Here is a 59,513-nt window from a genome sequence, read left to right on the forward strand (position 1 = left end):
GTTTATTCACTTTGGGACAGCATGAGTATGGGTTGCTAGAGAAATTTCCAAAAGCCTTTGCAAGGGTAGTTTGGGACATAAGTAAATTCATCCCAGGAAACACAGTGTCATCTGCTACTGAGGGTTGGAGTGCAAGGAGAGGACAAGGAGAGGGCATGAAGCTGTAGCAACCTGGAATGATATAGAAGAGATTTGGATTTACTGAAGAGGCCTGGTTTCATTTTTAATTTCTCCAAACTGTGCCCTAGCTCCTGTGGATTGGGAGGAATCTCACTGGAAATAGTGTTTGTAGGAGTCAAGTTAACTCAGTATGAGAGAAAGAAAATCCATCCCACTGGGATGGGAGAGTGTGAGAGGTGATGATGTCCTGAGGGCACACAGAGTCTGCCATCAGCAAAATGCACAGCTGTGCTATCACCTTGCTTTCCCAGTGCATTATTTCATTTTTGCTGGTAGGCAAAGATAAGGCTGGCTCAGCCAAACCATCAGGCTTGTATGTGCTTTTCCATGTGAGCCCTGCAGTGGATCAAAGGCAATGAGTTCACCAGCCAGAGGAACTGGGACCTGCCTAGAAAATCAGCATCTTCTTTTCTGCCTGGGATAGCAAAACACAATCAGTGCTACCCTTTTATCATGTCCAGGAAATCATGAAACAAGGTATAAGTTGTTTCCATTCACCTTCATTTAGTGCCATCTAACTGGCCTTCACTGCAGGCACTGAGACAAGGAACAGCCCCAGTGTGGAGGTCACAAAATTATTTTCTCCCCATTATGCCCTGCAGTAAACCACACCTAACAACCCATCTATTAAGCTGATTGTGTTTGTATCCTAACTTATCTCTGGGCAGGCTACTCTAGGAGCTACTTACATTATATTTTCTTTTTACTTGTTAGGACTTATTTCTAAAACAGGAATTTCCTTAGAGTTTTGAGTAAGGAAGGGTCTCCCAAGGGAAGATTTTGCTCTTAGTGTTGCCTACAATTGCCCCTATGTCAGAAGATGCCCATGGGATGTATCCATAGTATATGTATGGCAGGATCCATACATTAATCCAGGGTCTGTGGGGCCTGGCAGCCTTGAGGAATAAAAACAGGTGACCAGCTGGGACAACCTGCAGTGCTTGAAATGACATGAAGATTTCTGTGAAGTATTGTTTTTACAGTTGTTAAGTTTGAGGTGCAGCACTTTTCCCCCCTCCAGGAGCACCCAGAAACTGTCAGCAACTGATTAAAAATCAAAGTATGACCAAAAGTGTTACACTTTCACATGAAATTCATTACAGTGTTGGTTTTGACCTGGGAAAAGACAGTTACCTAGTACAACAAGAAATGCTTGCATTTGAGGGCTTCTCCATTTTTTTCTGTATTAAGTGGAATGGGCGAATCCTTTTTTTTTTTTGTTGCACTTGGCCTTAAAAATACACACTCCTGTGCTGCTCCAGCAGCATAGAGTTATCTCTGATGTATTAGAAAGTGTGAAAAATCCTTCAAAAGCTCATTTAACCCAAACTGCAGCTGGCACTTTGGAATGAAATGCATCAGGTGTTCATCCTGATTGGAGTTGAAGAATACAGGGCATAAACCACTGAGAGCTTGTCCCATCACGTCCTTCTGGTGTGTTTGTGTGCTGAAACTCCACAGGCTTGCAACACTTTTAAGTGAAACTCTTCATTAAGCAGCCAAAGCTGGTTTGTTGGGTTGTCGTATGTTTTGGCAGAGCAGCCCTTTTTACCTTTCATCCAAAGGAGATCCAACACTGATAAAAAGCAGGAGTCTGTCCGCTATTTCTGTAGAAAAATAGATTTTGACAGGGATTCTCCTGTTCTCCACCAAGCAAGTGCCAGAGACAGCAAGGAGGGTGAAGTTTTCTCAATTCAAGCATCACGTGGGCACAAGGACAGGTGACAAAGTGAATGAGGGACGCCCTGAGGAGCTTAGGGAGGTGTCTGAGGTGCCACAAACTCAGGTGGCAGTTGCAGAGTTGTATTCCCTGGTTCTTGCACAGCCCACAGGCTCGGAGCTGGGATCCCAGCAGCAGTGCTCCCAGCCCTGTGTGTGGCTTTCCGGGAATTGTTCCCAAGGCACATCCGGGTGCAGTTGCTCAAACCAGGGCTCCTCTGACTGGAGGGGAGACGTGTCTGTGGCAAGGCTTCAATGGTTGAGGTGCCTGACAACAGGAGCAGGAAGGAAATGAGTCATTCAACCTTTCTGCTTTGGCTGCACCGGGCTTGCAAAACTGATGAGGAGGCACCAAAACCCAATAAAACACTTCCTCAAGTGGGCAACTTGTGTGGTTCTTTCTACATCCTGATATCCCCTTGGTGTTTTCTTTTCCAAAACCCAAATGACACCGCTGGCCAGAGGAATGAGGCTGCATTTGACTCTGTCAGGTGTATAAATGTGTCATTTTGGAAGTAGCAGTTGTACTTTTATATATAAACTTGTGTTGTACTTTGCATTTAAAGCAAAGGTTCATTATTCCCTTTGTAAGAAAGAGAGAGATTGTGATCTCAGACTTAAAACACCTCTCTGAAGGGTATTTACTCTATTTTGAGATACTTCAGCATCTTAATTTGGTCCACTTCATCCTTTTCAAAGGCTCCTTTCTCTTCAGTGACAGCTTATTGGGCTGTGCTTCTAACTTTCATCTTACAAAATGAAACTAGATCCAGTAAGAAGCTAAATCAGAGGTGGTGAATACTTGATGGAATTTTACAAGTTCATTCTTTTATTCATTTAGGAAATATCTTAATCTAAAAATTAATCTAGTAATAAATTGCCCTCTGGTCTGGGTTGATTTTTTTTTGGCCACAAGTTTCAGTTTGTGTCGTTCTCTTCATCTCATGTTTGGCTGCTCAAAGAACAAGGCTGTTTATAAATGAACACCATAAATGCTGGCTCTCCATTAGGACTAGAGAGATACAGGAATTCCTTGCATACCTTCTGCATAAACATCTGCTCTGGAGCTGTTTGCAGTTCAAGAATATTTTCTGATTCTGCATGACTTGCTCAGATGGAGGTGGAGGGAAGTCTGATGTCACTGTGTCTATGTGAAGCATAGTTTTAACTCTTTGGGATCAGAAATAAAAGTTCATTACTTGCAACATCCCTGATTACCCGTGTTGCACACTCTGGAATCACAAGATCCTCATGTGCAGTTTAAACTTGTGGGGCATTCTTATATCTAGGATTTTCTATAACAGAGGTGTAATTCAGACTTTCCATCTTTTCTGCACATTTAAAAGTCACATGAACCGGCTTCAGTGAAAAAAGCTGCAATTAGGTAATGATCTGAACAATTGCATCTAATTATTGTGATTATCCCAGTTGCAGGGAATTAAGCTGACAGATGAAGTATATTAAAAGGAGCCATTATGACATTAATCATCAACCCTCCCCCATACTTAACCTGTATACCCCAGTGCTATGGGAAAGAGACAATAGTGCAAAAAAGAAGAGATGCATGTCAAGCATTCCTGACAGCAGTGATTTGGCCTAAGGACTGTGGTCCTTTAAGGCTAGAAATGAGTTTGCTGACGTGGACATCAGTGGTTGTGGAGCTTGGGGTGTGTGCTCAGCTGGAATCTGGGATCAGAGAATCAGAATCACTAAGGGTGGAAAAGCCACCAAGATCATTGAGCCTGTGTCCACCACTAAACCCTGTCCCTGCCCCCTGCAGCCACATCCACATGGCTTTTGAACATTTCTAGGAATGCTGATTCCACAGCTTCCCTGTAGAGTCTGTTCCTTGGAGTCCTTCCAATGCCTTGGAGTGCCTTTAAGTGAAGGATTTTTTCCCAATATCTAATCTGAACCTCCCCTGGTGGAACTTGAGGCCATTTCCTCTCATCCTGTCAAATATCAGAAGGAGCCATTAATGGATAAAAGCAGCAGGACCTTGGGACCAGTCTCCTGCTGTTCTTTCCAAACAGAGATAATCACTCCATGTAATGTTTTCACTGTAGCAAGTCTAGTACATCATTAGTTTCCCCAATTAGGTTATTGTTTCTCATTCATGCAACAATAACTTCATGTTAATGGTCAGATTCACAAAATCATTCACACAGTTATAAATGATAGCATTGTGTGGCTGATCCCTGGTGTTTACTGATGCACTGAACTGAGTGGCTAATGAGATTCATGCACCATGTTTTTTTTATAGATGAGCTTTTCAGAGCTTAAAAAGAAATCTCTAGGGTGTCCTCCCCCCAAAAAATCTTCCTATAAGTGTTTTAGACTAAATGTACTTTTCTGTACAACTCTCTGGTAAAGACATTTTCTTTCTCCCAGAATCAAAATATTTAAAGTCAGGGAATTTAACATAAGAGGGCCTACTTAAATCTACATTTGTTAAAGCATGGAAATGCATAAGAATTACTCTCAGAGACTCATAAAATGTAGTGGGAGAAATGAGGCAAACAAATGTGAAATAAAACTTTCAGCACAAAATTAGTCTGAAGACAAAATTGGTGAGATGTCCAAATACCAAGCACTGTCAAACTGATGTAAAATTATCTAACTGTCTCCTTTATACTGAAATTCCAAGGAGTTATAAAGAACTCCTTGGAATAACCAGAGGAACCTAGGACTTTAATTTCTAAATATTATGCATAATCTTGCTTTTAATTCTATCTTCCTATAATTTTTCAGCCTGAAATCAATGTGAGACTTGTTGAACTGTCAAGTCTCTAAGTCTTTAATTGTGACCATACAGTAATAAATTACTCCTTTGATTGTTTTATTGCTTTATTTAGTGGTTACTGCTCTTGATTATTTAGCCTGAGTGGAGGGAAAACCCTTTGAGATACTTAAGATACAGTAAGTCAGGTAGGTGTATTTCTGGCTTAGCAAGTCAAATTTATCTTCTGCTCAAGCAGAAATACCTCATTAATTTTAATGGGACTCGTACAGGATTCTGCCAGCAGCAGGTTTAGCTTTACACATCCCAACATCTGTTGGTTCCTTTTCCTGTGGCCATGTACAGCTCTCCTGAATGGGAGTAACTGCTGCAATAAATGGTTTAAATGCAGATGTATACATCAATATAATTTACTCTGAAGGTACTTTGGCACAGCTGTCCATGGTGATAAACAAGGTATCTGGCTGTCCTTCCCATTTTCTGACTGCATGATAGTGGTGTTAATTCCATCCTAGCCTGGTTTATAAACTATGATGAATTAATCTGTCCAGTGACTTGTCTATAAAACCAATAATCTCACTGTTCTTACAGCCATAAATTGCCTTCATGAGCTTTTTTCAGTTATCTCCTAAGGGAACCTGATTTCCAAAGGTGCTGATCTCCACCAGCTCCTGCAGATCCACGAGGCTGCTCTTCTCCACAGTCCAATGTGTTCCTTGCAAGTGAGGGACCAGCAGGTGCTGCAAACATGAGAGTGCTGGGAAAATTTGCCAGTAGGTAAATATGGGGTGGAGCAGACTCAGTGGCAGGATCAGTCCTAGGAATCCCAGGTCTTGCTTGGGCAGGGAAGTGTTAGCAACAAGAGCTGTGTCCAGCTAATGAAAGACAGCCCTGATAGCCAAAGAGTAATGATTGCCTTTACAGCAGGTGAGTCACCAGGGCACTGGAGCTGGCCTCCCACAGGGCTGTTCAGGCTCCTTGGTGAGAGTTCTGGCACTTCCCAAAATGTAAAAGGCAATTTGACATTTTGCTGTCCATCAGCTATAGACTTATTTATTCAGCCTGGTGGAAGGTGTCCCTGCCCATGGCAGGGGGTTGGAACAAGATGAGCTTTAAAGTCTTTTCCAACCCAAACTATTCCATGATTCTATGAATCTATTTATATGAGAGTAGGATTTAGAGAGACCTGATGATCTGAGGATAGTAGCACATCCCATCTAAACCAGTAAACAGACTGAGAAAAGACATAAAAACAAACATTTCAGTGAACAGCTAGACCATAAGTAAAGTATTTAGAATTCCTGTCCCACTTCTGCATTGAAATGAACTCTATTTAATATGACATTTTCTTTTGTGTAGGTTTTTGTAATTCTTCTGCTAACAAAAACAGCCCCACGTGGCTGCCAAAGCTCCCTGCTGGCCATAGAACCCCCAAATGATTCTTACACTCTGTAACTGTGGCAGAAATCTGGGTGCTTTTTGCAAAGCAAACAAAGACCTTTGCTGTTATCCTTTGGAGAGGTGTTTGGGAACATGTCAGTGGGGTGAGGAGGGTGTGTGTGAGATTCTGAAGGGCAGAGGGAGCCAGGAGGCATCTTCTCCATTGGAAACACTCGTGTTGGGGTGGTGTAGCATTCCTCTGAGATGAAAAGCTGCTCCTTCCACTGTGTGCAATTAAGTCAACACTTGAGTCATGCTTTCGGAATGGAGACAGGTAAACTGCTTTGCTGTAGGTTTGTTGTGATTTATGGTTCACTGTGGAATCAAACCCTGCAAACATTTTTGGCTGTGAGCTCTGGGACCACTCTTTGCTGCCTGGGCTGGGGTGTGTACAAAACAAAGGAGGAGAATGCAAAGTGGGGTAGGAGTGAGAGAAATGAGAGATCTTGACTTTGCAAGGCTCCAGTTCAGCTGATGATCTTGGCACCTTTACATATGGACATCTGTGTTAGAGGGTGTGTTACAGACTCCTCACCCAGCCTGCCTGACATTTAACTCCTTCCAGCCTCACCTCGGTGGCTGGAGAGCAAAGGGAATAATCCAGATGTGTCCTGGCTTTAGGCTTGTCCCTCAGTAAAATATCACAGCCCTGACCTTGTACTTTTCAGGTGCAGCTTTGCTTTGGGAAGGCAGTGCCAACCTTCAGCCTGTCTCCAGACCTAGAAATGCCTTGACTTTGCTTCTTTATGAGCACAGTAGTGAGGTCTGGACAAGAAAAAAATGCATATTCACATGACATTCATAAATTTCTATATTATTCTTGGAATTTTTTTTTATTAGTAGGATTTTTGCAGCTCACAGAAGCCCTGTAGCTCCTTGCATCCCTTTGGTTTTGTTGTTATTCTGGATGTATATTGTTTTCAGTGATGCAAAGGAGAGGGAATTCAAGCACATGCAGAAGTACAACTCAAAGGACTGTAGCCTTCTGAAACAAAGCTATGAGGAGACCTGTGCTGTGGGATCTCCAGTTCTGGGTGTTTGTTGCAGCATGTCAGTGCTCTGGTGGTCACTGCTGTACTTTCTGATGAATGCAAGAAGTGCAAGACTGTCTGTCACTGCCTGGCTTGCTCTGACACATGTCAAGCCCATCAAGGATTTAGAAATGGTGATGGCTTAGCTTAGGGTGGCAGAAAGGTCCCCAAGTGCTCCAAGCAGCCTAAGTGGTGATGCCTCTGGATGTGCACAGAAGCAGGGAGAGTAAATGGAATTGCAAAAAGTGAAAAGTTGGGCAAGGTTTTGTGAGACCTCCTGACAGGCACCATTTGGATGTGGCACTTGGGGATATGGTTTAATGGTGAATGATGGTACTGGGTTAACGTTGATGATCTTGTGAGGTCTTTTCCACCCTTAGTGATTCTACGGTTCCAGCTTCTACCTCAGCTATGACCCTGGAAAAGGCAGCATGGCAAGAAGGTAGCACAAGGAGATACAGTGGGCTCTAATCAAGGGGTAAATCAGGGGATGATTTTCAAGTCTCAAGGGATCGTGGCAGAGAAGCTCAGTTGTGTTTTCGTGGTGAAGCCCTGTCCAGAGGTAACAATGGCTGTGTTCACAGCAGAGTGTTCTGTTGTGTTCACATTGTACCCCCTGCTGCTGTGAAGAGGTTCTAACCACAAGAGGGTCCATGTCATTTCTGGGAGTAATGGAGCTCTCTGACACTGCCCCCTTGCCACAGGGGGCACAGGGACACTGACCAGTCCATCTCTAAGTGAGGACTCGTGCCAGGCAGTGTGAGAACACAAAAGGGTGTGACACAGGGAACAGGGAAGGAGTTACTAAAATGCCATTTTGTGTCACCACTTTCAAACTGCTCTTCTCTCCTTTTCCTCTCTTGTGAAAACCATCATGTCCTCACCACCTCAGCTTCACTGGAGTTTCCAGTCTGGCTGGCTCCTCCAGCAGCCTTCCTCTACACTCCCTCCAGTACTCTTCCCCATCAGCTGAAAGGGTGACAGGCTGTGAAGTGTCCTCCCAAGATCCCCCTACCTTGAGGCTTTTAGGGCTCTACCAGGAATCTTCTGGGTGCTTCCAGCTGCTGTCCTGCCTGCCAGCAGCTGCCAGATTGCCCAATCAGAATCAATGTCTGTGGGTTTGAAAAAGGAATGTTCCTTCCCGGGTCCTTTGGAAAGTGTCTAGCAGGGGATGAGCCCTCGCCATGCCAAGCTGGTGACTGTGATGTAGAAGAGTGGACTTGGGAGGAGTCATGGGGTTAAATCTCTGCTCCTTTTTGCTCCACTTTGTTAGTTTTGTCCTAGCATGAGGAGTTTTACTATATTAGGGCTGTTTTCCGTGGGTGGTGGCAGCAGCCTTGTATTTGTGGACCATAAAACTCTCTGAGAGCAAGGTCTGGGCTCTCAGAGGAGCAGCCCAGTTCCTGGCAGGGAGAGACAAACTGTACCAAAATATTTTTCACTGCATGTTTTCTAGATCTGTCACCATCAGAAAAAGTATTTTCTGTCAGTGGAACTGCTGAGGAGAAAGGGTTTTGAATCTTGAAGTAACTTTATCAAGTGTTTCCATCAGGATAACAACCTAAATAACCAGAAACATACATAAACAATAGCAAACCAATTATTAAAACACATTCGAGTAGAGGGAAACTTTTCTCCTCACACTGTTTGCCTTTCCTTTTCCTCTCCCTGTTTGCCATCATCATCTTTCTACCCTTCAAAGGTATTTAATTCAGGAGGAGGGAACAGAGTTGAAGAAATCAGTTCTGCTCACTAAAAGCCTTAGGACAGTGCAGTAATTTCTGTCTCGCTGTCTGAAATGCAAAGCTCATAACTTTTTTTTTATTTTTTTTTCCCTCTAAGCTCATGCCTTTGCGAGCGTTTGTGGTTACAGTTTCTATTTCTACACTGGCAAGTTCTGACTGTTTTGTTTTTGTTTTATTTTTTACCTTGTGAAAAGAATTATGCCTCCACCTAAAAGTTCACTAATCCTAAACTCTGACCTGCGGCATCTGCTTAAGACCCTCTCCTTGATTTGCTGACCACCGAGGACGGATTCAGAGCACGAAAAAGCGTCAGGCACAGAAAATCAGCGTGGCTGGGAAGCTCCAGGGGCAGGAGGAGGCCGGGCCAGCGGCGGAGACGCGGATTCGGAGCAGGGAGGAGCCAGGAGCAGAGGGAGCAGCGCTCGGCCGCGGTCGGGGCGCTGGGCACGGCGGCGTGCGGATGCGGAGAGATAAATGAGCAGTCAGAGGCAGGACGCGGTTCCAGCCCAGCGCCAGGAGCAGCCCCTGCCCAGGGAGCTGCGCTCGGGCACCGCTGGAGCCGGGAGCAGGAGCCCGGCGGCTCCAGCCCCGCGGCAGCGCTGAGCACCGCTGGGCACAGCTGGGCACAGCTGGGCACAGCTGCTGGAGCCGCCGCCGCTGGATCCTGCTGCTGCTGCTGCTGCTGCCGGCTCCTGCCGCAGCCATGGAGCCCAATGGCACATTCCTCGCCTGCAACAGTAAGTCTGGCCAAGTGTTTCAGCTCTCTTCTCTTGCCCAAGAGCTTTGTTTTTCCTCCTCTCTTCTCCTCCTTCTCCGCTTCTCCCATTTGAGCGTTTCATCGCTGTTACAGAGAGAGGGGACAGGTTTTTCCCTGTTGGCTGGAGAAGCATCTGCAAGTTCAAAAAGTGGATCCAGATCTCCTCCCCTTCATGGGAAACTAAAAGCGGGATGGCTGCTCTGCTGAGTTTTTTCTGCTGTCTTCACCAGTGCCTGGATAAACACCTGGGCTCAGGGGCTGGCCCTGTGACACTGCAAATATTTAAGTACAAAATAAGGAATGTTTATAAAAAAAGAAGTTCTCTCTGCCCTCGCAGTAAGTGAGATTTATTGGTGCCAAGTCTGGGAGGCTTGTCTGATAGACAGGGTAATGAAATATCCCCCCTTATTCCCTCACCCGACTTTATGTATTGCTTTGCTATGCCTTCTGTTGTATTTTACTTACTCTGAGGAGCAGAAACAACTCAGGGCTGTGACAGCTACAGGTTGAAATGGAATATTTTGATTCCCAGGAAATGGGAAAAGCCTCCAGTACTTTTATTTCAGGAGATGGGTGCTTTCTTACTACAGCCATGCTATAAACAAAAATAAACTGATACAACAATAAGTGATTACTCATGAACATAATCATTTTAGTGTTACCAGCAGAAATGTGAAAAGATTTCCCCAGGCTGATGAAATCTTCACTCTGATTTTCCCAGATGGTAGACATCCGACAGGAGGGTGAACCAGAGGTTAATGTTACAATTTTTGTAGGTATCTCATTCATTATACAGCCACTGGGGAAAGAAAGCTAAGAAACACATCTGGAACTGTTAAAACATTTCCCATTTTGGCCCGTGGGTTATTTTTCAGTGAATATTATTTAGTCCTCTGGGTTTGGGAACCAAGAAGAATTCAGTGGCTGGTAATCTATTTTTTTGTCTGAAGCAGAAAAATACACAAGTGTTGAATGAGCCAAGAATTTTAAAAAGTATTCACTGAAATTCCTTGACACATAACACACACACACACAAGTGCCAAAGTCACTCCAAATGCCAGGCTACTTAGACAAGAGGAGTTGCTCACATGTGGACTTCTTAGCAGGATCAGACTTGTGATATGTAGTTTGTCAGAAATTTCTGATACTGTGAGTTGTGGATATGCTTTGTCCCTGGCTCTGTTGAAACTCAGGTTCTTTCTTTCAGTTTCTCTCTTTTTTTTTTTTTTTTTTTTTTTTTCTCCCCCAAAATAGATACAACAACAGCTGTATTTACCATGTCAGAATTAATGTGGGCTATTAATACTCTTTCTCTTGCCTCATGAAGTTGGTTTGTTTCTGAACTGGGAGCCCTTGTGCTCAAAGATTGTAGAATAGCTAATTTGTGCTCTGCCTTATTCTTATACACTGACTTTTCACCCAAGACACTGTGTATATTGTGAGGGGAATGCCCTCTGCCACAGTCCAGAGGGAGGATCAGCTTGTAAAATGCTACAAGACAGGCCATTCCCTTGTTTCCTCTGCCAGCAAGTCCTCAGGATTAACATCTATATTGAAATTTCCAAATGAATCATCTTCACCTGCCCTTGTGTGCTGGGAGCACTGAGGAGTCTCCTTCTGGGCTTGAAGCTCCATGGGTGGAGGTAATGCAGCTTGGGATCAGCTGGGGTCTGCTCTGGAAAAATGGGTGACTTTGATCTCCTTTCCTACCAACAGAATTCTCCCAGTACCCACCTTTGGTGCAGGTTGTGTTTGGTGCACTACATGGGAGTTTTGTGAGCCATAGTTCCCCATAGTCCAGGGGAGTTTGGGATACTGACACATCCCACTACATTAAATAGTCAATGTGTCCCTTTTTTTGGACAGGACAAGTAAAATTCACTTTGGGTAATTTTTATTTTGACAAAAAAGCTGCTAAATTTTCCATGTGAGCAATGTCTTTTAGTAAAACTAAAGCCCACATTTGGTTCTGAGATTAGTGCCAGTGTGTAAAGCCTCATCAGCCCCAAAAGTAGCTAGGACAGGGCCAGAGGATGCTAGGGGAAAAACAGATTTTAATGAGGAAGTGAGAAAGAAAGAAGAGGGAAGTGCAGTCACTTGGAAAAGTGCTGCAGGTAGCAGAGATGAAAGGATTAATCCAAAAAAGGAATGCAGGGAAAAGCAAGAGGGAGAGGTTTGTGGGGAAGAGATGGTTTGTGTAGGAATGGAAACTCAGCTGCCTGGGAGCCCTGAGAGCCAAAGGTGTCAATGATTTGGGAGCCAAGCAGAGTTTCCTGTACAGGGACATCAATTTAAAAAGGTGTTTTGGAAGGAAAGCTGCAGATAAACACTTGGTGATTTGATCACACAGGGTGGGATTCAGCTGGGTCAGTGCTGATATCTCTAAGAAATTTGAGGCTTGTAGAGATCTAGACAGGAGTATTGCATCCTGTTTTCTCCTGGCCCCTTGTTGGCACTCTAGATAATTAAATTCTGCAGACTGACCCTCAGCCATGAGTCCCTGAGGTCCTTCCTGTGGGTGGAGGGTCTCAGTCCTCACTCAGCCAAGCCACCAGACCAGAAGGCTGCAGACCTTGGTCAGACATAGAGGTTGCTTTTTATTCATTTTGCAGGCAGAGAAGATTTTGACACAGTTTCTTCTAAACTGAAATACTTCCACACTTTAAATGAGCCAGCCTAAACACTGTGTGTGGGGAAATTCTCACACCTCAGGCTTCCCCTCACATGGTACCTTTTAAAGCTGAGGTACCACACAACAAGTCTCAGTGGCTGGTTTTGGCTACAGAAATTCCAGATAAATCCCTTAGGGGAAAAAAAAAAGGTTTTTTTTCCTAGTTTTGCATAATTCAGTTGTGCAATTTAATTATTGCACAAATTTTGCCCTGCTGCAGAATGTTGAGAATGACCTGCATTTTGTCTATGGAAGAAATTTCAGCTCCTGGAGAAAATGTTGAGTAAAGCTGTTAAGTAGGCTTTAAAAAATGAAGCTAGGACCCACCTACAACTGACTTTGGGTTTATGAAGAGAACATCTTCATCAACATGTTCCCAGAAACGTGACTTGGGAGTTGGGCAACTGAGCTGCTCGAGTGCTCCCGACTGCTGATCCTGGTCCTATCCATCAAGTTGATATCCTTCTTTTCAATTACTTTCTTTCCACACCAGCTACTGGAAAAGCTGTAATTTATTGCAAGCCAGTATTTTTTTACACTGTTTGCAGTCAAATTTCTATGTGCACTGTGATGAAGGAACAAGTGGAAGCAGCAAACTGGTTTTGGGTTCCCAAGCACGATGAACTTTAGCTGGGTGTTTTGTTTTAGCTGGATTTCATCAAGAGCACAGGGCAGTAGCTTTTGATGGGTCACAGCCTGCTCCCTGCACTGATCCAAGCTCCCTGTGAGGCACCTGGGCTGGCAGGAAGATGTATGAAGGTTTTCACAAATAAAGGTCATGATTTGTCTGTCTGTGAAATGTCTGAGCAGGCAGCCTGGCTTGGTTTGCACAAAGCAGGGCCAGGGCTCTGCACTGTTTAATTGCCAGCACATTTCCCAATGGTTTCAATCCACAGCAAGCTGGCAGATGGCATGGTCTGAGTGATGGGCCTGCAGCCCTTCCCAGTGGATAAAACCAGCCTGTTTTGGGGAAAGATGGGCTGCCTGGACTTGGCAGAGCTGGAGGAGGGACCATTCTCCTCCCAGAGACCGTTCAGACAAGGTGAGACAGCCAAAGGATACAGAGAGGAAGGGGCTGAGAAATGCTGGGCAGGGTGGCAGTGCTGATCCATCACACAGCTTCTGGCAGTGTGCAGGCAGAGGGAGGCTTTAGGCAGTGATTTGGAGGAGAGACTTGGGAGAACTCATCCTGTATGAATTTTTAAGGTTTCCTGTATATGGTTTCTGCCCCTGCTCAGCAGGACATCTCAAGCACTCTGTGAAGGGAGAGGGCAAGAAAAGACAATGTAAGGAGGAGGAGGAGGAGGTTTGCTGCTGAAGCCCATTCTCAGTGTGACCACAAGGTGGAACTTGGTACATACCACATGCTCTGAAGAGACACCCACTGGGAACAAGCAGCAGCATCGTTGGCCAGGGATGCACCCATGTATCTGGAATCAGCACCCACTCCCTGATCCCCACTTCCCCACAGGGAGCAAGAAGGAAGGTGCTGGTGTAGAGGATCCACAGGCATCTTTTGCTGGAGGTGGGAAGCTGTGCCTACAGCAAGGATGTGAGGTGTCACTGGGGGAATAAGCTGAGAGCACTGAGTGGTGTCCTGGAGGTAGCAGAGGAGGAGGAGGAAAGAAGATTTCTGCAGGTAGAATATGGCAGGGCATGGATGAAGTGAGGAACAGACTCCAGAGGGAAGGACAGGGCAGGTGGGGACCTGCAGATGTGAAAGGCACCTTTCTGTCACATTCTTTAGTAAGAAGAATGGCATAATGTAAAACAGACCTGTTTTTTTCTTCTTGGTAACAAATACAGAGCAAGGCACAATCTTTGGCCCCTTTAGGGGGAAAATCTCCCCTGAATATGACATTTATTATTTGATATGTAGTTCTCATAGGCATTACTAGCTCTAACTTGCATCACGTGCAAGATGGGGAAGTGGTGAGATCATCACCAGCACAGGTATTTTTATTCTGCTCCTAAATTACCACAAGTCTGGGCAAATCAGCAGCTGAGTTTTGTCACATCATTTTTGTCAGTGTGCTCTAAAGAGACTGTGATGAGAAGTAGGGTTGCACCAGTTTTGGTGTTGCCTAAATATGATGGTGGTGGGAGAACAAGTGCAGCCCTAATAAAGAACTCAAAAGCCAAGCTGCTTCTCCCAGTGTGAAGTGGCAATAGTGCTCCCTTGTGAAAGGATGTGATGGAAATTAATTAATTTTGGAAGTCATCTGAAGAACAGCCTGTGGATTGTACTGTTCTCACATAGCCCATTTCCTACCAGACACTGCAGCCACTCCATCTGTAAGTGCCTGTTTCCTGGATTTTCAAGCATTTTGCTAACTTTGGGACCATGTTCTGACATCCTCATTCCCATTAATTTCCATGCACTCTGTGAGTAATCCAGCTGGAATCAATAGGGTGATGAGCACAGCCCCAGTCCTGGGCACAGGGACGTGGATAACTTCACCTATTTATTTAATTGGTATTGGTCATGTGGGTAAAATTGCACGACCCACTGAGGTGCAGTTACCTGCAGTGAATAAGGCTTGAGGAATTTTTTCATGAGCCATTTGCAGGAATCACTTCCTCCCGTGCTGGAGTGTGACGGCAGCACCGTGTAACATCAGTGCCCATGTCACACTGACCCATCAGGCTTCTTCTGTGAGTTGGGGCATTGTCTTTAAATGAGCTCAAGACCACCATAAATCCAGCCCAGTCATTTCCCAAAGCAGGCAATTTCTGTCCTGATTATCTCATCTTCATTTTAAAAACAAACTGATTTGAACAGCTTTGCATCTCTGAATCCCTCACAACAGCAAAACTTGCATATTGCTGTTCTGGAGAGGTATCTAAAATAATTTAATGCTGACCCTGTGTTTTGTGGATGAGCTAACTTCAAGGCTAAGTACAGTAAAATGTTCTCCAAGGGCATGGAAAGCTTTGAGCAGAGCTGTCACTGGCACTGCTATTAGCAATTAATGAGAAAGTGAAGCACAGGGGCTCTGTGTGTTCCCAGATCAATCCCTATGGGATGCTGGTTGCTGCTGGACAGGAGAGCTGGAGTGTAGAAGCAAATTGTTTTGCTAAGGCAATTACAGAAGACTTCCCCACTCCTTTAATTAGATCAGTCCTCTCCAGCACAACGTGAAATATGGGAAGTGCTCAGAGACTGATAGCTAATAAATATCATCCAGCCATTACATCATGGTGCTCACCTCCTTGCCAGGGCAAAAACAAAGCTCCCAGCTCCCAGGGGAGTGCTGTGGAGATCACAGCTCTGACATCCAGCCCCTGTCTGTGCAGGGGCCCAGAAAGGCTGGAGGGGTTTCCCAAATACCCACTGACAGCCTGGCTGACGTGTTCAGCAATGTCCCATCCAGAAATTGCCTTTATTCTCTTTGCTGTCTGTGATCTGCAGTGGCTGTGTGTAAATAGTTATTAGATGTACTGCTGTCCAAGGCCATGCAAGGACTCTGTGTTGTACCCAGAGAGTTTCTCACCTGCAGTGTATGGCAGTGATTGGTGACTCTGACCCTGCCCTTGTGCTGGTCAAACAACCCAGTCCTCTGTGTTTCTCTGTGAGGGCTGGTAGGGATTCCTTCAACCTACAGAGAAATAAGAGAAAGGTACCTGGATTGACAGACACCAAAAACAGAGATAATGTTTATAAAACCTGTATTGAATGTGATGAGGGGCTGGTGAATGGAAAGCCTTCATTTAGATTGCAAACAGTGACTAAAACAGTGACGTGTGGTTTGATATTAAGTTTCCAAGGTATATGCTGATTCTGCAGTAAGGAACATTCACCCCAGTTTGACCTGTGTCCCTGCAATACCTTCACCCTTACAGCAGCAGCTTACACAGGCAATGACAAAAAAAAAAAAAAAAAAAAAAGTCTGTGACAAGGTGTGTGTATAGCTGCTGTTTTTCCCTTCAGGAAAGGTCGTAGCTAGGGAAGAGGTGGATTTTAGCCATTGCCAGGACAATGGAGAATGGCTGTGAGTTTCAGCAAAGGAAATTTATACTGGTCATAACAAACATATTCTGAGAACATGTGAGCTCTTGTGCAGGTATTTAAATTGGCTTTGGAGTCTCTGTCCATAGAGATATCCAAACTCACCTGGACAAGGCTGCAAGCAACAAGATCTACCTCTGAATGCGACTCTTCACTTTGAATGGATGGTTAAACAAGGGAGCCCCAGAGGTTTATTCCAACCTGAATTATTTCGTGATTCTGTGTAATCATTGACTTGCTAAATCCCTGAGGGGCCTTATTCCTGTACCAGAGTGCAGGGCAAATCTGAATTGCAAGAATAAACCCAAAGCTATGCAGAAATGTGGGGTCAGTGACTCACCCAAGTCACACGGGAAATCGGTGGCAGAGAAGACACTCTTAGGAAAATACTCTTCCGTTGGTGGAAAAGGAAGAACATTAAAACTCCGTTTCCGAGCATCTTTTGGGGCACATCTGCCCTGGCTAGGAGGTGTTTTAGCACCGCGTTCAGCGCTGTCACTGCGAGCAGACGGAGCGGTTCTGCACGGAGGAGAAAGGGTGGAGCCAGGCTCGCTCGGATCCAGCGTTCGTGGGCAGGACAAGGCAGTGATTAGAAGCCACAAACAATATCTGCGACTCCTCCAGCCTCTGGAAACCATGCGTAAGATCCCACTGGTGGAAAACTTGTTCCCTCTACCTGGGCAGCTGCCGGCGGGCTGCTCCTCTTGATCTCGCATCCAGCGTGCGAAGCGGGAGGAGAGACTTCCCCGAGTCCCACCCCCGGCCGGACTCTGCCCTGCCGCTGTCCCGGAGCTGCTGGATGAGCAGCGGTGCCCGCGGGGGTGGCACGGCCCCCAGCCCTGCCCTGCAGCATGCAGTGCATCCGCAGGCAGCCCAAGCGCACCGCGTCCCAGGAGAACGTGCTGCTGGAGCAGAGCCGCAGGGTGGCCGCGCTGAATGGCATCAGGCTGGGTAAGGGACGGCTGGGGCGGACCTGGCCACCGCCAGCTGCTTCTCGCTCTTTTCCCTGCGCAGAGGCAGCGCTCCACCCTGAACTACAGGGTTATTTTTAAATCCCAAGTTTTCCTCTCCTTTCTTTCGCGTGTAGGCACACGCCAGATGTGCGATTCGCTGGAGGCATCAAAGAATGCGGGCAAAGAATCTCTTGCTGGGCTTTCTCTGATGGAGGGTGTTTGGGGAGGGCAGTGCCCTTCTCCTGCCCGGTTTCGACCCTGCCTGTTGCTGTAAGAGCCCAGGGGACCAGGCAGAGGCTGCTGATGAAAGAGGAAACCCGGGGAGTTTCATAACTTGTGTGCCTGGCTATGAACTCATTGCTGGTTCCTGCTCTCTGGAGGCACAGCCCCGGTGGATGTGAGTTCCTTGATGGCTGTGGACACAGAGGGTGGATGGAAGTGGCAAATAGCCACTTACCCACCCGAATTCCTTAGGTTTTACCAGAAAGGCTTTCTGCCCTTTTAAACCAGCAAACCTGAGTTAAGCCTGGTCTGTAAGCAGGTGGGAGGGGGAGGGCGGGAGGAGACTTGTTTTATAGCGGCTGTAATTAAATTATATCAGATCAGATTTATGAGAATAGTGCAGCAGTACAGGTTATCACTGCCATCCTAACTGTCTCCTCAGTGAACACAAAGCCCAGCTCCTACCGTGGCAGCTCTTGTTTTATTTGGCTTCCTGCTTGCTGTAAACCTGAGCTAGATAAGCCAAAGGTTAACATTTCTGATGTCTCAGTGTCTGAAACTTGTGCAGTGTGTTAACATGATGGTTATTGCAGTGCTGTGTGTGCTCGAGGTGCTCCTACCTTGGCCAAACATGATTTGCACTCTGAACATCACTGCATGCTGAATATACTCTGTTCAGAAAGTGTGTGATTGATGTTTTGCAAGTAGGGAGGTCCTGACCCTTGAAAGGCACTCTGGAATTTTGCATGCTAAGTGTGTATTTGGTATTTTACAGAGGATGCTAAGCAAGACACAGCCTTGCCACATGTTTCAGGCAGGATTTGCACATCTGTTTCAGTGCAGTGGTTGTGCTTCTCTTGCTAAATGTTGTTATATAGTTGGGAGTCAATATCCTTGTCCTGCTGCACAGTGTTTTTTTAACTTTTAAATGGTGTAGGTGTACAATGAATTCTTAGAAATGAGTTTTCATTGCTGTGAGATGGAGCTCTGGACCACAAACCTCCTCCACTTCAGGCTTTGAGCAGTCTGGTCTAGTGGAAGTGTCCCTGCCCATGGCAGGGGGGTGGAATCCCCTTACAGGGGGAACCTGTAAGGTTCCTTCCAACCCAAACCATTCCATGATTCTCCATGGGGCTGTTAGGAAGAAGTCTTCAGGTTTCTTCTGGGAAAAGGTGGGTTTTTTTCTGGAAAGCAGTTCAAATAACCAGCTGAGAGTAATGTCCCACTGACACATCAGGGTGTGTTTGTGGTTCCTGTATCAGCAGATCAGAGTGTCTTGTGCTGCATCTCTGGCCTTACAAAATGCAGGTAGAAATACAGAAGTTAAGTGAGTCACCCAAAAAAGAGTCTGTGCCAGTGCTGGTTGGGCATAGAAGGCATGAAGCACTGGGGAAGAAGAAGGGGAGTTTTGACCACGCTATTACACTGACAGGGCTGTGCTGGTGAACAGGGTGAAGGGCTCTGAGCTCCAGGTGTGTCAGAAATGTGTGGTTCAAGCCTGGAGGAGAGGAATCTGCCCTTGGCCACCATCTGTGCCCATCCAGATTTGTTTCCTTTACATTGGTGCAGCTCTTTGGGATGTCCTGGTAGCAGGACACGTTACAGATGCTGCACACAGGGTCTGTGGAACAAAACATGCCCTGGGTTAAATTGATTTCTCATTTCACACTTACAGACATGGGCATCCAAAGGATTTCATGGGTTTCCTGCTTTCCTTGTCATGTCACCCTGGGCTGACACGTCCTCTTCTTAGTCCTGTACTGATTCCTCGAGTGGATGGGATCTGAAGAAAAAGAAGGAATTAAGCTGGGAGCTAGAATAGAAATGAGGGTGAACAGGGAGAAGGGAGCAGTTGGTTTCCTCTCCAGGAGCCTGGAGGGGACCCCCAGGGATGTTAGTGAGGCTGCAGTCTGTGCACTTGGAGGAGCTTTGCTTTAAAGCCAGCTCAGGAGACCAAGAACCTGTGAGGCTGTTGTGGTGTGTGTCCTTCCTCTGGATGATCTGGCCTCTCATCAGCCCCTGGGAATGCTGTCCCAGGCCCCATAGCTGACCTCAACTCGCCACCTTTCTGTGCTTTTTTTCTTCTCTCCAGGAATTTTTTTCTGGGGTTTTCTGTGGGGGAAGCATTCAAATTCCCCTCTTAGAAACCTCCAGACCACTCATGAGCTGAGAAACCAAGCAGTGCTGTAGTGGGAAAGACAATTAATGAGATACCTAATTTAATTCTGAGAAAGAGAGAAGCCAAAAGCCACCTTTGCAGGATCTCCAGCTTCTACTCTGATGCTTTCAGCTCTGGATGTTTCAGCCTGGCTCAGCTCTGGGCATGCTCCTTTAGCTAAGCAAAACCAATAAATGGTGTGAGCCGCTCACAAAGTGGACACTGGACACCCCTGGTATTTCTCTCTGATGTAAATCTCAGGTTTTGGCAGCCTAAAGTGCTCTCTTTAGGCCAGTGTATCCCAGTTACAAACTCACAGTGCTGGTTTTTGCTGTTGCCATCATGACCCACATTTGCAGCACCTGGCACATCAGTTTCCTGTATGGAATGTCAGGAGACTGGGAATTTGGACACTTGGATCTCATGGTTTTGTTTTTCAAGCAGGTCTGAAGTGATGCCTGGTAGTTTATTGTCTTGCCTTGTTTAAAAACCAGTGATTCAAAGCAGCTGTGTCTCCCAGAGAAGAACCAACCCAATGTGACAGGGGACACTGCAGTGAAAAATGTTATTTATGAGACTCCATGTTATGTTTGTATAGCACTGAGGAGTTTCCCTGGAGGTGAGGGTCAGGTGGCTGCAGGTGGCCAAGTGGCTCCCTGCACTGTCAAGGTGAGTTAGAAAAGTTTCCTCTGAGCTGGGATGTGCATGGTCAGCACTGCAGAGTTAAATGCTGCTTCCCCAGCTCTGAACCAGCCTTTCATGCAGAGCTGCAAGGTGCCTATTACAGAAAGCCCAGGGTGTGTTTCTTGTGTTTCATGCTCTCACCCTCCTCAGTCTGCATGCTTCAGATCTGTAATTAATGGTTGGCTAGAGGGACAGATTCTCCAAGGTATTTAGGTATGTGGAAGTCATGCACTGCTGAGACACTCAAAACGACACAGAATGCCAAATCTGTGTTTTCAGAGTCTCAGTGGGTGCCTGTTTTCCTCTCTAGATGTCTTAAGTGCCCTCCTGAATCTAGGCTAAGCTGTGAAATCTGAAGTTCCCACAAGCAGAAGGTTTGGTTGCTATTCCTGACATTGCATTGGCCTCGTGGTGTAGAAGGACAAAGACCCTTTGGATGGTTGAGCAATGAGGGGATCGTGGCTGCCCCTTACTGCTGCCTTAGGGATCTGGTGCTGCCTGCCACCAAACTTGTGTCTCCTGAGCTTCATCTGCTCTGCCAAACTCCCACGTGGGTAGGAAGGCACTGCTTGCCAGAGGAGGATGAGAGATATCTTTGTGTATTCCTGTTTCCGCAAAGGAAATTTTGTTGCAGAATAGATTTGAAATCACTTGAAAGTTCCTGACAGCATTCCAGTTACAAGTTATGCAATTTTCCTTTTTCTGCTTTTACTGTTCTGTTGTTGGTTTTGTTGTAGCTTTTGCATCCTAACAGTATTTGCTGAGGAGATATTTTCTCTTTGTAAAAGTCCTGAGAATTATAACACAAAGTCTTCAGACTCAATCTGAGAAGTGTTCAAGTCTTCAGCCTTGTATCGTGAAGGGACATGGATAATTTCTGGGTCTCTCTGCTCTGCTCTCGTCCCCAGACCTGGGAAGGGAAAACTCTTTGAGCATCATTTCTTGAGCTGCCTCTTCAAACATTACCACTTCTGTTTCTCCACAGGCCTCAAGGATGACAAGGACCTGAAGTTCCTCCTGAAGGGCAGCCACCTGCTGAAAGTGAAGTCAAGCTCCTGGAGAAAGGAGCGGTTCTATAAGCTCCAGGAGGACTGCAAGACCATATGGCAGGAGTCAAAGAAGGTGCTGAGATCCCCAGAGTCACAGATCTGTGAGTAAAGTTGGCTTTGTCAGAGGTGCCTGGGGTGAACCAGGACCATTATGTGGTGTGGAGGGAGGCTTTGGAGCCAGGAGAGCAGGTGCTTCGTTCCTCCTGTGACACACAGTGAGTGATGCTCTCAGCTCTGGGACAGCCAGAGGAATCTGCCGTGTCAGGAATGGCCACATTGCCCAGGCTCATGAGCTGCTGCCTCAGGTGGTTGTGGGGTGGGCTGTGCTGGTCCCAGCAGCCCTGCCTGCCTCGTTTCCTCCCCAAATTGTTCAGGTCACTCAGATGCCCCAGCCCTAGCTCAGTGTGAGACACGGTGTGAGCATTTGTGGTGTGATGTGTGGCTGTTGCTCCTTTCCTGCCTGCAGCCCCAGGGAAAAATGGCATTTAAACCTCACAAGGGAACTGCAGGGATGTGAAAATCCAAGGGCTGACAGGAGATGTCTCTGGGAAAAAAAAAAAAGCCTATTCTCATCCTTATCTTGGAAACCCAGAATCTGCCCTGCTGTTAAAAGTTCAGATACTACAATCACCATTATATGGCACAGGAAAAACCATTCTGTTCCAGCAGCACCCAGCTTGGCACCATAACTGGGACCACAATTGAACCCAATTGTGCAGTCAAAATGGAATCAGGCCGGGTGTGTGTCTGTTTATGTCTTTTTCTTCTCATTCCATATTTTTCTGACACATTTCTCTGTATTTTCTGACATTTTTTCTCTCTTATTTCACTAATCATTGTGGTCTTGTAAATCCAAGAGATAAATTAGTAACATGGAATATGTTTTATGGCATGTTGAAATGTGTTAATTGCACAATTCTATTGGTAATGATCACAATTAACTAAATGAAGGGTGGGGTCTTTCAAATGACCTCCCTTCCTCCCACAAACAGTGATAAGATTTCCAGTAGGAGGAGCAAAGTAGCAGAGTAAAATATGTTTGGTTTGTAATCCTAATGGCCAGAGTCTTCTCTTGGGCAGCTCATTGAATATCTTTGTGCATCCTTCTCCACACACTTTCTTTCTCTTCCCTCTAACTAACTGTAAAGGCTTTGAATCATAGAATCACAGAGGTTTGGGCTGAAAGGGACATTAAAGACCATCCAGTTCCAACTCCCTGCCATGGGCAAGAACAGCTGGACCAGGTTGCTCCAAGCCCCATCCAGTCTGGCCTTGGGCACTTCCAGGAATGGGGCATCCACAGCTTCCTTGAGCAACTTGTGCCAGTGTCTTGTCACACTCTGAGCAAAGAATTTCATTCTAACATCTCATATAAATCTCTCCTTTCTTAGTTTAAAACTGTTCCCCCTTGTCCATCACTATCTGCCCCTGTAAAAAGTCCTTCTCTCTCCTTTCTTATAAAAGGGGAAGGCTGCAGTGAGACCTCCCGTGAGGCTTGGGTTGGAGGCTGTCCCCTCCTGTGTTTGGCTGCCCAGCCTGGTGGGTCCTGAGCTCAGCTGGGCTCTTCAGGTGTCCCAGTGCAACAACCCATCACAACAACAGCAAACAGAAAGTCCTCAGTGAATGTTTGCTCCCTGGGAAAGCCTTCTCTGCTGAGCTCTGTCCCATATAAAACCAAAGTCCTTTCCCAGATAAGTATATATCTTTCTCTGTGTAAAATATCTTGCTAATATAACTTGCTCTAAATCAAATAAGGGTGTGAGTTGAGAAGAATAACTTTCAGAGCTCCCTTTCCTGTGCTCTGAGCCAGCAGTTTCCAAATTATGGGGTCTGAGAGCACCTACAGCACAGTCCTGACCCCACCTAGTCCTTGGAAGGAAATGGGAAGGATCCTTGTCTGTGGCTCCAGGTTCCCTGGTGTTTGCCTGGAGGAGCCCTGTGGGTCCATGGCTGTGGCAGTGGCATGGAGAAGGGGTGAGACTGTGACTTTTAATAAAGAAGAGCTCAAATGCTTTGAGCTGGGCTCTGAGCACAGGCTGGGGCTGTGTCTGCCTGGGTGTGGGTTTGCAGCTCTCCAGATACACTGTGGTAACTGGGCACAGCCAGCATTGCCACACTGCTGGAGGCAGGCAGTGCCACTGTGGGCAGGAGAACGTGCTGTGCCCTGGGAGTGTCCCAGGGACACGTGGAGATGGAGCAATGGCACCAGGCTGTGCCCCACTGCCCTCACTGTAAAGAATCACTGCCTTAGAGCTGATCTAACCCTGCTTTCTGGCAGTGTGAAGCCATTCCCCTTTGTCCCATCACATTCCTTGTCAGAACTCCCTCCCTTGATCTCTTGGAGGCCCTTTAGGTACTGGAAAGGGCTCTGATGTCTCCCTGAGCTTCTCTTTAGGTTGAACATCCCCAGCTGAGCAGAGCAGAGGGCTCGAGCCCTTGGAGCATCTTTGTGGTTCCTCTGGGCTTGTTCCAACAGATTCACATCCTTGGACACCCCAGAGCTGCAATACTGGAGGTGTTGTGTCATGAGTGCAGAGGAGAGGGACAAAATCACTTGCCTCAACCTTCTGGTCATGTTTCTCCTTGCCTTTCTCTTTTATTGATCCTCTCAGACCTTCCACTTGGGAGTTTCCAGAGTTATCACTGTGTTTGAGTTTTATTCTGGAGCTTTTAACTTCACCAGGCTGCTTTGGGTGTGGGTACAGAGTGGATTATCCCTGCCTCTGGCTCTGTCACCACATCTGCCTTCTCATTTGGTCCAGTGGGAAGGCTCTCACATCAGAGGAAGAGTGCAGGGTCGTGATTTGAGACCCAAAATCAGGAACTTTAGGGAGAGTCCCTGCAGAGAGTCACATTTCCTTGTTAACAGACACTGAGTTTGCTCCCCAGGACAAAGCCTTTCTAAAGCTGCAGATAAGCTCCCTTTGCAGGATGGAAAAAAAGGATGAGCAGAATGGAAATTGGGAGGTTTAGCAGCAGGTCTAATCTTATCTGCAGCATTGCTGACAGTGATGGATGCACCTCACAGGAGGGAAGTCTGGGTAGACTAAAGGATATGTTTTTGTTTGGATAGATTCTTGTTATTCCTGTTGGTATTCTTATGACCATGTGGAAAAGCTATTTGTAAACCATTGTGTGATGGAGTCCAGTAGATAAAACTGGGGGCTGCCAAGGTTAGGAGAATCTCAGATGTTTGAAGTTCAAAAAACCCCACTTATCAGGGTTGTGACAGGAGCAGATGTTGCCTGGATCAGATACATGGGGTATAAGCAGTACCTTCCTCTGTTGTCTTTATTTTAAACAACTAGGAATTTAAATCAGATGTTGTCTTCATAGCTGCATTATCCAAACAGGGCTTTGGGGATAAGCTGTCCTTCCAAAATGGTTTCTGATCTCATAGAATAATCCATTTTTTCCTTATTGTCAATAATTCCTTGTTTTCCAGTATGTTCCATTTAGGCCTCAGAGTACTTATTTTTATTTTTTTTTTCCAAAAGCCCTTGAAGCATCTGAAGTCAGTTTTCCAACAAGCATGTTCTGCCCTTTGTGTACTCTCTGTTTACCTCCAGCAGAAACACAGAGGTGCTGGGCACCAAGGGCTGCTCAGAAGCACCTTTAAAAATCCATTTTTCACTACAAGTTGCTCCTTCCTGTGGCTGAGCTACAAGCAGATCCACAAACACATGCTGTTCTCATTATCCTAACTGATGGGTAGGGTGGATGCTTCTTTGGCCCATGAGGCTTTTACAGTGCTTTCTGCCTGGCCTCCAGAAATGGAATTAAAGTGGCTGGATTAACAGTTTTGAGGCAAAGAAAAGATTTGTGCAAGGGAGTTGGAAAACAGCTCATTCTGAGGCAATTCACTCCTGAGCATCTCTGTGGTGTGAGGGAGGAGAGCCAAAGGGGGCAGAGCAGCAGCACTGTCTTGTTTAGCTGTGGTCAAATATCAGATCTCATGTAGGTAGAAAAAAACAAAAAACAAACAAAAAAAAAAAGCCAAAAGGCATTTGCTGCTTTCAGTGAAATTGATTTCTCAAAGTATTTTCTTAAACCAGCTGTAATCCCTAGTGTGAGCTCACTTAAGCCAGACTCAATCCCTTTAAAAACTCTCTCAACTTGGGGATTTGTGGGAATGGTTGAAAACTTTCCAGTGGATCATCCCTTTGAGCAGTTGGTGGAGGAACAGAGTATTCAAAGGCAGAGGGGAAAGGCTGAACGGGTCAGTTCAGTTTAGGGGTGCTACAGTGGGGCCCCAGAGATGGTGCTTTGGCACCTCCTGCACTGTGTCTCTGCTCTGTTCTCCATGGCAGCCTGAAAAGTTCACACACTGCACCAGGGATGAGTCACTGGGGCTGCATGCTTGAGTCAGAGCAGTGAAGTCAAGAGAGAACGTCAGGAGCTGCAGCTGAAATATTTCCCTTTCTAGCCAAAAGCTTTACGTAAAAACTATTATTGTTGAGTTTTTCTTTTTCTGTTTTTTTGGTTAAAATAATCCATTTTGGGAGGTGATCTAAACTCAGTTGCACTACTGAGTGTTGCAGTGATGACTGTATTATTACTTAAAGTCATGAAATTGATCTTTTGATTTGATAATTAGTAATTCTCACTGTTAAAAATGCACAGAATTTGTTTCTGTTCCTCTGGTTTCAGGCACAGTTATAGGATATTTTCTACTTGGTTTAAACATGGTACAGAAAGTTTATGTTTATAGCCTGGTACCAGTGTTGAGCAGAAAACTTTTTCCTTTGCTTTTGGCTTGCTGTGAAATTTATGAATATCCTTAAAATACCATGCAATGAACATGCCACACCACTTTTGTGGAAGAATGAATTATTGTCTCCATTGAATTACTGTCCTGAACTTGCTTGCAGAAGAACAGGAAGGATGTAATATTGTTTTGTGTTTGCTCGAGTCACGAAGCAAAAGCTTGAAATTGTTCCTGATAAGTGTCTAAAGTCAACAGAAACTCTCAGCAACCTGTGTGCACACAGCAGGTAGCTGGCTGCACCAACAGCTTCCTTCTGCAGCTTCTTGAGGAATCATTGCTTTCGTGGCCAGACATGCATTTATCCCTGGAAAAATATGTGCTGATGTGAGTGCGTTATGCAGGGCGGCCGTCAGCTGTGAAAACAAACCCATCTGTCTGCAGGTCTCGTTAGCTTTTATCAAAATCACTCAAGCCATCCAGCATGTCAGTTCAGATGCAGAGCTGCCTGTTCCTTCCATTGAGTTTTGAACCAGGCCACCGTGGACAGTTTTCATCACTGACAAGAATTGACTTTATTCTCTGTAGCATATGTTAAATGCAAAGTGTTGAGAGCCTCACATCCAAATTTAGCAGTGCTGTGATGGCAGGGGAAGTAGGAGCTGGTCACCAAAATAGTTTGCAGGGCCCTGGTTGTGTGGAAGGAATGCAAATAGAGATCACTGTCTTTGCTTCAATGCCTCAATGGTGGGTAGAGTAGAAGACTTTATACCCATATAAAGACCTTTTGTATAAGGTAAGTACCTTATATGAAAGGGTATTTCCAAACAACCTGTAAAATTGCATGTGCATTGTGTCACTGGTTGCCAGCTGGTAAACACACGCCTGCAATGAGGGCAGACTGCTGTGCAGCAGATCTGGAGTGAGAACAACCTGCTGAGCGTGTCAGAGGAGGGGAGTGGAGAAGGGAATGGATGAGGAATCAGCAGCTGGGACCTGCTGTAATTCACACACAGGGAGGTGAAAGAGCAATGCCAGCAGGGCTGGGCTCATGCTGAACCCACCCTGAGTCATTATGTTAGATATCCCTCAGGGATGAGGGTGATGGATAGATAGCCTTTGGTATTCCTGACAGTGCTCCACTCCCGCTGATTCCAAAGGTCCTGATCCCAACTGTGTTTGGCCATTAGCATCAGCCCCCCCTGGTGAAACCAAAATCAGCTGAGTGGCTCTTCCTGGGGTGAAACTAAAGCGAGAAGCAGCACATGGGGCACACTCAGCGTGTTGTGACCCCCATGGAGCATCTCTGCAGGATGGTCCTGGGGTCAGGCAGCAGCTTTCATCTGTTCCTGACAGGATGCTGAGCCGAGGTGCAGCTGGTGAGGTCTGGCCTCTCTGCAGACATGCAGGGTGGTGTGCAGGCTCTGTATGGCTGGGCACGTTTCTCATCTGCATTTTTTGACAGTAAACAGAAGTGATTACTGAGCCAGTTAGAGTGGGATGGAGTAGTTCAGGGTGACTGAATGCCACACTGCACAGACCTGTTACTGACAGGGGGTGGGATAAGGGAAGGATCTGAGTTCTTACCCCAGAATGAAAAGCTGACCCCTTCCCCAAGGAGTAACTCAAGGAAGACTGTTTGGGCAGTGCCCATACAGAGACCCTCCTCTTCCCCTGCACCAACAAAGGCACAAGAAAGGAAAAACACCTGACAGCCCTTGTCCTTCACATGCTCAGTAGTTTGCAGGAGAGGCAGATTCAGTTTCTTATTTTCTCTCCTGACAAATGCTCTTGACAAAATATCTCATCTCAAAGGGCTGCCTATCAAGCAGGAGGAAAACAAAGGGATTGTTCTCTGCCTTTGCTCCTCCTTACCCTCTATTCCTTAGGATTAGCAAAGTGTTACTGCTTGGCTCCCAGCACAATCTGGACATTTCAGTTGTGGAGCAGAGGTGAGGGAAGAGGTGGAGAGGCCAGGGCTCCTCTCTCAGACAAGTGCTTTCATCATTAGGAATGTTGTCAGGCTCATCCTGTGGCTCTTCTACACCAGAATCATAGAGTGGCTTGTGTTGGAAGGGGCCTTAAAGATGATCCAGCTGATTTCCTTTAAGAGGTGTTCCTTCTGCATGAGGAGATGAGTTTGCAAGTGTAACACCAAGCTCCTTGAAAGCCATGAAGAGCAAAATCCAAATCAAGGGAGATAGCCAAAAGATAAATGTTGGTTGCTTGAAAATACCCTGAGCTGTCAAAAGAATCCTGAGTGCCTGAGTCACCCCTGCCTGCTGATGCCAGGGGTGAAAGAGGAGAAGGGCAAAAAAATGAAAATCGGCAAGGGAGAAGCACACGAGCAGGGATGAAAACTGAAAGGAGGGCTAGAAAGAGAGTTCTCAGCATCTCCCTGAGAGTAGTTCAGACAGGAGGAGTTTCACTGGCTCCAGGGAAGGCAGCTGTGTGTCTGTGTCAGCCTTTGGCTGTCCAGCAGCATCCTCAGCAGCCAGGAGGGCTGACCAGGATGTAACCTGTGTGACTCTGTGTCTGGAGCCAGGAAGAACACAGCCTTCCTTGTGCTGTGTGTCATGCTTTGGGCTCTCTACAAAAACCACCTCTTCAGCAGACACAAACACTCAGGAGTAGATGCAAACTTTCCAGATTCTCTTCTGCTTGTGGTTATCTCCCCGCTGTGGCGTGATGGGGAAGGAACAGGGAGGCTGCAGGGAGTTGTGATTGATGGCTGTTTGCTGCCAGTGTTCCTCTGCTGTGAAACATCTCTGTCCCCCAGTTATTTTTGATTTCTCCTTGCAGATAGCTCAGCTGAACACACAGTTAGGGACTCCTAATAGAGTACAGTCGCTGCCTGGGAGCAGCTGATAAAGTACTCATGCTGGGTTAAGATTTTCCAGAAAAGAGATAACTTTAGCAGATGGCTTGGGCTGAGTCCTTTGGCTTCAGCTTTTTTATTGATAGATGAAAACAGTACACACAACCAAGCTATGGAAAGCTATAAAAAGTGTCCTTCCTTACCCTGTGTTTAATAGTTCCTGTGGTGACAGTTTCTCTCCTTCTCTCTTGTGTGACTACAATAGGCACCAGTCCTGCTCTTCAGTCTTCCCTGTACCCTTTCTGTAATGATGAGCTCTTTTATCAAAATCATCCTCTTCTCAGCACCCCCTGAAAAGATCAAGGCAGCCCTTCCAGACACAGGTTTTCAATCTTTTTTCCTCCCACACAGCTCTCTTTTCCAGTGGATTCGTGCAGCCACGTAATGGTTTCCAAAGAATCCATTCTAAATTTCCAATATTTAACATCAGATTTTCTGGTCTTGGAAACACAAGGCCATTGCCAACCCCAAGTTTAGGGACTGATTGCACAAGCAGGCTAAGGAGCCATTCTGCAGGACAATAGCTCTTGTGAGCCAGGCAGTGGTGAGCAGCTGGCAGGTGAAGAGGAATAACAGGATGATCCTTCTACTTCCCTGCCATGAGCAGGAGAGATCTGGAGAGGAGGAGAATCCCATTCTTATGGACATATGAGATGCCCAGACTGCACTTCTTTCTGGTCAAGGGTCACTTTAGCCATGGATTAAGGGTAAATCTTACCTTACCCTGAAGTTTTTGTTTGAGCAGGACAGAACAGCTGTGTTCCAAAAGCTTCTTTATTTCCCACTGGCTATAAAAGAAGCCTAAACAAACTTTAGATTTTTTGATTGAACTGAATCTGGCCAAACACAGTAAGATGTTTTACATTAAAGGCGAAGTTCCACCTTAGGCACAAGGTGGAATAATTTGATTAATGTCCTGGTTAAAGGGCAAGGCCCATCTGTGGAGGAATTGCAGCCTTTTTTTTCTTTTTAAGCTGGTTTTTGTACTCAAACCCATAAACTTACTCAAAGGTAAATTGGCCAGATAATATCATTCCACAGCAGCCCATCCCAACCCAACCTTTTCCTCCCCTCCCCTCTGTTGGCCTTTAGGAAGTGATAATCAAAGACCACACAGAGATAACAGCTCATAATTGTCAGGGAAGAGCTTTGCCAGCCCCAGGGAGCTCCTCATGGTGTGTTCTTGTTTAGGAACCAAACCAGCAAAGTGCTGTGGAAGGTGCTTGACCACCCCAGAATCTGGTGAGAACTTGGAGCAAATGCTAAGTGTTGCTTTTGGAAAGTCACTGATTTTTGAAGACTGAAATTTTGGATTTTTTTTTTCTCCCAGCAGCTGAGCATTATCACGATTGCTCTGGGAAGAAAAGGAACGTTTTTAAACCTCTAATGAGTATCTGATGAATTTTGGATGATCCTAAGGCAGCCATCTCAAAAATGTGCAGGTGGATGCTAGGTTGGGTTTTTCTACAGGGTTGACTTTGAATGAGCTGGGCATTTTAATGGTGAAATTAAAGGCAAGTTTCTCCTATTCAGCTAAACTTTGGGGATATTTTATATTCATGCATTGCTTTTTAAAGAGCTCCAGACCAGGTTGCTTCAAGCCCATCCAACATAGCCTTGAACATTTCCAGGGATGGGGCATCCACAACTGCTCAGGGCAACCTGTGCCAGTGCTTTGTAGATGTCTGAAGTGACCCATGAAAGACAAAAAGAGGCTGTGGGTGCTGGAATCACCTGATTTCAGCCCAGTTTGAGGGCATTGCTCTCAAGGGCATTTTAGGGTTGTCTCTGTTACTTATATTTGTTTAATAAAAGTCTCTTTATACCCTGCTCCCTCTGGATTGCTTGTGTGTGCATTTAGCAAACTTGGAGCAACTTCAGGGTTCATTTCCACCAGCTGAAGAGCAGAGATGGAAGCAAGGAAGGATGTTTTGATTTCTTACAGCAAGTAGGATAAATTCTACTCTTGACAGGGATTAGGATGGAGTATGGGTGACACCAGACTGCTCTGAAGCTTTGGTCTTTGCCTCCTTAATTTGCTTTACCATGATGGAGAGGAACAGATGGGATTTTAAGTCTTACATTCTCACTATTTTTGCAACCTAAAGAAGGACAGTTTTGTTCCTCACCCTCCTCTTGTTGAAGTCACCTCTTATTTTGCCCAGAGAGACTGTGGACTTCTCATCCCTGGAGCTGTTCAAGGCCAGCTGGATGGGGCTTGGAGCAGCCTGATCTAGTGAAAGGTGTCCCTGTCCATTTCAGGGGTTTGGAACTGGATGGATCCAACCCAAATCATTCTGTGGTTTCAGGATTTTCCTGTGGGGTGATGTTCACAGGGAGGCACAGCTCCACTCCTCATTCTCAGGGGGAATGAGTTAGGGGATGCTCAAGTCAGGGATGCTTCAAGGACTTGGAACCAAACTCTTGGCCATGATTTGTGTCTCAAGAACAGGACATCACAGTATGGCACCTACAGCATATTCTGCTTCTTTATTAAAGAAAGAACATGGAGAAATAGGTTTTGGTTTTAAAGTTTCTTGCTCTTTCTGGTCCTTTGGAGTTTGAATTTTTAGTACCAAAGTTTGGGGAAAGGGGGAAGGGAACCCTCCAGAGGTTTCAGGAAAAGGAGAAAGAGTAATTTTTTAATATCCCTCAGCAAGCAGAGATAAGGCTGACTGCTGACAGCAGGCTCTGCTTTCTTTCCACAGTCTCCATTGAAGATATCCGGGATGTGAGGTCAGGCCATAAAACAGAAGGGATGGAAAAATACGCCAAGGATGTCCCGGAGTATCGCTGCTTTTCCATCATCTTCAAAGACCAGAGGAAAAACCTGGACCTCATTGCGAGCTCAGAGGATGATGCCAACCACTGGATCACTGGCCTTGGGAAAATCATAGCCCACAGCAACTCCATGAACCAGAAACAGAAACTCCAACAGTATCCTTTGCCTTATAAAGTGATTAATCACGGACAAAGATGCACTTGTCTTTCCATGTGGGTGGGGATAACTTCCTTTTTTCCCTGTTGGCCCTTGGGCACTGGGGTTTCTCTTGCACTGATTTTGCACCTAGGCAAGCTCCCTCTGGTTTCCAATGCTTTTCCCCTCTGTTTTACAGTGATACCAGCAGGAGTGGAGTCAGGCTTAATGAGGCTCCTTAAGCAAAGAATTCCCTCTTTCATGGAGCTCCAGATAAAACAATCATTATTTTTTTTGTGTTCTTCAGGGGTCTGTTTCACTTGCATTGCAGTAAACTCCAGGACAGGCACTTTTTGGCAGGGCATGAAAAGCCTGCTCTGTTTACTGTGTTTCTCAGTAATACAAGGAGAGGGAACTGATTCTCCTCTTCTCACTGCCAAATTTACTCCAGGGTAGCTCCACTGACTTGAGTGAAATTACTCCTTATTATCCTCAGCATGGGAGGAAGTTTTACCCTGAAAAAATCTGCAGTTGCTCTAGAGACAATGCAGAGATCAGAAGGGAAAAGGCACAGAGCAGGAATGGAGAGTGAATTGATTATGAAATGGAGAGGGGCTGGTTATTGGGTGAAATCCTGGCTCTGCTGCATTCACAGAGAATTTTCCCTGGGGTTGCATTTCACTCAATAAGTTGCTTTGCAAACAGAGGTCTCATGTATACAAAGAGAGAATATGAGTGCAGTTTTGGATGGATTTTCTTCAGTCCCTGTGTCTGGGACTGGGACTGTGACATCTGAAGCTGTTGGCTGATTTCACCCTGATTTGACAAAACCACAGTAATCATAAAATATTAGGTTCCTTTAAGCTTCCCAATATTCAGCTATCAGAGAAGAAAACAGATATCACTCTTGGGAAGAAAAAGCTTGGTGGGCTTCATGGCTTGTTTGACACCAAACATTGGAGAGGAGAGGGGATGCAAAATCCTCAGCTGGGAAAAATCACAAACTGGAGCTGAAGTCTGAGCTGGCACCAGGAAGTCGTGCCCTCAGTTAAATTTTCATTCCATGTGGGTTCTCTTCTGGGTAATAATGTACTGATGGAGAAGGAGATGGTGCATAAATGCTGATCTTTCATCAGCCTTTACTCTTCTGTGGATTCTCTGAGGTCTGAACAGCCACAGCACTGTTCACTTAAAGGAATCAGACTCCATTAGTTCTGATGTGCCTGGGATGTCCTGTTTATCTCCTGCATTATAAGTATCTTTTTTTGGATGGTTTTTCAAGCTCTGGGCTGTAAGGTCACTTCTCAGCCACCCCACAGTGTGTAGGGGAAAAATCTGGGCTACAGAAAGTTGTCCCTGGAGGATATCAAGTTAAATATATTGCTGAAAAACTTGCCTGTAAGAAGAGACAAGATTGTTAAAGGGGGAAAAATAACAATGACATTTGTAAAGGAAGAAGGCTGTAAATTTCCAGCATGGAAAAGTGCCTTTCTGTCTTTGGAAAGCAGAATTGAAGCTAAATAGGGTGGGTAGGCAAACCATATTTCTGGAAGAGTAATTACTGTGCAGTGCTGGCTTCCAATCTGGGCTTGTCTCAGGCCATTTAACGTAACCTGGAATTACAGAACAGCATGATTTCTCATTTGAAATTTGATGATGTTTAATTAAAGCCTGGGATTTTAAATTTAGTCTGCCTTCACTGGGTTTGCTTGGCAGCGTGGGCTTGCTCAGATCTTCCTTAAACCTCAGGAGTGTTCTCTGCATCTGTGAGCACAGAAGGGGACCAGTCAGGAGATGAGAAGTGTTGTGTCCCCTGCCTGTCCCCCATGACTGGAGAATTGCCTTGCAGGGTATCTTTTCCAGCTTCTCAAAGCCTTGCAAAACAAGTAAAGAATGTGCAAGTTTTTGAAAACAAGGATTGGAAGCAAAAACTCTGCTGGTTTCAGATGGGGCTCGTTCAGTTTGGAATTCAGTGGAATTGCCTGTGGTAGAAAGGGACTGGATTCAGTGTCTGATATATTTTTCCTGTCCTGTATTCCCACTCAGATAAAACTCCCACATGCTTGATGAGCATTTCTGATGTTCTTATACACAGACTTCTGTTTTAATAAGCCTCAGATTCAACCTTGCAGCAAGCTGGCATAGGTCATTTAGCAAATATTGCAGGTATGTGTGCAGAGGGAAGACTTCAGACCAGAAAATACAGAGGACTTTTCATTTGAGCAGGTTGGCACTGTCTGCTTCAGTTCTGGGGTTTATGTGTGAGTTTTTCTTCTGGTTTGAAAGCACTTACCAGAAGTTCTGCAGCATTTCTGTTCTGAGCACATTCATGGGATATCTGCCAGATAGAAACCAAAGAGGGATGACTGGAACTAAGAGAAAGCTGGTAGCCCTGGAGCTGGCATGTCCTTTAAAAACAAGAGGCAGGAGGCAAGCTCTCCCTGGATTTATACAGAAATGGGAGCAGCTTTCCTCTCCACTCTGACCCACAGAGGTGCAGAAGCTGAAAGGAAGATCCTCAGCCAGGTCTGATAAATGGTGTTTGTACCAGATGAGAGCACTTTCAGCCCCTCTAAGCTCACCCCCAGCTGAGGGGATCCAGATGGATGGGGTGTTTGGGTATTTTGGGCCAGAATGGTGCTATTTACTGAGATCTCAGTTGTCTGTGCTCTCCTTTTTCTCTCTTTGCTGCTTGCCCTTGCAGCAAGAGGACCCACTGTGTGTGCCTGGGCTCTTCCTGGGCTCTCTGATTCCCTCCTGCATTTCTCAGCCTCCTGGGAAGGGATCTAAGAGAAAACCATCCTCTATTCACAGGTAGGAGCTGGGCATACTCTTTTGCATTTACTGCCCACATTTTGCCTTCCAGAGAGGCCTTTGGGTATGTGCATGACCTCTGGTGCTCATTATCAGAGGAAATTATGCAGACTCTTAAAAAAATGTGGTTTTTCACAGTGGTTAGCACAAAACCATTAGTTTCTATGCATAAAATAATAGTTTCTGTCCACCCCTACTGCTCACCTCTGGCTGTGGCAGATTTCCTCTTGGCTCAGCAGAGTTGGGTGTTCCTCCTGCCTGTTGTTTTTAGGGAAGGCTGGGAAGGGGATCCAAGGTGCAGGGTCAGGTGTGAGTGGGTGGCACCAAGGTGACAGTGACAGTCTGAGCAGACCTGTGGGTGGCACCAGGGTGACAGTCTGAGCAGAGCCTCTCTGGAGCAGAGCTGGTGGAGGGGGTGTTCTGCAGCCCAGGGTGGCTGTGGTGCTCTCCCAGCACAGCATCCTCTGCTCATGGGAGCTTCATGATTCAAACTGGACTTTCTGGAAGAATCAGTTCAAGCCAGACCCTGGTTCAGGGCTCTGGACTGTCCTTGGGAAATGCAGCCTCTCTTTATTTTGGTTTCCATGTCTGAAGAAGGGGAATATTAATATGACCAGGCTAAGACGGATGTGGGGTGAGGTCATTGCTTAGCACCTGCCAAGATTTTTAAAGTCAGAAAGTTCAACTTTCCATGAGACAAACAATGCTCACTAACAGTTTACACATATCTCCATCACTGGGAAATACTTCAGTGCAGGGGTAGCTCTGGCAAGCACTGTTTCAGGGTTGTGTTTACAGCCCCTAAGGCTGTTAATACCCTTTCTCAGGGTCATTTTCAGAGGTCCAGTTTAAATGTTACAGCACTATATGCCTCAGCTGCTATTGCTGATCCTGAGCTTTTCTCTGATTAACATTCAGATTGGGCATTTTTTTGGAAGTTTTTCTGGAATGAGTTTGAAGCATTGTTTCCTATGTGAGACATGGAAGGTTATTCTTGGAGACCAAATTCTTACTTTGATAATTTTTTTTTCCTATTTAAAATAGATATTTTTCTGGATGACCTTTCTTATTTGACAGTAAAGCAAATTAGGCAGTCAGTTCCATGATGCAAAAAGCATGAGGTTTTTTTGGTGTTTAAAACTGCAGTGTGTCTCAACTGTCTGACGTGATTTTAGAGACTGAAAGAAAATGGGAGAGCCAGTTCAAATTATCTGACATCACATTAAGAAGATCATTCTCATAGCAGTTACTTCAGATCCATAGATATACTGAAGTTATTAAAATCCAAGCTCTTCTGAAATATTATCACAGTACAGCACAGTAACAGACCCTGTGTATTTCATCAGGGGAAGAAGGCAGGACCCACAAAGTTTGGTTTGATTCCACTCACAACAAATTTCTTAGGAGATGTAAGTAGAAATCACTAAAATTATTCTTAAGGTGATTTCAAAAATTATTATTGGTACTTCTGGAGTTCATTGTTCACTGTGACACACTGAATATTGAACAAATCTATGACAATGAGTTTACCAAGCTTCTCTTGGGAGCTCTTTTCATTCTTTCCTTTATCCCCTTTTAACCATCTGGAGCAGAATGCACTTTCTGTCATAAAAGAGAAATCAAACTGTTTCTGGCTGTGGCCAGAAACTCCTGCAGGGTAAAGAGAGCTGATCCAGCCTTGGCCAGATGGTGAAAAGCTTGTCCCAGGTCACCATCAGTTGTATCAGAGCACGTTTTCCTTCTGCCAAGGCACCATTGTGCTCGGTGGGAGCAGAAGGTGAGGTGCTGTCAGCTGCTGCTGATTTTCAGCAGCTGGAGAGGTGGCTCAGAGCCTGTGGAAGAGGATTAGAAGAGGATTTCCCCCTGCTATGTGCAGCAGAAGGTGTTTGGTTGTTGAGGCTAGGCACTGACCTGGAAAGATTTCCTTACATCACCCTGCAGCTGGATTCACACCTGCCTAAGGAAAGCTGACAAAAACAAAGACAACAAGATGAGCCTGAAAGAGCTCAAAGACTTCCTGAAAGAAGTGAACATTGAAGTCGATGACTACCATGCCAAGAAGATTTTCCAGGTAATGGGAGCAAGCAGAAAAAGGATTTGCTGTTGGCTGAGGTCAAGGTGTCCCACAGCTTTCAGCCTGGCTTGGGCACCCCACCAGGTGAACTCCTGGCTGCTTTTCTTGTGCCAAGGAAGGGCTCTCAGGTTTTGGTGCTCAGTAATTTATTGTTCAGAATAATTGATTCCCACTAAGTTAGGCCAGCACAATGCTTTTGATGTGGGTGTGTTAAGATCTTTCTTCATAATCAATGCCCAATTTTGCCACAAAGCAGAAAATGAGATGCAAACATGGATAATGCAAGAAAAAGGGAAATAAAATTGAAGTCCCAGGGGTTTCAGGAGTTTTGTGTGCCATAGCTGCATGTCAATGCCTAAGCCTGGCTGAATTTCTTTTGGTTGCAATTGGGAACTCAGATCCTCACCATCTCAGAGGAGGAGGATGCAAAGTGACAGGTATAAACAAACAAAAAAAAGTGCAAATTAAGAAAAAAAAAATTTAGAAAAAAACCTTTCCACATTCATGGTAGATACACAACATTGCACTCAAGCCTGGACTAGTATGATTGATTTAATACTCCCAAGGTATATTTAATCTGGTCCGGGATGTACACTCCTAAATTCTCAAGATTCAGCTTGCTGGCTGAGCCTATCAGAAGATAAGAAAGGGATGAAAATTTCTCAGTTGTTAAGCTTTTGGTTTCTCTCTAGAGAATCCATCCTGCTGAGGTGAGATAAAACATCTGGATAATTTCCAAACTTCCATCCTGTCTGAAGCAGGGTTTGAATTAATGGGTGTGCAGTTTGAGAAATGTCTTTTTTCTGATCAGTGATAAACATGTGGGTGGTTTTGTGCACTGGGCAGGATTTCTCCTGCTCCTCATGTGAGCAGGCAGCTTTCCCCCAAAACAGGTCCAAGTTTCTTTATCTTTCCTTTATAGACATCTCTCTGGTAACTCCTCGGGAATTAGGGAGAAGGTCATCAGCAGATCTTAAAGAATTTCAGCTCACAAAATATTCCTGTTGTACTGCCCTGGCTGGTGCATCCCATCCTTTATTCTCTGCCCAGGAAGATCTTGGAAGGGTGGAAATAAGGCTGGGAATCCACTGGTTGAGTACATCTCACATATAGCAGATTAATCACTCCCACGTCTTCACACATTAACAACCTGAAAAAAAAATCAATCTTGGTTTGTTAGTTGTTTTTTTAAATTTTTTTTTAATATTTTGTATTTTATATTTTTAAATATTTTATATATTTATTTTATATTTCTATATATATACTATATACTATATACTATATACTATATACTATATACTATATACTATATACTATGTACTATATTATATAGAATTAAAAATATAAATAATATATAAACATATATTAAAAATAAAAAATAATATAATGTATATATATTTATATATTTATATTATATTTATATTTTTATATTTTATATTTTATATTAATAATTCTCCTCTTATTTAATGGACCTCTTCTGCTGTCAGGATAGTTACAAGGGAGCTCTAGGAGAGGAAACTTGATGAAATTAATCCTTTTTGCTTAAAGATTCCTAGTAATTGCTAAGCCTTGATTCAACCCACTGAAATGCAGGTAGTTAGTTGAAATACCATCATTAGGCAAGTAATTGTATATATAATATGTATATATAATTTCCTGTATAGCCACTGGGAGGAGAGGCTCTTTGGAGGTTAATTCAGATCTGCCAAGGACTGATCTGCCTCCAGGAAGGGTTTGTCTTGCTCCTAAAGCAATTCCATTTTCAGATGGACTAGGGCATTACAGCCTATTAAAGGGTGATCTTTTCTGTCTCAGAGAGTTTTTCTTCATTTAGTCACAGGAAGGAAGGGTGATCAGGGGCTCAGGTGGGGGCTGCAGGGCATGTTCTCACATTATTCTTGCCTTTCATCACATGGCTCTGTGTCCACATCTAGTTTGAGACACCTGAGTAAAACATATTGCAATGCAACCAGAAATTGTGCAAAGCTCCTCTCATTGCTCACTTCATTTCAACCTGAATGTTCATGCTGATGCATCAGGAAGGTGTTTTTGTGGCAGGCCAAGGGTCATTCAGGACTCATGGCTTGTGAGGATGCATAGGAGGTAAAACACATATTTTGGGTTGAGATTCTCTCTCTAATTTGGACCTCTTGTCACCAAAGCAGAAGGAGCCCAGTTTATACTGTGCATCTGATCTGTCCTGGAGTTTGACTCTGGTGCAGTGATATTGTCCTGTTCTCATCACAGCCTTTAGTGGCAACTAATGAATTAATTTCCTGAGGCACACCACTTAAAATGCCACTTTTCTAGAATAAATATCTTGTGATTTTCCTTGTCATGTATTAAAGAAAAGAACATTTGTAATTCACAGCCATCTCCACCAGCTGCTTTCCCTCTTTATATTCCTTCTGCAGTTGCTAAGCATCATGTTCAGCTTAGCTTGAGGGATCTGCCAGAGGCACAGCACAGGGTCACAGACATGGAAGGCAGCAAGGAAAAGGCAATTCTTGAACTCTCAAACCTATTTTGGAGGTGTTTTAATATGTATTTTAGGTATATAGTATTGAGCATGTCACAGGTTGTCCCATCCCTGAAGTGAGCCCATAGCTTCTACCCAGCAGGTTCTGAAGTCAGGACAAGTTGAACTCATTTTTTTCTGTCACTTCAGTTTGTGAAATGCTAGGCATCATGATAATGTTCTTTAGTTTTATATGTGCTCCATAAACAGATAGTGAAGGATTTGCAGGGAATGAAAATCCCTTATTACCATCTTGGGACACTGCCAAAGCCACCATGGCCATCACTGAGATCACTGGCGGAGCTAGGTTGAGATTAGTGTGAGGCTGGTTAAACTAAAACAGGCATTTTCATCATAAAAACCAGGAAAATAGCTCTATCTGTCACAGGGGATCAAAGATGGAAAGCAATTTAATTCCTCTGGTTTGACAAGTTGAAGAATGCTGCTAGGAACAAACAACAAAATTAATATCAGGATTTGCCACAGGAAAAAAAAAAAAAAAGTTCTTTCTGATGAAAAATTGAACCTGGGAGTATTTTAAATAAACTGGAAAAACTTGTTTTTGGAAAAGTTGTGTCCTTCATGGAGGCATTAACATATGTATCTCAAGCTCCCCATCTTTCATGGTCAGTCAGGTCCTTGGCTGTGGTGCTCTGTCACAGATGGTATCTGCTGGAAAAGTTCAAACCCCAGAGGAAGATGGAGAATCTGAATTACAGTTCCTTGTGAGAAGATAATATCTCATTTGAAATCTGTGGGGATTTTTTTATGTGGCAAGCTTTGGATGAGAATGGAAAATTTCCATGGAGAGGTGGATTTTTTCATACCTAGACATGCTCATGTTTAGCAGTTGTGGGGTTTTAAGTTGTTTTTGATTCCATTTTTGCAAACAGCCCTGCTGTGAGTCTTGACAACCTCTCAAAGTCTGAGCCACTGAGGTCAAAGGGAGGGTTCTTTTTGCTTAACTTACTGCATTTTTGGCTATACTCTATCACTATTTAAAATAGTTAATAGTTTCCCTTTATTCCTCCTGAGATTAAGAATTAAATTTCTTTTAACCTCTGATTTGTGCCTGGATTATTTTGAGCTGAAGCACACCAAGTGATGGAACTCAAAGCTGGTGCTTTTGAGCAGACTGATAATGTATAAATGCTGATAATTTAACTGTTTTATGACCATTGGCCTTGTCAATGAGAGCCATTGTCATTGACCACGTGCTCCTCACTCACTGGCCAGTAACTCTTTGCAATTATTTTGTGTTCTGCGTTGTGTAGCCCTGGTGCAGATTACGGCTGGCCTATGCCAGAAGGAAAGAAGGTTTTCACTCCTTCTCCCCTCTACGTTTACAGCACTGTGACAAGTCCAAAACAGAGGCTCTGGAGGATGATGAGATAGAGGAATTTTACAAGATACTGACAGAGAGGAAGGAAATAGACAGCATCTTCCAAGTGTACTCGGACCCTGAAGGGTTCATGTCCTGCCAGAACCTGGTGAGGTTTCTCTATGAGATCCAGCAGGAAGAAGATGCTGTTGTTGCTGCCCCTGCCTTAATTCAGAGATATGAGCCAAATGAAAGAGGTAGGTTGAAAACCATGGCTGGCTTGCTTCAAAATCTTGTTTTTTTGATGAACTATGAATTGCATTGCTGTTGGTTTTTTTTTTTTTTCTATAGTCATGTGTATTATTTTCTCCCCAGCTGCTTCTAAAACACCACTCTCCTAGGGGGAGGGCAGAGGAGAGGATGGGAAATCTCTCTCCAATTTTATTTTGGGTGCACTGAACAGCAGGAGAGGGATTGATACAGGTTTGACCAGAGGATGATGAAAATCCTGAGGGGAAGACTCGGGTTATTCATGTGGTTTTTTGAGGCTGAGAATGTAGCAATATTTGTGTTCTCCAGAAGCTGGAGTGGAGGCAGATGTCCTTAATGGTGGGCACCTGTAAAGCCATCTGCAGATGAGATCTCTGGGGAGAGGCCAAGGAGGTGACAGCTGTTCAGGAGGCAGCCACTGAACTGTCTGTCTGCACAAATGTGGGTGAATCAGCAGTCTGGAGCACCTCGGAGGATGTGTTCAAAGAGCCAGCTCAGAATCATGGCTGGTTTCCACTGTCCTGCTATTCCTCCAGGAGAGGGACAAGGTTTTGCAGCTGTCAGGCTTTAGGATTAGACTGAGATCTAGTTCAGTCCCTCAAAATGGGCAGTAATTCTGTATTTCCTCTTTGCAAGTCGTGTGTTTCACTGGATAATCCAGACAGGATTTATCTGGCTGTGTTCAGACATCTGACAGCTTCTCTGGGTTGAAATGCTCAAATGGGGATTTTCATGCTGTAAATCTCTAGAGACAGATGAGGTAAGGTCTGTCTTTGACACTTTTAAGATGTTATCAAGGACAGTAAAGGGGCTTGTGAAGGGCCTTTAGAAGGATTTTCAGGCAGCTGAAGGTGTCATCCTTGTCTGGAGAACATCAGTATCTCTGGTTTGACTGACTGCCTGGGGCACAGATGCACTGTGGTGAAGGTGGTGGCACAGCCTGTGGTGTCACATTTTCATTGTGGGGCTTTCTTTCTCTTTTCCTGGCAGCCAAGAGGGGCAATGCCATGACCAAGGATGGTTTCCTGATGTACCTGCTGTCAGATGAGGGGAACATCTTCAACCCCTCCCACCGGAGAGTTTACCAGGACATGAGCCAGCCTCTCAGCCACTACCTGGTGTCATCCTCACACAACACCTATCTGATGGAAGACCAGATCACAGGGCCAAGCAGCACAGAGGCCTATATCAGGTGAGGAGTGTGTTTGCTGGTGTGTGTTTGGGAGGTTAACCTCTTTCTTTTAGAAGATGTAAGTCTCTTCTTATGAAGCAATCTCCCACCAGACAGATAATGTGGGCTGGCTCATGTTTCCAGCTTGGCTGTGCCCTCCTTTTCACAGCTCTTTGACCTGGGTCTCATCTGGTGTCCACCTGTAGTCCCAAAACTACATTTGGAAGCAGTATAAAATACATGTAGTCAGATGGAGGCTGGATTACAGCCATCTGACATGCTGTTTTCAAAGCATGATGCTGAGGGGGTGTTTCATTCCCCAAAATTTGACATGGAAGAGTGCAAGGAGCTTACAAGATACAAAGATTCCAGCTGCAGGTCTGGAAGGAGCCAAAATGATTCATAGAGTCATGGTGCTGATGCTCTGCCCTGCTTTTTGGGAGAAGCCCATGGCAGGGACTGTCCCCACAACCATGCAGGAGTTTGTTTTTGAGCAAGCAAAAAAAAAAAGAGGTGGAATGTGAACTGGTGGAACAAGGTGAGTGATCAGGAGAATTTACACCTGGTCCCTTTTTAACCTCTCAAATATTCCCACAGCACCCTGCACTGAGCATTAGGTGTTGCCTGTGTCTGCCTGTTGTCTGATGTCTCATGGCCAGATGGGTGCAGTGACCTTGAGTAACTTACACACCCACCTTTCCTTACTCCTTGTTTGATCAGGTGAGACTGTGTTTCCTTATGAGCCAGTCAACAGCAATCCTGCCTTTGTTTATGACTTATTCTCAGGAGCAATGACTGACTGGAGTCACAAGGTCAAAGGTTTCAAGAGTGAAACCTGGCACAAGTTACTTCTCATTAGCTCTTTGAATTCATCTTAGTCTTAAAATTATAGATATATATTTTGGTTGGAAAAAAAAAAAAATCACATGATTCTGAACGGGTTTCCCAGAGATGCTGTGGATGCTCCATCCCTGGAAGTGTCCAAGGCCAGGTTGGAGAGGGCTCTGAGAGACCTGGGATAGTGGAAGTTGTCCCTTCCCATGGCAGGGGCTGGAACTGGATGGTCTTTAAGGGCCCTTCCAACTCAAACCATTCTGTGATTCTATTGCAATGAGCTAAAGGAGTTGTGTAATCTGAAATGTTTAGGGAATTACTGTAAAGAGACAAGATCACCTCCTAGATAGATGGTGGGGGAATCCACATTTGAAAATAAACTGAAATGGAAGTATGGATATGTAAAGGTGGGAATTTCACCTTTGGAAATTCAGTCTGTAGACTCAGTTTAGGAAACTGGCCCTCAGCAGTCTCCTCAGCTGTGGTGGAGCTCCCACGGCTCCCTCCTTCCCCCCCAGCTCTGAGGATTTATCCCTCATGTCATATCAGAGATAGATGAAGAAATCACATCATCTAAACTTTGAGACCTGGCTTCTAAGGCTGACTGTCATTCTTCCACTGCAGCCACTCTTGATTTTATCTTCTCTTCACCATCTTTGGGAAAGACTTGGGGCACAGTCATCAGTGTCCTTTCTCATCTGGCACTCTCTATGTCTTATTCTTTGGATAATTCTACCTTGGACTTCCACTACCTTATTTCTCAGATCCTTCTGTGCTTTCCTTTCTCAACCTTGAGATCTCTTTGCTGATTTCACCTGATCCCATCCTTTATCTGCTTTCCTGTTTCTCCAAGCTCCTTTCTTCTCCCTTGCTCCCTGAACTTCCTTCAGTCTTCCCAGGCAGCACCTGTGCCTGGTGTACCCTCACTTGGAGATGGAGCAGAAGGTGCAGAAGCCAACCAGGTCCCTTCTTTGTTTCCAGAGCCCTGACCAAAGGCTGTCGCTGTGTGGAGCTGGATTGCTGGGATGGCCCCAACTCAGAGCCCGTCATTTATCACGGCTACACTCTCACCTCCAAGATCCTCTTCAGTGATGTCATTAAGGCCATCAAGAACTATGCATTCAAAGTAAGGATGAGGGACTTCTTCTCATGTTGCACAACCCAGGACTGACAGTAGAGCTCTTCTCTCCCAGCACAGAGCAGAAGCAATGAAAGCTTCACCTCAGCAAGGACAGGATGTGTCCTTCTGTCCTTCTGTGCTGTGCTTCCTGCAGAGATCCATTCCTGGGGCTTGCTGCATAGGGAGAGCACCTTCTGAGGATGGGTCTGAAGCTGTGCCAGCACAGCTGCATCCTGCACCCCACTGCAAGGGCAGTGATGCCCGGAATCCTGAGCATACCTGGTGGGAAACAGCAGCAAGCCCATGGTTTATGTGGCTTTGATGCCTCAGGGTCTGTTTCTTGTTTAGAGGAAGCCATGTGCATGTTTTGGATGTGCTTTTGTTCTGCTTTAAAAGGGATGAGCATTGCTGGAGTCCTGTATGGCAGCAGGCCTCAGAAAACCTTAGCTCTGTCCAGCTCACTGGACTCTCTGCTGTTTTCCTTCAGTGCACTTTGGATCTGGTGTCAGGTTTTGTTTGGGGCCATAAAGAAGTGACAATGACAATAATGACAATGCCTTCAGCACACAGAATGACCTGGGGGCACAGGGAACCAGATCAGGCCTCTGCAGGAATGGAGGAAGGATAGATATCACTTAAGGGTTTGAGCAAACCCTGTGGTTTTACAGCCCCCTTCCCAGTCCCCTCTGAAGGTGGGCAGGAAGGTGCTCAGACCCACAGTGCAAGTGGAGAATGGAGGCACAGGGAGTGCCCAGAAAGTCTGTGAGAGGCAATCCTGACCCATCCTGCTGCCTTCTCCATTGGATCATCATCTCTGGAAGGCATCTGCACAGATCTGAGTAACTACTGCACAGTTAAATCTGTCCATTTTTAACAAATCCTCGTTTTAGGAGACATACTCATTCCCAGAGAAAACAGCCCAGGGGTTCATCCCAGTTGCTCCAGACTGGTGAAACTGCAGTGAAATCACTCACTGATGGTGTGTGTGTGTTGCTGTCTTGTTCCAGACCTCACCTTACCCTGTCATCCTCTCCCTGGAGAACCACTGCAGCGTGGAGCAGCAGAAGGTCATGGCCCAGCACATGACCACCATCCTGCAGGACATGCTCTTGGTTGCCCCAGTGGATGGAAACAAATCCCAGTTCCCCTCCCCAGAGGTAAGCAAGGCCACTCCAGCACGTTCTGCCTTCTGAGGGCTGGACAAGAGGGAAGTTTTTCTTCTTCTTGAGTGCAAAGTTCAAAACTCAAGGGGAAAACCACTGCAAGGAGCCTGAAGGTGTATTAGACACAAAATGTCCTGCCATTGAGTGTGTCCTGGGGCAGCCATTGGGAATGGCTGGGGATGGTGGGGATGGAGATATCCATGGAAAAAGGGAAGCAGGAGGCTGCCTGGAGATGCCCCTTGGATTCCCAGGAATCAGGGCAGCTGTCAGGCTGGGAGCTGAGCCCTGGCCTGGCAAGAGGAAAGAGCTACACAGCCCTCAGCAGTGGCCACCACTATAAAATCATTAGCTGACAGAAAAAACTGGAAATGGAGTCTTGATATGAAAAATATGTCTCCCAAACAGGAGCCAAAAAGGAAACATTAGTCTATTTCCACCCATGTGGTTTGTGCTTTCTTTCTTTCTTTTTCTTTTTCTCTTTCTTTTTCTCTTTTTCTCTTTCTTTTTCTCTTTCTTTTTCTCTTTCTCTCTTTCTTTTTCTCTTTCTTTCTCTCTTCTTCTCTTTCTTTCTCTCTCTCTTTCTCTTTTTCTCTCTCTTTCTCTCTTTCTCTCTTTCCTTCCTTCCCTTCCTTTCCTTCCTTCTTTCTTTCTCCTTCCTTCCCTCCCCTTTGGCTGAAACAGACTCCTGTACAGTTAGCTGCAGTTCCCTTTAAATTGCATTTCTTTGCTCATTCACCAAAAATTGGATGAACATGCCTATCAGAGCTGGAAGGAGTTTGTGGGTGAGATAAAGCTGGCAGTCAGCAGGGGAGAAAGGAGAGGAAAACAATCCACCCAGAATATCTTCTGTATTTGTTCTTCCTCTTCCTTTATCTCTTTTCCCTTTCTGACTTTCCCCTTTTGTTTGGGAGTGTCATGCCTCGTTTGATACAATGCCTGGCACAGAGGGAAGCTCCTCTGGGCTGATCCCTAAGCACCAGGGCAATAAATTAGGATGAATTGTAATTTTTACTGCTGCTGCTTCAGCAGGACTTTGTCTCTGGCACAGACAAGGTGCCTCCAGTGGGAGAAGTGACTCTCCCAGGGTGAGGACACTCCCAGCACGGAGATCAGTCTTTGCAGGCTCTTACTGAGCTGGAAAAACATGTCTTCAGTGTCCCCTCCTGACTTGCTGTTTATCCTGGTGCAGGATCAGGAAAACTGCTGATGGCTTTTCAGCTGATGGCAATGATATGATGAAAGAAAGGAGAAACACCAAGCAAAGCAATGTGATTTATGAGTGTAAGGGGATGACCCCAACTTCCCAAAGATGTTTTTTCCATGCCTGTGCTCATCAAACCATCCTGGTTTTGATTGCCCAAGCAGACACAGGGCCCCACTGAACACAATGCCCAGATCTACCCTAGGGAATGGGTTTGGGCTGATCTGCTCCACTGATCCTTTAGTGTAAATAGGGAAAAATGGCCAATGTTGCAACACCTGTCCTTTTCCTTCTGGTACTTTTCCTCTGCCTTCCTGTTGTGTGAAGTAGGACAGTGCAAAGGGCTGAAATGCTGATTTTTTTCGGGTGTAAAATACATTAAAACTGAACCATGAGGGAAAAACAAACAAACAAACCAGGAATCTCTTGGCTTTTCCACTCCCTTGTGGTGTTTACATGAGGAAAGCCGGGACAACAAGGTATTTTTTATATCAGGAAAAGGGTGGGATCTGCCACTGGGCAAAGGGCTGGAGGCTGTAAACACAAACAGTCAAAGGATTGCTGCCGATTGTGTCAGCAGATAAAAAAAGGCAGTAATTAAAGGAAGATTGACACAGTTTGGATTTGTGCTAACGATTCACAGCACAGCCCGGGGCAGGACTCTGATTTATTAGGCTCCATTCAGGAACAGTGTTGGGCTACCCTAAATATCTCCCCCAAGCTGCTGTCTTTAGTTTAGCAGTGAATTACAGGCTGTTGGATGAAAGGCCAAAAGCCACATAAAAGCTCCAGGCAGCACCAGGGTCGTAGGGAGGAGCTGATCCAGTCCCTGCTGCTGGTGGGTTTTGCCCTTCTGCCTCTGTCCTTAAATCCCAGCTAGAGATGCTGCAAAGCCACAGCCCTGGAATGAGACTAGAACTGCTCCCAGTGTTGGAACTATTCAGTGTATTGAGTGTGTCTGAAATCCCTACAGTTCTTTGTACAGGCATCCCCTGTTTATGAGGACACTGGCTTTGGGCATCACCCACACATTGTGTGTCAGTGTGGCTCCAGGTCCATCTGCACTTCTCTGTTCCTCCAGCCTTAGCCCAGCTTGTCTGCAGTGCATCTTCTTGCCTGAAGTTCTTGAGCTAAGTTTCCTTCAGTCCTCCAAAACCTCCTTCAGTAATGTTTCTTCCCTTTCCTGGAGACTCTCCCCATCCTCTGGTGCAACACTTGAGTTTGCAGCTGAAGGACATACACAGGTGGAGATGTGATATCAATCTGCACATCTCATGGATGTGAATCTCACCTCTTCTCAGAAGTCTGGAGAGGTGGATATCCTCATCCTGAGGGTGGGATGTCGGGTGGTGGTGCCCAGACCCTGGACTGTGTCCCTGAGCACTTCACTCAGGGCTCCTTTGGGGAAGCAGAGGAGTTGGAGGTGTTGTCCACCTCCTCCTCAGTGTTTGCCCAAACAGAGGAGGAATCACACCCTGGGAGTGTTTGGTTTCCTCTGTTGACTCTAAAGGAGGTGCTGAAGCCACAGAAAGTTTGTTGAGGTGGATCACTTTACAAATCTTCCATTCACACGGAGATGAAACTGGAATTCAGACCCTGCTGTGGCTCTCAGGTTGCTCTTAGGGGCAGGAAGTTTCAGGTGGATAATCTTTTAGATTATCAGGTGCAGATCTTTTAAAACCCTCTGCTCATTACAGCTCTGCTGCTCCTGATACAATCAGCTTTCCTTTAAGATGGTTTCCATATTCCAGTGTTGTCAGGACCATTTCACCTGCAGAGCTGAGCTTGTTCAGTGTGCAGTGGGAAAGGTGGGAGGGCAGATGAGCTGCATTCAGAGGGACTAGGGAATGCCAATTATAGGGCATGTGAAGAAGGGCTGGAGTTCCAGCAGCCACTCCACTGTGTGTTCTCAGTGGAGTCCAATGTCCTTGTAGCCTTTCCTGGGGTTGTACTCCACCTTGGGCTTCCCACAGACAGCTGGGATGGCTTTATGGCCTACTTGGAGAACATTTATTGAGTATTTCAGCAATTGCTTCCTCCTAAAACAAGGGATCTGCTCAGCAGAGCTGAACTGATGAGCTGAGTGTCTTTTGCCTCAGGCTAGAAATACTTAATATCACATGGAGGGGAACTAAGAGAGAAGGAGCAAGGGCATGTGTGTGTCTGTGACTGTATCAGCTTATTTAAAACCTTGATAAAGAAGATGAACTCTCAGATTTAGGGCTTTGCTTCCTCTGCAGGGAGGATTCACTGCAGTGCTGCTACAGGATAGCACCTTTTGCAGGAAATGGGGATGAAAATACCTCTATTCTTGTGGACAGATAAGCCAATGGATCTCCTCTGTGCCAGGAATTGCACCTCCCACTTGCTGTGCAGGCTGAATGGGAGAAGCCTAAATAGCTTAATTACCTGCTGGTAATTAAGAATCAAGCAGGCTGCCCCAAATACCTTATCTGTAGTTCTCCACTGCTGAGCTGTGAGGGGAAGCAGTAACATTTCTTGTGGGCCATTAGAAAGCAGAGGTAGATAATATATTAAATACCAGGGTGGTACCTGCAGCCTGCAGGGGACAAGAGGGGCTAAAAGCTCACACAGAACTGGATTTTGTGGTGGAAGAGCAGTGTAGAGCTGGGTGTTGAGGCAGGAGGGTGGAAGGGACATGAGAGCAGCAGGATGAAGTCAGGATCTGAAGATGAGCTGACTCATCTCCCAGCCCTGGATGTGAGGAAGCAGAGGATGGTCTGGGGATGGGGAATTGGGTATTGCTGTGCTCTGATTGCTCCTTTGAGTGACAGGGAAAGTGCCCCAGTGTAAACTGCTCATTCCTGGTAGCTGAATAAAAATGCTCTTGGCTGCTGCCTCAGGTGCCAGTGTTGGATTTCTGCTCAAACTCAGCTTCATCCACAGCTTTGCCAGGTGAAGAGGAGTGGGGCTGGTCCCTGGAAAGGTGTGAGGGGGAATGGGGTCCTTTGAAAATGCCTGTGCTGTTTTATAAAAGATTCTTGGTTTTTCAGAGTCCTGTCATTTGAATGTGGTGGGGTTTTGTTGCTTTTGCTGTTGCAGAAAAGGTAAATATAGGGTGTTGCTGAGGAAGGGGGAACATGTTACACAGCCAGAGGGGTTGTAATTCCAAGATGGCATTTTTCTGGAATAACTCACAAATAACTCACTCTCCAAAGCTAGGAGTACCAGACACATCCAGGTGGCAGCAAATCTCCTGTTCCTGGAAGCTGCCAGGTCTAGTGGTGCTCTTGATTTTAAGGCATAACCCAAACCATTCACCTTTCTCTGTACTTCTCCCCATCCCAAGCCTTGCTGCTGCCTTGTTTGGGCTCTAAATCATCCATTTCCAGGCTGCAGCCTTCCTCCCACAGCCAGGGCTTGCACTAAGGATACATCAGTGGTGAGGGGTCACATGAAAGAGGCTGGAGAGAATTGATTCAGCACAAGGAAGGTGCTGCCAGGACTCCTTCACCAGCTGTGATGCACTGGTGCATGCTGCTGGCTGTGCTCAGTGTTGCACCATCCCAGCAGTGCCAGGAGAAGCTGCTCCCTGAAGAGGATTTAGTATTTGAAAGGGTCTGGGAACTCCTCCTGAGGCTCCCAGAACCCAAAGGTGTCACCTGCAAAGTGCCAAATGTATAAAAATTCCATGTCTGCTGTGCATGAGGCACCTGTCCAGAATTTATTGGACCTCTCTCCCCATTAAAATGTCTGTGGAGCAGAGGCTGCACTGCCTCAGTCCCTGCTTGGATCTCAGTTTCCAGAGTTGTGCACAGGTTTGTAACCACACACTGCAGAGCAAGGAGTGGATTAAAAACAGGCCACATAGAGGGGCAAAAATGGTGCCACAGATTTCTTCCAGCAGCCCAGACCTCCAGGGTCTGCCTTGTTTGCTGAGCAACATTTCAGTCCTGAAAAAACAAACAAAAAAAAGTGCATTTTAATTATATTGAACAGCACAACTGTTTCAGCTGTCTGGTTGAGGGGATGGTCAGCTTTACAGCAGAGGGGAATCACTCAGGGCTCTCTGGGGTTTTCAGGCTCATGGCTTGTGGTCTCAGTGCAAAAACAGACTTATTTTTACCTGTGTCTCTGGGTAATAACCAGTCACTGATGCAGCTATAAAAGCACAGGTTACAGCTGAGGGGCTTCTTCAGGGTGAGTCAGAACCTTCTCTAACCACCAGGTGTTTTGTCTGCTTTTCCTTGTGCAGCAATTGAAAGGGAAGATCCTGGTGAAAGGCAAGAAGCTGAGCAGGCAGGAGGACCCCATCAATGGCAACAACAACCTGGAGGCTGAGGATGTCTCTGATGAAGATGAAGCAGCTGAAATTGAAGATGAATCTGTGAAGACCAAGGTGGAGCAGAAGGGGAAGGTAAGTGAAAGAAGAGATCACTGAGAAATCACTTTTTGGGTGGGTTTTATACCATGCCCAAAGAACTAAAAAACAGAAAAGCAGTTAAAATGCCATTTCTCATGTGTTCCCAGCCAAGACAGGTCTCAGTGTGGTTTCAGCTACTCAGCTGGGGATATGTAAGGGTGGATTGTTGAAAATGCTGGGGCAGAGGATCCTGGTGCTTGCCCAGCTTAATGACCTCTGTCCCAAGCACAGAGATCTTGCAGAACCAGCCAAGCAAAAAGGGTTGGCTTCTTTCTCTAAGAGGAGGCTGCAGTGGGGACAGAACATGTAGCATTTATGGAAGCAGAGGAAGGGCATATGTCTGTCTGTTGTATTTCCAGAAATCTGTTTGTCATGGCATAGCCATGACTTTGGCTTTTGCAGTCACATTTTGGGATATGCCTGCACCCTCACTGGCTGCTTGTTTCTCACCTGGAAGAGGGAGGAAGGGAAGATATGTGGTGAAGGGGTGGCCAGTTACTAAAGCAGTTTGTATGATGATTTCTGGAAGGAAAAGGCTGGCCTTTACACAAGTGTTCTGCCCCATCATGTGAGGAAATGGATTTTTCCAGGTCCTTGTGAAGCCCATGTCCCTCACAGGGTGGCTTCACAGGTGACACAGACACATTCAGCCCCACTGATGGCAAAGCTGGTTGGTGTTACCTCTGCATCTGGTCTGATTTATGTTTCCCTTTGATGAGTTGCTCACTCTTTGTGTGTCTTATTTATTTCTCTGCTCTCTATTCAATAACATGTACATTATTTTGACATCTGTGACTTTCTTTTCTTGCCCCTGATGGGGGCTGGGGACTCTCACTTGCACCAATGAATGTGGCTGTGGAGTTGGAATCATCAAAGCATTGTGACAACTCCTAGTTCAAGGGGGGAAAAGCCCAAGCTCTGTGGAGGCCAAAACACCTTTCTCTTCCCTTTATTTCCAGGTTGGCATGCCTGGGACCAGGACAATATGGAAGAGTCATTGCTAAGGCTCTGCTGTAGTTTAGCACCTGGAGACAGATGTGGGTTCTGAAATACAAATGATCCTGCAGAGAGCAGCAAGGAAGGGCATCCCACCAACAAAGGGGGAATCTTTCCCCAACCTTTCCTGCACAGAGGGCACACCACCAGAGTGTTGAGATTGTGCATCTTTTTTTGTGGAAGTGGTGGAGAAAAGAAGCCCCAGGGGTCCTATAGGGAAAACACAACTTGCACTTTTGAGCACAACAGCAAAAACTCCCCACAAACATCTCACTCTTTTTTTTTTTTAGAGTGACACCTTGAAGCTGGCCAAGGAGCTGTCAGACATAGTTGTTTACTGCAAGAGTGTCCACTTTGAAGGCTTTGATGACCCCAACCATCCTCGGGCTTTCTATGAGATGTCATCGTTCTCGGAGAGCAAAGCTCTGAAACTGGCCCAGGAGTCTGGTACGTGTGTTCTTCCCTCCTCTGTCCCTGCTCCCCAAAAAGGGACAGCTAATGGTGGAAAAGGCATCCCAAAAACCATGGGCTGTATCTCTGCTCAAGCAAGTCACTGAGAAAAGTAGGAGGAACTTAATAATCCTCGAGGCTGTTACCAAGAAGGGCATTTTTGGAGGAAATTTTGGAGGTTCCCATTCAGCCAGCCTTGCCAGGAAGAGGGGAACACACAGCAACTGCAAAAGAGATAAAAGTAACCCCACCACTGAAAAGGCCATTTTCTTCTGTTTTTTTTCCTTTCTCTGTAGGAACCAGTTTTATCCATCACAACATCAGGCACCTGAGCCGGATCTACCCTGCAGGCTGGAGGACAGATTCTTCCAACTACAGCCCCGTGGACTTGTGGAATGTTGGCTGCCAGATTGGTGGGTGTCCCTGGGAGCCTGGAGGGGTCCCTGGCTGGTCACCCATGTCCTGGCTGTGGAGGGCTTCAGCTGAGGCAGAATCTCCAGCCCTTGGCAGCCAAAGGCTCAGCAGCCACTGGGAGAAACCAGCTTTCCAAACAATGCCCAGTGACTTTCCCTAGACCATTTTCTGTCTCAAATCCCTTAGGAGAGGCTTTTCTGCACATGAATGTGCAAATCTCTGCAGTTTCACTGTCAGCAGAGTTATTGCCAATTAACAAAGGAGGAGAGAGCATGAGCTCTGTGGATACAGGTAGCACCCCTTGGTTTGGCCTCAGGACAAACCTAGTGGGGGACACCACCAGTTCCCTTGGGGAAGGCCAGACCTGAATTCAGTATTTGAGCACCTAAAATAAGATTTTTCAGAAGCCCTGAGTACTTTCAGCTCCCAGGAAAACCAGTGCACTGCAGTTATCAAAGTCTTGCTGCAGGTGGAAATATTGGGGAGTGCCTTAAAATGCTCTCAGCCTTCAAGTATGAGCAGGTATGAAGGACATGTGACCAGGATAAATTTCTGTGTCTTAAGAGATGTCTTAGGTGTTGCTAAAGAGTTTAAAATCATCCTTGAGGAAATCAGGGGAGCCCTGAGAGCTGCTGGGGTCCATGTGCATTCCCTGTGTGGTATCAGTGGCTGTTCACAGAGACTGCTCCAGGTTTTACATCAATGCCTTTAAAAAAGGTATTGACAAATTGGGAAGAATACAAGGAATGTGCCTGGTGTTAGAACACCATGAGGCTTGATCTATTTTGGGCAGCAGACAGTAAAGAGGTCACAGCTTGATCACAGCTCTGTGCTGCCACCTGAGGAGTTCAGACAATGAGGAGCTCTCTGGTCCAAACAACAGAGGCTTTGATGCCCCTAGGGATGGCAAATGGAAACAGGCAGATCTGGGCTGGAAAGAAGGTTTTATAATGAGGCTAAGTAGCCAGAGAAATTATCTGAGAGGGTTTTGCTGGCTTCAATACAGGAGAGAGCTCCTTCAGCATAGAAATGAAGAGGTTTATCTAAGAGAGGCAGTTTTCTAGGTAGCATAAATTCCTTGCAGGACAATTTTTGATCCTGGGGAAGGCAGGATGGCTGTAATGGCTCCTCCTGTCTCTGTCACCTCTGAATGCTAGCAGGCTCTGAGGGTCAGAGTTTACCACTGCTCTTTGAAGCATGGAAAAGCCAGTGTTTATGTCCATGAACAGAATTAGCATGAAAAGATTCCTATTGATTTATCTGAATGACTGAAGTTATTTATTTATGTTACAGTTGCCCTAAATTTCCAGACAGCAGGCACAGAAATGGATGTGTACCAGGGTCGGTTCCAGGACAATGGGTTTTCTGGGTATGTCTTAAAGCCAGAATTCCTCCGGGATGAACAAACCAAATTCAACCCAAAATCCATCACAGAAGGAACATGGGGGACAAAGAAGAAGCTCCTGCTTAAAGTAAGAATAGAAGTTGGGAAACATCTCAGTAACATCCATTTATGGGGGGGTGTGTAGGTTGTACCTTCTTCTCCTGGTCCTGCCTTCAGTGTTGTCCTAACCCTGCTGATTTCCCACATCTGGGGGCTCTCATGGGTTTGGATCCTCCAGGGATCTGCTCACATGTTTATGTTGGGCAATAGGTTAATGGCAGCACTCACTGTCACTCAGAACCAGCAGTCACCTCTGGTGTTCCCAATGCCAGCTGAGCACTGTGGGGACAGACAGAAAAGCTGTCCCAAAGCCAGCTGGCTGGGCTGGAGCAAGGTTCTTTAGGTGCTTTAGCTCATGCCAGCTTCCTCTGAAGGATGTCACAGCAGCAGCTGTGAAAGGGCAGCAGCAGCCTCTCCTGCATTCCTGGGGAAGGAGAGGCAATCTTCCAGGGAGCCCCTTCTCCTAGTGATGAACTGACCTCTTCCCCTGTTTCCTCCACAGATAATCTCTGGTCAGCAGCTGCCAAAGGTGAACAAGAGCAAGAACTCCATTGTGGATCCCAAGGTGACAATAGAGATCCATGGAGTCCAGCAGGACAACAACAAGAAGCAGACCAAAGTCGTCGAGAACAATGGTGAGGGGGTTCCTCCAAGCTCTGCTCCCATGGGCAGGAACCTTTTCTGTTCCTTGGGTAGACCTGCCCAGGGCACCCAGAGTGCCCACACTAAGCAGATACATGGGGTGTTGTTCTTCTGGTGTTTGGAGACAGAAATTCCCTGTTAAACACCATCAGCCATGTGAGTTGTTTGGGGCTGGCTGCCAGATTTGCTGAGCTAGAGCTTTGGAAATGCTCTTTACCTCCATGCAAATCCAGAGATTTGATCTCGTTGTACCCCAAAACTGTCACAAACTCAGAAAATATTGATGTTGCAAGGAACTTCAGTGGTGTCTGTTCCAGCCTCTGCCTGAAGCAGGGCCATACAGAATTTACTCAAGCTGCTCAAGGTGTTGCCCAGATGAATTTTGAATATCTCAGAAGCTGGAGGACCATTTCTTACCAGTCAGACATGGCTGTGGCTCCCCTCTGTGCACTGAGGGTTTGAATATTATTGCCTTCTGCACCAACACACACACCGCTTTTCTGTGTGGAGTAAGAGCCAAGCACTGGAAAGCTGGTGCATATTTTCCTGCCTGCTAACAATGTTTCCCTTTTCCTCTTTCCTGTTTGAGTAAATCTGGCCCTGCTCCTAAAGCTCGTGGCCATTTCCCTCCCTACAATAATTTTTACAGCCTGTCAAGTGAAAGTTGTGTAGGGAACATTTCAGACCTGCCAGGCCTGTTCCTCAGGGCTGCTGAGCACTCCCAGCCCTTCTCCAGCTGGAACAATGCTGGAATGGTGCTGGAATGATAAGTGCTGCCTTGTGGAAAGCAAATCAAACAATAAAGACACCACAGGACCATCTCAGTACCTTCAGGGCCAGGTGAAAAATCCCTGTCTCCTGCTGAATCACTCACAAACCCAGCAGGCTGCAGGTGGCATTTTGCTGTCCTTGGTCTCTGCTGTGCACAGGCAGAAGGTTTCCAACAGGATCTCTCCTGTTTGCTTCTGGGGAGTGGTTTATTGACACTGCTCCTGCCATGGCCTGGAGAGAGGGCACTGAGCTTGCTCTGCATTTCATGTGTGTCAGTCTCAGTTTTGTTTGCTTTGTGATTCTGGACCACATGACCCTTTTCCTGACTTGATGATGCTTTTTGTCATCAGACATTCCTCATTAACTTTCCTTGCAGACAGGTGAATTGGGGTACTTAGTGTTGCTTAGATGGATGTATCTCAAGCCTTTAAGGCCCCAGAAGGCTGTCTCAACACAAAAGCACAGCTTTCCTCTCTTCCCTCCCCTGGTTTAGGGCTATAAAAGTTTGCATCTGTCCAATGGCAACCAAAGACAGCCATGTGCCATCCAGCAAGAGCCTGTGGGGCAGAGCTGAGTTCCTCCCCTCTCCTGCACCTCATTCTTTTCTAGGACCAAGGTCAGCAGTGAACAGCCCAAGCTGAAGGATTTATTAATTCCATGTAGCAAATCACAGTATTAAAGCTGGGAACAAGTCTCTTGGCAGCTCCTAAGAGCCTTGGTCTAGGTCAGGTCAGGTTGACAGTCAGGAAGAGTCTCCATCCATTTACAAACACCTCAGACCACCATTCCTACTGCCAGCATCTCTGACCTCCATCCTTGTCTGTGGTGCCCAGGCTTCAACCCAAACTGGAATGAAGAGTTTACATTTGACATAGAGGTCCCTGCACTTGCCCTGGTCCGGTTTGTGGTGGAAGACTTTGACATGTCGACCAAGAATGACTTCATTGGGCAGTACACCCTTCCCTTCACGAGTCTGAAGCAAGGTAAGGCCCTGCTGGGTGCTCCTCACAGCCACTGAGCCCTTTGGGCAGCTCCAGTGTCCTGGATGAGTGCCCCAGATCCATCACAGCTGGGGTCAGAGTGGATTTTTGGGGTAGCTGTCTCCTTTGTCACCAGAGATTTTGGGCACATTGTGTTACCCACACTCAGAGCTGTGCCTCTGGGACCTGCCTGCTCAGGATCCTGTGGGAAGCTGGGACAGGGAGGTGTTTGTGCAGGGTCTTGGCAAACACCAGCAAATCCTTTCCCAACTGGACTAAAGGCCATGTCCCATCTGTGTCTGTGCTCCCAGGTTATCGCCACATCCACCTCCTGACCAAGAATGGAGACCCCTACTCCTCCTCCACCCTCTTTGTCTACGTCAGTATCCAGGACAGTGATTAGCAGCTGCTCCTCCAGGCCACAGTGAGACTCCCTGCAGAGCTGGAAGGAATTCAGAGTGTGAGCAGTGCCAGGGTCAGTCCCCAGCACCTTCCCTGGAGCAGCACCCGATGTGAGACAGCCATGCACCTCCTCCTGCTGCCTGCTGGAACCATCCTAATGCTGCTCTTGAGATTTTGTACCTGTTCTACCAATCCAGCTGTGGTTTTAGTTCACTTTATTTTGATTTTTTTATTATTAATGTTGCTTTTAGTGAGAGGATAGGGACTCCTTTTTTAGTGAAGCACAGCTCTTGGGTTGGGCTCGGTCAGGCATCTGGGCAAAGCACCCAACATGTGTGCAAGGAAAAGTCTCCCTCAGCACTGCAATCAGTGGCCAGGTGCCAGGTGACTCCTTGCAGCTGCAGGTGTCAGCCATCCTTCAGCATGTGGAGTCCAGAATGGGGCCACCATTCCCCTCCTTTCTGTTACAGATTAAAGAAGAAAGCTGCACTACAAAGCCCCGTCTTATGTAACCCGAGTTTCCTTTTGTGTTGTAATAAAAAATACATGAGCACTACTCTGCCTGTGTGCCTGGCTCTCAGCCAGCCCACTTTGCATTCAAAGCCAGCCTCTCATCCTGTGAAGGAGAAAGAAGCTGCTGAACAGCAGATTTCCCTCTGACCCAAAGTGAAACCCACTCAAAGGGACCTCAGAGAAGGTCTTTTGCCAAAGACAGTGAAAACATGCTCAACAACTGCCAGCAGGGCTTTTTTTTTTGTTTTGTTTTTTTAATACAGTAGAACTTTGTGTTTTTACAGAAAAATGTCATTTTTTTAACAGAGAGGGAGTAAATGTTGTAAGTCCTAGCAGGTCCCAGTTGCACTGTAGAGGTAACCCAGCACGAGAGTGTTTTGAGAACAGCACAGTATTTATGGCAACGAGTGATTTGTCTTCAAGTAGAACTACAGAGTTAAGGGAATGTTGTTGAAATAAAATAATATATATTTTGAAGTGCCAACTCTGTTACTAACAGTATGTTAGACAATTAAAAGTTTTAAAAAAATTCTGGAAGGATTCAATTACTTGCACTGTTTGCCTCTTTGTCCTACTTGAATGCAACATACATTAATTTGGAAATAGACCTGCTTGATCTCTTAAATTGTCAGGCTTCCTGGGGGTTCTGATCCCTAGGGGTGAAGATGAGGGGCTGATGCCAAAGATGTTAATGTCCTTTTAAACATATGCTGGTCATCTTTTTTTTTTTTTTTTTTTTTTTTTTTTTAGCCCAAAATAGCCTGGATTTGGTGATTCTTAGGCCCACTGCAAAGCTGGGTTTCATTTAGTCCTCCTTGGAGTTTGTTATGCTGCAGTGAACACTACTGGATACATTGATTTTTCCTCTTGACTGCAATACAGTGTGATGTAACCAGTGGCAGATTAAATGTGAATTAAACCCACACCTCCAAGGCTGGTACTGCATTTAGAACCAGCCAGGTGTTAGAGCTCAGGAGTGGCCAGCAAGGCAGAGCCACCTCTGGGATGGGGCACATTGTTGGGGACACATTTGAAGGCCAAGGATGGAACATCCACCCAGGGACAGCCTGAGTTTGGTCCCTGCTCCCAGTGTGCTCTCAGCACTTTGTTTTAGGGAGCCATGGGATGAAAAGTGCAGGTGAAGGTGGTAAGAATCAGCTCTTGTGGAGTAAATTAGGAAGAATTTCTTTCCTGTGAGAGCAGTGAGGCACTGGGAGAGGTTTCCCAGAGAAGTTGTGGGTGCCCCATCGCTGGGAATGTTCAAGGCCACTGTGGATGGGGCTCTGAACAACCTGGGACAGTGGAAGGTGTCCCTGTCCATGGCAGGGGCTTGGAACTGCATGATCTTTAGGATCCCTCCCAATGCAAACCATTCTATGGTTCTGCTCCTGTGTGAAGCCAGATCAGCCCCCTGGGCTGGCTGTGAACATCTTACTTGAATTTTTTGGGTGGCAGGATTAGATTTCAGTGGGATGATTGAACTGAAGCCCTCACCTGCCTGCTGTGGGCAGCACTGGAGAAGTGAGGGACAGGGTGAGGATGGGCTTGGAAGGATTGCACAGAGAGGCTGGGTTTTCCTGTCTGTTTGTCACTTAAAGATCCATGGGAAGAAAAAACATCCCTCATCAGGTAAGAACAGCTGGGGAAAGCAACTACAGCCAGGTGGGAAAGGAGCTGAGATGGAGATGGGATGGGCAGAGCATGATGCCAATGCTGCAAGGTCTCCTCCCTCCCCAAAGGAAGGGACATGGTCCATGTTGGTATCAAGTGAGCTCATCTTTGAACAGATGGGAAGTGCTGGAGCCCCACTGGAGAGAAGAGAAAGAGGACATGGCCACTGACATCAGCAAAATGTACCAAAGGGAGGAGGTGGGAGAGGCTCTTTCCTTTAGAAATCAGAGGTGGGAGTAAAAGCAGCTCTCCCATGGGGAGTGCAGCAGCAGTCTCCATCAGCCCAGATATCAGAAATATGTGAAATCCCAGGCTGGTTCCTGAGTGCTGGCAGGAGCACTCCACTGGTGTTGTGAGTGTGGTGGCCACAAGAATTAAAGCAATTTGTACCAAACTGGCCTAAAATCTATAATCTGACTGTATTTTGGCTGCTCTTCATTTGACTGTGTGAAGCACGTTGGCAGGTAGGTGGCATTCCTGCATCTTACTGAGCAGCACGTGC

General features: G+C 45.9%; 1 protein-coding gene and 1 long non-coding RNA gene across 3 annotated transcripts; one reads left to right on the forward strand and one right to left on the reverse strand.

Annotated features, from left to right (window-relative positions):
* Nucleotides 1–8,626: 8,626 nt before the first annotated feature.
* LOC130249651 (uncharacterized) lies at nucleotides 8,627–17,017 on the reverse strand. Its single transcript, XR_008839827.1, has 3 exons — nucleotides 16,633–17,017; nucleotides 15,778–15,882; nucleotides 8,627–9,884 (listed from the first exon to the last, which is right to left on the reverse strand). It is a non-coding gene; the product is annotated as an uncharacterized LOC130249651 (long non-coding RNA).
* PLCD1 (phospholipase C delta 1) lies at nucleotides 8,966–57,885 on the forward strand. 2 transcript variants are annotated; one of them, XM_056484615.1, is made up of 15 exons: nucleotides 8,966–9,592; nucleotides 21,295–21,459; nucleotides 31,650–31,878; nucleotides 36,614–36,743; nucleotides 40,614–40,842; nucleotides 41,846–42,047; nucleotides 43,842–43,986; nucleotides 44,988–45,137; nucleotides 50,561–50,722; nucleotides 52,015–52,171; nucleotides 52,471–52,587; nucleotides 53,882–54,060; nucleotides 54,535–54,667; nucleotides 56,279–56,428; nucleotides 56,737–57,885. In XM_056484615.1, exons 1-15 carry the CDS (start codon nucleotides 9,559–9,561, stop codon nucleotides 56,826–56,828), a joined length of 2,274 nt encoding a protein of 757 aa, XP_056340590.1. In that variant the 5' UTR covers nucleotides 8,966–9,558; the 3' UTR covers nucleotides 56,829–57,885. The 2 variants fall into 2 exon arrangements, with proteins under 2 accessions (XP_056340590.1, XP_056340589.1); XM_056484614.1 differs by lacking the exon at nucleotides 8,966–9,592 and adding an exon at nucleotides 16,737–17,243.
* Nucleotides 57,886–59,513: the final 1,628 nt, after the last annotated feature.

The sequence above is a fragment of the Oenanthe melanoleuca genome, chromosome 2 (genome assembly GCF_029582105.1).
Source record: "Oenanthe melanoleuca isolate GR-GAL-2019-014 chromosome 2, OMel1.0, whole genome shotgun sequence".
Lineage (NCBI taxonomy): Eukaryota > Metazoa > Chordata > Aves > Passeriformes > Muscicapidae > Oenanthe > Oenanthe melanoleuca.

Coding starts and splice junctions, on each gene's coding strand:
- PLCD1 (XM_056484614.1), top strand. CDS start 17,144: ATGCAGTGCATCCGCAGGCAGCCCAAGCGCACCGCGTCCCAGGAGAAC. Junction 52,172..52,470: donor GAAACTGGCCCAGGAGTCTG/GTACGTGTGTTC, acceptor CTTTCTCTGTAG/GAACCAGTTTTATCCATCAC. Junction 54,668..56,278: donor CAAAGTCGTCGAGAACAATG/GTGAGGGGGTTC, acceptor TGTGGTGCCCAG/GCTTCAACCCAAACTGGAAT.